This window comes from Hippoglossus hippoglossus, chromosome 11 (genome assembly GCF_009819705.1).
Source record: "Hippoglossus hippoglossus isolate fHipHip1 chromosome 11, fHipHip1.pri, whole genome shotgun sequence".
Lineage (NCBI taxonomy): Eukaryota > Metazoa > Chordata > Actinopteri > Pleuronectiformes > Pleuronectidae > Hippoglossus > Hippoglossus hippoglossus.
In genome coordinates this window covers 15,465,569-15,526,042 of record NC_047161.1, presented here as the reverse complement: position 1 = coordinate 15,526,042, position 60,474 = coordinate 15,465,569, and the positions used below count along the sequence as shown (strand labels likewise).

The 60,474-nt window shown below is 42.1% G+C and overlaps 1 protein-coding gene and 1 long non-coding RNA gene across 2 annotated transcripts; both read left to right on the top strand.

The window, feature by feature from the left end:
* Positions 1 to 1,069: 1,069 nt before the first annotated feature.
* On the top strand, positions 1,070 to 34,444 carry trim71 (tripartite motif containing 71, E3 ubiquitin protein ligase). Its single transcript, XM_034599967.1, has 7 exons — positions 1,070 to 2,966; positions 18,578 to 18,745; positions 23,034 to 23,168; positions 27,884 to 28,126; positions 28,411 to 28,908; positions 29,176 to 29,316; positions 29,546 to 34,444. Exons 1-7 carry the CDS (start codon positions 2,223 to 2,225, stop codon positions 30,116 to 30,118), a joined length of 2,502 nt encoding a protein of 833 aa, XP_034455858.1. The 5' UTR covers positions 1,070 to 2,222; the 3' UTR covers positions 30,119 to 34,444.
* A 7,265-nt stretch (positions 34,445 to 41,709) lies between these two features.
* Positions 41,710 to 42,358, top strand: LOC117770470. The gene is made up of 3 exons (XR_004615396.1): positions 41,710 to 41,997; positions 42,162 to 42,203; positions 42,290 to 42,358. It is a non-coding gene; the product is annotated as an uncharacterized LOC117770470 (long non-coding RNA).
* Positions 42,359 to 60,474: the final 18,116 nt, after the last annotated feature.

Here is a 60,474-nt window from a genome sequence, read left to right as displayed (position 1 = left end):
ACCCCCAGTTCAAATGTTTTTTTCACTCTAGTCAAGGATTAAAGGCAGAGCATGTCGCACTTAATTAAACCCTATGAGGCAAAGTGGGATTTCTGAATGTGAGTTATACAAATAATGTCAGATTGATTGATTGACATACATGAGGGTGGTCCCTAGAATATTTTCTATCTTGTAGGGGGTCCTTGGCTGAGATTTGAGAACCTTTGATATGACTATATAGATTCAGTAAAATATAAACTGAAAGCTGTAAAACTCCAATTCTCCATTATTTCCCCTAGTTACTCAGATACAGTTCGATATTTCAGAGGTTTGCGATGTCTAACATGAACCAGGGTAAAGAAACAGACTGGCAAACTCCTCTAATGGCAAGGAAACGGGGTCATTTGCCTTTTGTGGTGCATTTTACCCAGGTTTATAAAACATGCGTATAGACTACTTACTAATTTTGGTAAATATATCACGATTTATTAAAAAAAGATCAAATTTAAAGCTTTTAAAATGTGCTTGAACAAGGAACAATTTTCATAGCATATTCAATGATGTCTGGCTTCGAGCTAACGGTAAACAAGGAACGACTTAAATGTGCACCGTACTGAATGAGGAGAAGGTTTATTGACGGGATATAGTGGATGGCAGCGGCGTTGAAGTTGGAGTATGGGGCATCAAGCTAGTATTGCAGTACCTCCAGGAACGGTGAACCAACACAGTAGATGGTGTTAATGCACCTTGACGTTGGTTGCCACCGACCAGTAAGCCAAACAACCGAAGGATTGGACAAATGGACAAAAAGTAGATCCAGTAGATGGCGGTAATGCACCTTGACGTAGGTTGCCACCTGCCAATCAACCGAATAAAGAAGAAGAATATAAGTTTGGCGTGGAGGTTGGACATGTAATGGGGCCCCTCTGTGATAAATGGTGGCCCCTGATTTAGAAAAACCATAGATGCGCCCCTGCTGTCCTGTCACCTTGACACTCGGAGCTGACTGATGCTCGTGAGCGTCGCGCGCACATGACCACGCCCCCTACCCCCTCCCTCTATCTCTCGTGCACGAGCGCCCGGCGCACACACCTCTCGCGGCCGTGGAGCGGAAGTGGGTCCATTTTTCCTCTCAGTCGGATAAGAGCGGCTCGAGGAGCTGCAGCCCGCGCAGCGCACACCGCACGTTCATGTTGACGATTCACCCGAGAGTAAACAACGGCCACAACCACCAGTAAGGGACGTGGTTGGGCTCCGTACGGTCGCCGGACCGAGTTTTCCGCAGTAGTAGGGCACATCTTTGCTCTCCCTACGCCGCCGGAGGAGAAAAAAAAAATCCCTGCGCATTCCTCCACGCAGAGAGCCCGAGAGGGAGAGCAGCCGACGGTGCGGACGGGGGAGAAGGAGCGCTGGAAGCGGCCTCCTCACAAGGTGGACCCGCCGGGGCTGGTGGCGGATGTGTGGGCTCCATCCGTGTTTGTCTCTGGCGCCTTAACGAGCCGAGGCGCGCGGTCACACCGTCGCTTTGATGAATAATTCACGGTCCCTCGGTCCGAGGCTCGCGCTGCGAACACCTACCGACAGCCGGCTGCGCCCGACGCCGCCGAAGCTCCCGGCCCCGATGGTGGACTAGACCGCAAACAACACGAGAACACCGAGACAACACGAGCCTGAGGTGGAGGGTAGAGAGACCAATATTTGAAAATACTTCGGTGGTGGTGTGGGAGCTGTTCTGTGGCGCAGAGCCCCGTCAGTCATGTTGCCGAGTCGGTGGGGGAGGAGAGACGGAGCCCACAGTACTTCGACGCCGATCCAGTGTCACTCGACTTTCGGGTTTATTTTATGAGCCTCCGCGAAGCACAATTGGACACTTTTGTCTCCGCAGCATCGCCGACATCGTCCATTGTTGGTGTTCTTTGACGGGCTGATGCTTCAGCCTTACACACGCGAATCTATCTCAGCAGCCTGACTTACTGTTTCTCTATTTGTTACCTCAAAAACTCTCTGCGGAGAAGTGGCTGCCTCCCTGCTTTGCATCAGGTCAGAGTTGTATAATACAGACAGGGATCTGTATGTCGTTTAGCACCGTTTTCACTTTCGAGCTGACTTTAATACCTCATGAATCTACCTCAATCTGCACATTGTTTTCTACACGACGGGCCGCTGTGTCCTCACATGAATACCTCAGTCTCGTCGCTGCGCATGTTTTAAACTGAGCCCGTGTTTCGGTACCGCTGCTGCAGATGGCTTCGTTTCCAGACTCGGACCTGCAGACGTGCCCGCTCTGCAAGGAGCTATGCGGCTCCTCTGCTCCCATCTCCTCCAGCTCTTCTACCTCCTCCTCCTCCTCGCACACCTCGTCCTCCTCCAGCCAGACCACCAGGAGACTCCACGTCTTGCCCTGCCTCCACGCCTTCTGCAGGCAGTGCCTCGAGGGCCAGCGCAGTCCCGGGGACCCGCTGAAGCTGCGGTGCCCCACCTGCGACCAGAAGGTGTCCATCTCCGAGGCCGGCATGGACTCCCTGCCTTCCTCCAACTTCCTCTTCAGCAACCTACTGGACGTGGTGGTGAGCTCCGAGGAGCAGATCCAGAGCAAGAACGGCCACCACCACCATCACCACCGAGGAGGCCTAGGTGTGGGCTCCTCTGGCTTCCATCTTCCCCATGGAGGCCTGCTGCATCCACACCACCTGGGTGAGCCTCAGTGTAGCTCCTGTGATGAGGAGAACCCAGCCACCTCCCACTGCCTTGACTGCCAGGAATATCTGTGTGACAACTGTGTGCGGGCACACCAGCGGGTGAGGCTGACCAAGGACCACTTCATTGAGCGCCTGGGAGAGAGTCTCCATCTGGGCCGGGTCAACTCCAACAGCAACCAGGGCCAGCCAGGGGTGTCCGTGTCCCTCGCCCAGTCCCTGCAGAACAACTTTGCCCTGCTGTCCCTTTTCCAGGACCGCATGAGCTTCTGTCAACACCACGACAATGAGGTGAGTAGAGCAAAACAAATAAAATCACTCCCTGTAGAAAGTCAGAAGCAGCGCTGTGTGTTTTCACTCAGTTAAAAGCAAAGTGGGTGTAAATGCACATTTACATCCGATAAGTTTCACAAATGTTGGTGTTTGGCATCTAACCCTCCTCTCCTTGTTGAGTAGTTTTTTTTAGCTTAATCACATTTTATTTAATGTGCACCCTCACACATACATACACACTCCTATAGTGTAATAGCATTATGTGTGTAGTATAGAACCATACTGGGGGCCATATGGCCTTAGGTTCAAAGGGAGCTGAGTGGCTCTTCACCTAGTTCCCCAGAGACAAATAGGCACGTGTGCTGAGCTGGATTTACACATACACTGACCCTGCGCGCGCACACACACACACACACACACACTTATAGGCATGCAGTCTGGTTAATCTGTACCACACCATCCATTCGGGGCAGGGAGAGGCCCATGTAGTAACTGCACACATGTTTCTCTGACCGTTAGAAGTCCTATCCAAGGACACATTATGGAGATCTAGCTTTTCTCTGATAATGGGAGAGACGAGTTGGAAGTTGGGCCCAACGTTTGGTCCATGTGAAACTACAAAGCCCTATAAAATAGGAAACCAACCTATTCTTGGTTTAGTAATATGGCCATGAGTAGGGGGGGGGTCGTGAAATGTTACTTTTGTACCACTTCTGGTTTCTGTTGAGGAGCTGAAGGAAGATCTTCCCAAGGCAGGATAATCCACTTCTTGGCCCTGATCCTGAAAAATATTTTGTCTAAAAAGAGATCTGCAAGTGTCAGTGGTTTAAGCAAGAGCTGAATGCAGAAAACGTAATGTATATTTTCATGTACTATACATACATGTGAGTTGAATTCCTATTCGAAAAATAAGAGCTTTGTTACTTTTTTCACATGACAGATGAACAGATCTGGGTGACACATCAATATTTTAAGTTACAGCTGTGTGTGTGCACCTAATCACCTGTTGTCACATACACAGTCAAACACATGTGACACTGCAGGATGCCATTCATTGTTAACTGAACCTTAAAAAGCATGCTGGTGCCTGGCGTCATTGGGGAAGCAGGCCAGTTGCCATTGTTTTGATTCCCCTTGTAAAACAGAAGCAAGCATTTCTACTACGCTTGTGGATCATCTGCTCTCTGGCTTCCCAGTTCTGTAACTTTAAGCCAAATAAGTTGCACAGTAAGAGCAAGCAGTGTAAGGAAACGCAAACAAGCTACTTCGGGCTGCTGTAAACATGATCACGTGATCTACGCAGCGGAGTCAATACGTCACTTCCTGCCTCTGCCTGCTGCACCCGGCTGCTCCATTTCTCGCCTGAATAACGCGGCGGATTTGTTGCTATTGTAAACGTGTCTCTGCAGAAAACCTCTCGCTGCATTTTGCATGTGCGAAAGGCAAACTCTGGGAAAACTCCATAGCCAATTCTCCCCGAAAATGTATCCAGAGGTTATGTCTGAAAACGGCTTATGTTAACAATGACGTGTGGAGTTCACCTGTTAACTGACAAAAGTTCTGTTTATATTACATGTCACCAAAATGCATTGTGGGTATCCTTGAGAGCCATTAGGCATATTTAAAATATTTCTCTCAAAGCCATTTTTTCTTGCTTCCACACTCCTAATAATAACAGGAACTTAAGCCGTGTTCACACAAACTCTGGAAAATGTCAGAAAAATTCGGTCCGGCAATTTCTGGAGTTTGTCTTTCACATGTATAGAATGGAGCCGGAGATTGTCTGGGTCAGATGCGTTCAAAACAACAGGAAAATCTCCTGAAAATTCAGGCGAGGTGTGGTGCATGCAGGAGGCAGGAAATGACGTCTAAATTCCACTGCAGAAATCGTGTTTTTGTTTCCAGCCTATTGACACCGGTGTCGGCCTTTATCAACGAAGGCTCTCGAATCTTGTTGTCTTTCCAAGTTGACTTCTTCGGACCCTTTTATCTCCATGAGATATTTGTATTCAATTTTTTTTCCTGCTGTATTTCATTCCGCACACTCAGACATTTTTACATTTGTTTTACAAGGGGTTCTTACATGTAGCCCCTCTGGAAAATTCGGGGGAAATGTCTGGACTCGAGTGCATGTCGGAAAGCACAGCTTGCACCATTGCTTCATTGTAGAGCTGCTCACAGACACATTTACCCTCATGCTAAGACTGGTCATCAGGAGCACCGGGAGAAAGCCGGCGGCGTTGGTCTGGTGGACCATCCTCGGCAGGCCAGCAGAACTTGAAATAACATCAGACAGACCTTGGCATTACACCCCTTTTGTGCAATTGTCATTTAGGTGCGCATGAGAATGCACCGTGTTAGTGTTTGTGTCCACTGGGCAATCACAATGATCAGCCCACATTGACCCGACCCTAGTGTCCCCACCCCCAGCCGCTACTGCCACAGATAGAAAATAATCTTTTCTGTGGGGAACAGCTAAACGGCATTTAGCACTAAAGCAGACCAGGCAAGAGGAAGCGTGCTAACTGGAACTTGTATGTAAATGAGGTGTTAGTCAAGGTAACTGAAAAGCTGATTCTGTACACGAACCACAGAGTGAACCAGATACAAAGAGTTTGGTTCAAGAAGAAGCAGAATTGCTTGTAGTGGTGGGAGGAAACACCTTTTTTTTCAAATAGATCCTGTGATGAAATGTTCTTGAAAGTCGCATTTTCAATTAAGGTCTGTTTTCTCAGCATCATTAATTAGCTGACTCTTAATTATCAAGTTATTAACTGTGCTGAATATAAATAAGAATTAATTGATATCCATGAATAAACTGTCCTTAGTTTGAATACATTATCTAGTACCCCCGTCTCCTCCCACATGCACAGCCCCCATCCAGTGCCAGTAAATAGGTGGCCTCTGTTTTCCAGTAACTGCTTAATTTCCCTCGTATAGCCTCACTCACTGTGCTTCAGCCCCGGGGGAGGGAATGACACAAGAGAGGACTACTCATTCTTTCTTTTCTTATGAGCACTGAGCATCTCCACGTCCATCGTGTGTTTACATTCTCACTCCGCCCGTTGAGTCTGCTAGAAAGACCAGTTTTAGCCTGTTTACACGTTTTTAGAATGTTAATATTTGGTCATGGTGTGTCTTTATCTGGTTGCTTTTGTTCTGTTAATCCCCAGTTTTTGTCTAGTGCAAATGTACTCAACACTCAAGTTTCCTTTCTTAGTTTGTTTGTTAGACGGTGTTTTAGAAGCATGTTATTTTCATATTGTCTTTAACAGTTGTATGAGCTGTTAGAGGTGTTACTATGTTGACAGCTATTGCAATTGACTATTCCTATTGCAACTGCTATTGAATGTTGACTGCTATTTTTGTCTATGTATTTATTTAATTAAATTTTAGTCATTTGCTTCATAATTTTCCTTACTTTTCAAAGCGGCTATGGGTACCATGAAAGGCTTTATATAAATCTAAGTTGTTATTATCATCATACATGATCATTATATATGATAATAACAACAATGAAAACTTGATACTGGTTTGGAATACAAAGACTCTTTCTCCAAGAAATGGTTAATTTCATCCTGGGAGAGATCTTTATCAAAATTAGTTCCTTTCCAAGTGTTGTTGCAGTACAATATGTTATTTCTAATTTTAGCCATAGTTGTTTTCTATCACATCACTGTTGTTAATCAGATTTGCAGTTGCACATAATCAGTTTGTGATTTGTTCAATTAATCGTTCCATATTTCTTTGGTCCACTGCCTCCACAAATGCACGTCCAGAGCATACAAATAGTCTGGAAGTAATGTAGTCTTCATCTGATTGGTGTGAATGCATGGCCCCATCTGGCTCTTCAATCTGATAAGTCATATGTTTGCATGCTGAGTGTCGGAAATCACTTTCCCCTAATTTCAGGACAGCTTATGTTGATGTTGCAGCTGCGAGGCAGTGGGTTATCTCTCATGTAGCCATATAATGTTACATTTATCTAATTTTAAACAATATATAATAACCATATCTTGTTCTTTGATACTCTTATTGGTTCTTATTATTTTTTAAAGAATAACATTTTGAACAGGATCAGCAATAATCGCCTTTAAAGCAGCAACATCACTACACTGTATAAACTCTTAAAGATAAAATATTTCTCTTGAAACATATGTAGAATGCCAATGCCATTAACTAACATTCCTGACCTGAAAACATCAATCGGCATTGTTCCTCTCCTCTGTCTTCGCCTTTCCGCTGCGCATGTGGATTCATTGCTTGTAGTTGAAAGGTGAGCAGTTGCTTTTTCAGCCTGCAGCGATAGGTTTGCAAATATTTGACACATTTGAAGACGTCAGACAGTCGACTTCTTTATCTCACGAGCAGTGCTGGGGGATATGGATTTAATTTAAATTTGTATATCAGTCATTTCTGCTTCAGATGGTAAAAAGGATTAGTGCTATTACCTGTCTTTGTTGGAACATGCTTTCAAAACAATTTGCAATTGTCCGACAAGAAGCAGAGTAGCTTCTCTGCTTCTTGTCGGACTTTAAATTGCACAAATATCTGTGCCTCTTTTGTGCCTTAGGCTGTGTCCGTTGGGGTGTCTTCTTCGGTAACTCTGTCGCTTGAGTTTTCGTTAACATTTTCTCTTTAGTCTCACTCCCACTCCTGATGTACTGGTGTGCACAGCTGCAGTGGCCAAAACTTTAGCATGTGTGCTGCTGGTGGCTGCTACTCCTACGCTCTGTGCTGTGTGCATCAACCTAACCTGACTTGGCTGTTACTCTATTCCAGCCACACATTTGGTTCGGCGCGGTGCTATTCTCATTATCATTGGCTCTAAAACTGTCCGTTAAACATGGATGGAATGAGTTGTATCAATGTTGTATCAACCATGTCTTATATTTCTATTACGGATCACCCAGCCCTACTCACGAGTCAAACGTTTCTCCACATAAAACACAAACGGTGATGAAATTAAAGTGCTAATAGCAGATGCATTGTGGTTGATGTGTTCTCTCTCTCTTGCCCTCCACACAGACTCATTACCTACGGGAAACCAAAGCCTACTCAAACGTGACTGGTCCAACTAGAAACGGAAACCAGAAGGCGTCTGGCCCAAAATCTTGTCCCTCGCCTAGAAATTCTGCATATTCACATGCAGAATCTGTTTATAGAGATTAACATATAGAACGTTTTTTTCTATATGGCGCAGGTTCATAACACAAAGCAACAGTGGGCATGCATGAAGTAAGCTGTGATGTCATCGTTTCCCAAATGCTAAAATAAATATTTAATCAAGCCTAAATGTTGCTGGACTTGTTTGCAGAGAGCAGATCAATTTCAAGTTGTAATGTTAATCGGCATAAGACGATTTTAGATGACAGTTTCTGGCTAAAATAAGATGTTTGCACCATGACATAATTAAGTTGTCAGAAATTGACTTTGTGTGTTCCAGCTTTATTGGAAAAAGAGGGACAGGACGCTCGTAACAAGGAAGCTCATGTAAAATCCTTTGTGTCATGTTTACCTTTACCCGGTTTTGTCTTGTGCATTGAATATCATGTTTATTTGCTTTGGCTTGAATTTCTGTGCACACAGAGACAACATGTTATTCTGGACTGAACTCATTCTTAAATATATTGAACAAAGAAGCACTAAGTGTAGAACGTGGTTTATTCCCAAGTGATGGAAGCATATAGATTGCTGGTGGAAAAAAGACACCGTGGGCAGTAAAGGGAGTGGGCTACACACTGATAAGAATATATGTTTTTTGCGCACGAGTGAATTTGTTGGCCTACTTAAACGACATAAATGTCAGTTGTTGGTCGTGTGAGGCACAGGCAGTCGGAGAGGATTCAACAGTGTCTGAAGTTGAAATGGAAAATTGGATTACATCAATGGATGTGCCCTCTGCTTGCTGGGATGTCCCTCTCCAACAAACACATACCCTGCAGCTCCATCAGAGGGGCGGCTAATGATATGATAATCCCACCAAATGTCACTCTGTTGTGTAGATTAAATTGTTGTCACCATGGCGTCATGCCTGGCTGTGCACGTGCATGGCTTTCCAGCAACACACACACACACACACACAATCTGGTCTTTATATAGTAGGGCTGGGCGTGAGTGTGGGGGTTACTGGAGCAGACAGAGTAGACAGAAAGTGGTTGCTGGGCAATGAGCCCCTAAAATGCATCGTGCTATAAGAAAGAGGTGAAGTTGAACTAATCAGTTTGACGGCCCACCAGTGTGCTCGCATCTCCACAGGGAGCATTTCTGTCAAGCAGTGAGGAAGACAGTGACATGTTCAGTTGCAGTGGGGGTCCGACGAGCTGTATTGTACTTTATCACACATTTCCACAATTCTATCCCTCTTTTGTAAAAGTTTACTGCTCTATTTTGTTGTTCTGCTGAGGAGCACTATCACTTCAGACCCACGCTGGGTTGGCTTTGTGCCCCCCCCCCCCCCCCCCCCCCCCACCATATGGAGCTTGCGAGCAGAGAATGTTTGTAAGGAAACCTAACCCAACACTGACGCTGATACAAGGCCAGAGGAATTCCTGTAACTTGAGTTTATACCTCCTGGGTTCTCCGTTCCCCTTCTCCCTCTCTCACACACACACACCCTGGGTATTTCCTCTGCAAACTGCTGCCTTTCTCATCAACGCTCTCTGGCTGCTCTGTGTCAAGAGATGGTGGACATTATAGATGCAGAAAGTCTCCTCAACATGATTTAGCAGCTGCTGCTGTTGAGGGGCAAGTGATTACATTTCATCACTCCTGGAAGTATCCGTGTGAGTGTGCGGCAGCAACGTTTTCCTTTCCATGAGTATCTCCCATCTGTAGGTAGTTATCCTCTGAAGAGGATTTTAGTGTGTGTGCGTGTTTCCACACAGCCAGCAGAGTTGGATTATATGAAGTTGGACTTCCAGAGTTTCAATGCGCAGCATGTGCCAGTAATTAGAGAGCATTTTCTGTTTCCTGTGTGTTGTGAATGTGTTTCATGTAGCTGAAGGAAGAGCGTGCATGTGCGTGTGCGTCCCAGCTTTGATGTCCATTTGAGGACTTTGGGCCGTATAAATTTATTGGATAGAAAAGAGGGCATCTATCACATTCTCTTTGACAACGGGATTTAAAACACATTCAAAAGCTGGAACCTGCCACTTTCTACTTGGTGGTAGGGCACAAATAGGGTTTTAATTGGCCATTATTTGACCTCGCTCAGTGAGATTGTGTTGTTAACACTTTTATCGTTAAAGCTCTCAACCCTTTTTGGGCTTCCAGCCATGATTTGTCCACCCTTTATGGTTTTCTATTATTTGACCAGGGTTATGCTAATAATCAGTTGGTACGATTGCTGCAGTTTGGTAATTTTTTTCATCTAATTCATCAGATGACACAACTTATGTTTGCAAGTTTAAGTTATACCTTTTATATGAAAATCTTTCTAATACATGCTGCATTTTTCCTACTGCTGAAGACCTGTAGTCTGTATGTTCATTGGCCGATTTATATAATACCTTACACTAAAGCAGTGTTGTGTCAGACAACAGCACTGGGTGGAAAAGGTGACCCTTTATTAATATGAATGGATGAGCCATATTTGAAAATAGCCTTCAGCTGAAAAATACAGTGATCTAAAGCCAAACATTCTTCAATCAAATGGGTGCAAGGCAGCGATCACTACTAATAGATTTTCTTTGTGCCTTGAACGTATTCTACTGGTTACTTCATGATTGTTGGTTGATTCATGATGGAGGATAATGCCTTGATAGTTTTATAGAGTTATAAAATCATATCTCACAGTATTATAAACATCACACTTGTGGATCTTGTATCACAACTGGCATCTTGTGGAGGATAGAAGTAACAAAAATTAACTGATTTAAAAATAAAAATCCGTTTTTGAGCCAAGACCAAAGATCACTACTTCTCTTAGATCCGGGATGGCCTTAAATCACTCTATGCATGTCCATCTTTACACAACATCTTTGTTTGTCCCACAGTGCCACCGCCCTCTTTCACACAGTCTAAAAAAAAAACACACCCAGTAAACATCAATTCTGAATCAAATAATTGATTGATGCTCTGGAGGTTTAACAGCAGATTGATTGAAATTTGACCCTAGATAACCCAGTAATGATCATTCATTAATTAATTTGGGAAACATTGTGTAGTTGTTTCGGCTTATCCACACAGTTTCAGGCATTTTTATGATTTATTAGATGCTTTACTTCACATTATGGGTTGTGCTACATTTTGGCTTGCTTGTGTAACCAGACCATTTCCTGTAAAGGTAAATATTTGTACAAGACAATGAGTGTTTGTAATCTGTCTAACGTATAGCGTGTTAACGTCCTGTGTTTGGATCAAACTGTTTTCTATGAGCAAAGAAAACATTGAGAGCTTTTTGTGAGACCGTGTTAGAGAGGGAGGAAGAGGAGCAGCGTTATTATGGATTGAGGGTTATTAAGCATATGGGTTGTTGCTTGTTCTCTAATGTTACACTAACTAAGAAAAGCTCGTGACTGTACAGACAAATGCACATTTGTTACGTCTCAGCTGCTCCACATTTCACTCGCACAGCTTTTCAGCTTCAGTCTTGTTTACTCCAGGCTCTCACTCATTTTAACGTTTTGCTCCCTTTTTTTCTCCTCTTCTTATTGTTGTCGCACTTCTTCTACTTATTCCTTTCATCGTTATCTACGCCTTTCTCTTCCACACCTCCTCCCCTTTTTTTTTTTTTACGGCTCAAGTGTTTAGCACACGACAGTCATTCACACGCTCGCTGGGTAAGGAGGCCAGCTGACTGTGGTTTGTTTTTCTTCTCTGCCGTGGGGCCGTCCAATCAGATTGTCGGTTTGCAGCCACCGCCTCCCCTTGTTGTATCTGGCTGAGTTTCAAAACATCGGCAGGCATGTCCGTGTGCGTGATGTGTCCATGGCACACAGCCAACTGGGGTTGCCACGAGAGGGCGGGGCAGCAGCAGCGGCGGAGGAAGGAAATAGCAGTGAGAGAGTGATGGAGGGAAAAACTATGTGAACAAGATACGGAGGGTGTTTGGAAAAGATGAGAGTATATTTCTGTGAGTCCCATAAAAGGAGCTTTGTCTGGCAGATGGTACTCCTGGGATTGTTGGGAATGTTGGGATTGGGTATTTGACAGATTATCCAGCCTTGACATACCAGACTGGCTTAGGGCTGGTGCGATGGCTGGTGCTGTCTATTTGACGTTTCATAAGAGGAGTACCTCTTGTTAACCTCTCCCTCTGCTCCTAGTTCTCAAACATAACTATAACAGATGTAGAATGATGAGGTGAGTTTCCTCACTTGCATTTCATTCAGAGACCACTGATCCATTTTGCTGTGCAACGCTCTGCTTCAGTCCACAATATGGTCTCTGTAGAGTAAGTTTGTTGAACTCTCAATACTTAATTGAAGTGACAAAATTCATTTCACAGTTATCGCTGCAACACATGTATATCAAAACACCATTATTCTGTGTATGAATGATTGTTTGTGTGGATCTGCACTACTCTGGATAGATCAATGTTCTAACCAACAGAACACAAAGGTAAACAAATGTGTCAGTTTCTCAACAGGAACTTCTTTTCTTTATCTGTTGGGTTCAGGCTGAAAAACTCTCTGACTTCATCTTGTTGGAATGTCCCTGGGGTGTGAAGTTATCTGTGTCTATACCTTTCTAACTTTTCTTGTTTCTGACAGGTAGCAAATACGTCAGACCCTAAGTCAGAGAATGTGTGGTCATACAAGTCAAATTTTCTCACATTTCATCCTCCATGTCCTAATTGGGTTTGTCTATTTTGTAAATCACTTTTTGAACTTGCGAAGACATTATTTCAATACAAGATCTAGGTTTTTAAAATCAGGTTTCAAATTAATTTAGTGAATTATGGGCTATTGACATTTTTTTATAGTAATGCATACAGTATAGTAATGATTAAATATGTAATTACAATACAGATTTTTGTGGTTACTGTTGCAATTGTAGAAGCTTTAAAGCATTTGCGTCAACCCTTATAATAATTAAAGCAAAATTCATTGGAAGATGTTCTGCTGCTGTTGGTTGAGTATAAAGACAAACACAGGCATTATCGGCTGTAAGCATGTTAGCAGTGTAACTGCGTAAGTTTAATCAGGAGCTTGTTCCCAGACAACTGCCTGATCGAAGTAGGCATAAAGTGCTTGAGATAAAGAGCGGGACGTTAAATGTCAATTTGATAAAGGTTGTGCAACATAAAAATTGTAAAAAGGCCTTTTCATGTCAATTGAAAAATACATGAAAAGGCAGTTTTGGTATTAGGTTTTTATCTAAAACTACTTTCACTTCCTACACAAAAATTCCATTCATTTGAAGAATAGAGTCTATACCTTGTCCGTCACAGGCAAGAGAATAGTGCATATACTCTACTATTCTATACTATAGAGTCTACTGGAGACTGCTGAGAAATGGCATTTGAACATGACCACTGCAGATGTCCGAGCATCTCACTGTCAGGGGAAAGAGGTTTTGTTCTTTTGAAGAACGTGATTACTCAATTCCCAGAGCAGCCCTGTTTTTTCTGGCACCACAATGTGACATTACATGGCCCTTGTCCCTTCCCCCGCTCTACTGTGCATGCAGGCAGCGAATGCTGCGCAGAGTGATTTTACTGGCTAGTTGAGCTCGTGCCCTCTCCCCCAGTTCCCCAGTATCTAAGAGGGGAGGGTGGGACTAACTGCAGTGTGCTGCTGTGTGAGCACAAAGCCATCATGCATTCACTTCAGCAATATTTCCTACAGGATTTCAGTATTTTGCTCTTGTCAAGTTTAAGTTTGTCAAATTGAATTAGATTAAAGTGTGAATGTGTATAAACATGTTACTATTTGAAATCACTGCATTGGTTGTGTAGTGTTCCTGACCTTTTTGCTACTTGTGTGTCTCTGCTACATGAAATTCTGTTTAATTACTTGCATTACTGCACATAAAATCATGACTCGTACTTTTCCGTTCTTGGCTGTCTCCTGCATTGGTATTATTACACTATATTTAAATGAAGGGCTGCATCTAACCATTACTTTAACAAATGTATCATATTATTGCTTGGCAATATTGGTTATATGTTTAAGACAATACAATGTCACAAATTGTGAAAATGCTAATGTTTTCCAAGTACCCAAAGTTTTGACTATGTTATCTTAATTTTACTTTGGACAAGCTCTACAAAACTCTAAAAAATAATTGAAAGTGATCTGAAACAAAGCGTCCAATGGATCATTATAATAGTCGTTGATTTCTCTCATTTCTTTTTTAATTGATTAAACAACTAATTGATTATCAGCTCTATTTGAAGGTTTTTCAAATCAAGTGGGAGCAAAAACAAGCAAAAACAATAACAAAAATAGTCCATAAGTTAAATGAAGATATCCATTTGATTTAAAGTTTTTCAAGCCCCCAACATAGGGGGTAAGTCTATGTGTGAATGGATAATGAAGGAGCGTAATGGGCAGAGAAGGAGAATGAGAAACATCCGGTGCACTAATGAAATACAATAACTTGCCTCCCCCATCGCAGCTGAGCCCTGCTGCCAAGAGCTTTATAGCTGCTGGTGGGATATTGGTCCCAGCTAAAACTCACTGCTCAAACCGACCTTCTAATTTACTTTCGGTGTCTGTGTTTTGTTGTTGTTATTTCTTTTTTTTTTTCATCATGTGCCTCTGATTGTATATTTTTCCAGCGTGCCACATGTTGATATGTAATAAATCAATTCTGTAGGCAAGTAGACTCTGCCTGAAAGCCTCCCTCCCGGGTGTTCTCTGTGGAATTTACAACTTTGTCAGCGTGACACCACGCCTATTTCACATCTTCTTAAGTTGTTTTTCACATTTCTGCATTACATGCGCGCTGGAAGTGTTGGGTGTGTACTCATGTCTGAGGGCGTCCAGCGTATCCGTTGCATGGCATGGCTGTGAAATGCCTGGTCTCTTCTAGTAGCACATGTGTGACAGAGCTGCTGTACTCCTGGCTTTTTAAGAATTTGTTTCATGTGTGATGCATTCTTTTGCTTTTCTCTGGCCTCAGACTTAAAAGTTGTGATAAATGACTTGCTTTTTAATAAGGGGTTTGGAGGAGGGAAACGGATAAATACAGAGGGACCAGGATCCTTCCATAAAGACTCCTTGGAAAAGACAGTGAAATTTGTGAGTGGATAGGTAGAGATAGGTGTCACCTCAAGTATTGTTGAGTTGCTGCACATAGTACATAAGATATTTGAAGTCATGCAGCTATTTGTCATAGGATCTAGTTGCATGAAACATGACTCCAGTGTTTTCAGTAGCAGGCTTCTGGTCATCCTGTTTTTCATTTAATCTTGGTTCCACATGTGAATGGAAACATGAGATCACACAATCATGTTATATTATTGATTTCGGAGTAGCCTATAAAATCTTGTCGATATTATGGGTGTATAAATGAATTGGGATTAATTCGTTCATTAATCGTAATCGAACCAACTTAGCTGAGGCTCTTGACATTGTAATAAAGGATTTGTCTTTAATGGAGGGAGTTGCACAATAAAAAGTAAAGAACAGTAGCAAGATGGTGGATCACACACTATTATTAGAGATGCTGTATTTGTTAACAGACCAGAGGCTCTTTTCGCGACAAATCCTACAAATTCTCACATGCATTCTCCGTTGTTGCCTTCCTCATTGTCTCTTTCCAAGAGGTAGAATATGCACTTTAAAACCTGATCCTCTTTGGGCCCTGCTGGGAACCAATTTCTCAGGTTCAGAAAAATTCATTTTCGATAGAAATGCTGCAAACAGTTAAAAATTGTGTGAGGATCAGAATGGTACCAGTTCCTTCAGTGGTTGAGAAAGATATATCCTTTGCTTTGGTGGAAGATTCTGCATTAGAGGGAAAGGGATGAAGGGATTTATTTAACTGTTCATAAATACTAGCTGCCAATAGGGGCAATTAAACTGCCTTGAATGGCTGACTTTGTCTGAGTTGGTTGGTCAGGGCAACTGTTACAAGCTCTGAGTAAATTAGCACATTTTATTAGAGGTCACTAGCCACACTGTTCTGTGTGGCAGATTGTGTGTAATAAACCAAATCTGCATTTTCCATTAGCTTTAGCCGAGGCTCCTCACCTCTTAGTTAAACAAAGCTCAGGAGCAAGCAAGTCAGCATTTTCCTGTCCAGAGCCCTTTTTCCCCCCTGTCGTTGCTATATAGAATTAACAGTATAGCGAACCACCTGCCATACAAACGTCAATATTAGAGCAGCGTCATTTGATCTAAACACTGCTAATCTTAGTCCTGCAAATATAAAGCCCCCACTAGAATCCGTCCTACCCTCGCACCATTAATCTGCCTGTTCCTCATCCCTGTCTGCCTCAGCCCTGTGTCCTTCTCAGGCAATCTGCACTAGTGATGCACCATTTTATTCTGTCCTGATACTGAGACATATACTTGATGGTTAACTGTGAACATTATTTGATGTGTTCTGCAACACAAGGCTTCACTTCCTCTCCTAACTTTGTAGAACAAAATGTAACAAATAAGCTTTACTTCTTTATTGGTAAAACAATACATTTGTGATGATTAACATTCAAATGTAAACCGCAACAAATTGGACCGATATTTAAATTCCAGTGAAAACAATGCAACTGCATCAACTAAAACAAAATGTAAATCAAAACCCAATTAAGTCAGAAAATAATGAAAACAACCTTATGAAGCACAGTTTAGTAAAAAAAATAACGGTTTAGTGCATGGTTCATGCTATATTAGTCCTTAATGGGTCCCCTGGCACACTGCTGATGCATGACGTAGTATGTATGTGGAAACACAATAAGATAGAATTTAGTAAGATTGATTGGCTCTATTGTCACCAATACCTGATCCATCTACTGGAGTCGGTGTTGGACTGATAACCTCCACATTAACCCAGCTGCATTCCTCACTTTTGTGCGTCCCGTCTCCTTGGAATTCAGGGGATGGGGGTGGGATAGGACAGGAGGGGAGAAAAGAGGAGCGGGGTATTGAGGGACAGACCTGCTCAGAGACTGCAGCGGGCGACAGGGCTCAGCAGAAGGAGAGACGGCAAGAAATGGGCAAGAAGAAAAGCATCGAAGAGGAGCTTAAGGAGAGGGTAGAAAGGAGGAAATCAGATAAAGGGGGAGGTGTGTGTGTGTGTGTCCGTCCGTCATTAGATTATGCAGCTCCCCAGGGGAACAGCCCTTATTGATGGATTGATTGCAGGCCCCTCCCCATCCACTCAGGTCTCCTGTGATTGGAGGAAATTGATCTGGTGTCTCTTTGGGATATGATTGCCAGTGCATATTTAATTAGCCTTCCATTACAACCAATCAGCATTCATACAGGGACTTTAAAGCAAAGCTCAGTTTTTTTTTTTTTCGACAAAGGTTAAATGACTTTTACACTTCTTCTCCCAAGGGATGGGGGCACTTTTGTCAACCAGTGTTGCTTTGTACTTCATCATCTCTCACACACACCTTGTATCATAGCGTACATAACACTGCACTTTAATCCCAGAAAAGAAGCAAATTGTTACAATTCAAGTAAACCTAATATCTACTTAAAGATATTAAGTAGAAATCTCAACAGGCATGAAACTAATGCAGACATGGTGAGCAATAGTTTAAAAAATGTGAAATTGACGTTAAGTCCCTTTACAGCCCTTATTCTCAGATGTTCAGTGATGGTCCAGAATGGGTATTGATCTAGTTTTGGTGGCCTCTAGTCCCTCCTAGCGTCTTCTGGTCCTGTGGTTTGGAAGAGAGGAGCTCTCTGGGGTGTTGATGCCTTTTATGATCCTCCCTGGTAACGCATGCATATGGATGACTTGTGTACCATTCATTGTCTTTTCTCATTAATTAGCTGTGTGCGTGTGTGTGAGAGAGAGAGAGGGACATGTAACTTTGTGATTAATGTATTTACCATGCCAGTTTTATTTATCAACCTGCTGTGATTCGCAGCAGTAAAACACAAGCTTTCCTTCAGCACGTGCATCGTCTCACATGAAGACGTGGGATGATGAATACAGCAGGAGGTTATCTGGAGGATTCACTGCATGTTGATGTATATAACACGGGATGAACGCAAAACAGAAAGAACAAACGAAAATAATACAAATTTCTCAAAATACAAAAGAGGAGCCATAAATGAAGAGAACCTCAATTAAGATGTCAACTTAGAAATATTCGGTAGCTTTTGGTTATACGGGCCGACCATAGTGTCAATTTGCCACAAACAAGTACATGTGATCTCTGTAGTGAAACGTATACATTACGTCCATCCTCCTGCGTGCTGCGCCACCCCTCGCCCGAACACAACATTTTTGTTGTTGTGAATGTGCCCATTGCCGAATCTCCTATACACATATGCTCAGTAGTTGTTTTCATGTATAAAAACCTATGAGCAGTGAGTTGTATGTGCATCACACATCTCAATTGATTAAGTTTGTTAATTTCTAGAGCATATGAAGTCCAATGGGAGTTGTGTTCTGCACCATTTTTTCCCCCTGTTTGGTCATGACAGCAGGAGCAGTTTCAGCTTGTACAGTGTGAAAACAAAATTTAATTGCTATCTCCATCTCTCCGTTTTCTCCAGGTGTTCCTGTTCTTCTGCGAAACCTGCTCGGTGCCTATCTGCAGGGAGTGCAGTGTGGGCCGTCACATGGGCCACACCTTTGTTTACCTGCAAGACGCCGTGCAGGACTGCAGAGCCATCACCATCCAGCTGCTGGCAGATGCAGAACAAGGACGACAGGCTGTGCAGGTGAGGCAGGGACACAGAGACTCATTCACAGTGGTAACATTTGGAAAATTATCATTTATTCACTTAGATTTTTTGTTTGTTTTAACCTTAAAGTCCGGGACCAAGACCATAAAATAAATCAGGATGTAGGTTCATTAGCATTAGTAGCAAAATGTGGAAAATCGACCAATACAAGGAAACAAGACCAAATGTTCTTAATCATTGTCTTGAGTCATTCTGTTGGACTCAAATAGGTCAAACTGATTTAAGTTGTAGCTCAACACAGCCAAGTTCTCTCCTGCACAATTCTCTGAGGTCTAATATAAAGATCAAACCACACAGATCCCCACTCATCTGTCTCCTGCAAACGGCGACAAGATGCTGGAGAGAGCAGCTGTGTCTCTCCATCCTCCCTCGATCTGCTATTAGAGATGATCAGCTTGACTATGTTTGAGACTGACCAGTCCTGAGCTGCTGGGAAGCCTGGGGTCAGAGGTGTCCATCTGGCCCTTAAAGGGGGTGGGTCACATGGGGTGAGGTCTGGCGGGGGCAGGGCTGAAGGTCAAAGGGGAGGAGGAGTGTAGAGGAGGATGGGGGAGGTTAGATGAGGCATTTAAAGGATTTTAGAGAAAGGAAAATTCCCCTCCTCTTTTTTAAGATGTGGAACACTTTGCCCTCCCCCTCTTCACTCCCTCACCAATTCACTCACTCCCTCACGACACCCCTCTGCCTCTTACTCTCACCCCCACACAAACACACACACACACACACACCACCTCCTCTCTTCATTTACGTAATTATAGATGGGGTGGTAGCAGCTTTCTTCTCCCCCCCCCTAAGATCCAGGCTCATATAGTGACAAATGCAGCAGTGAAGAGCAGATGAGAGGGTTCACAAACACTTTAATTACAAGCTTGTTGTGCCTGTTAGCTCATTAAGCACCAAGTGAGATGCATTCACCGGCACTGACATCAGGGAAACGCATTCAAATAGTTCTGAAACAATTGATAATAAGAATTTGTCATTTGACAGTTAAAGTTAATTGCAATCATTTTGTGATGATCATTACAGTGGCTTCATGAATGTCAGGAGTTTCTGATTTTCCCTGCCTTGTCACTGTCTTTTTTACATTTTAAAAATTGAACTACAGTACAAACAGAAATAATAAGTTAATAATGAGGTGAGGATATTTAGAATTATAGGGGAAATAAGCTGTGACTTGTACTACATTGAGGGGTATTGTCCTATCAATCAAAGCTATAGCTTTTTTTTAAAGCAAAATTGTACTGCACTTTGCTGACTTTGTAAGAGCAACAACTCCTACAACTGTTAGCCTGTTACTCCGGTGAGGCAATGGACAAATAAAACATTGTGAATCCTACAATATAGTAAGGACTGAAACTTTCACTTTAAGAACCAAACAATAACAACATTTAAATACTCTTTGGCTGTAGCCTTATGTTTAAAACAAGGGGTTTAAAAGAGATGCATGTGCAGAGGGACAGGGGTAAATCATTCACACCAGGTTTGCCTGCTTTGCCTGGAAGGTAAGGCAGTGTCATGACCTTGGTTAAGACTTGACTGAAACATGAAACACTAGTTGTTGTCATGTGACATGATGACATGTACTATCTCCTCAGCAGATGTCCAGCCTCACCTTTCTCTGACTTCTCAATGAGTGACCCAAACTTTGTTCCTTAATGGATGGATAATTATGTCATGGCTTCAAATTCAAAAATACATCAGACATCAGGGATTAAACTAGAGCCTGACCAATATGATATATTGGCATATATATATATATAGTAATTAGCATTTGTAGTGTCTTGGTGAACAAAAATAATACAAAATGTAGAAAAACCTATTGCCTCCAATACAAACAGACTAACAACCTATTAAAAAACTTTACAGAATAAGGAGGATATTTCTTTCTAAACAAGTTTTCTTCTGGCTGTAGTTCAAATGCCAGACGTCAACATATGAATGAAAAGCACTAGGATACATGCAGCAGAGTCAAAGGAAACACTGCCTACCATCTGGCAAGACCTTGTGGTGTTAGGTGAATGTTTGTCCATTTTTGTCCCAGGTCACCACCGTAGTTAAGTGCTGACGCCAGATAATATGTAAACACTCTCACACAAACAGACACACACACACACACACAACCCTGTCCCCTGAGGTCGGACATTTTTGCCCACTCCACACCCATTATCTTCCCTGACCTCTGACCCTGGACTGACCTGCTGGTTGGCTGGAGGTCTTTTCTCTGCAGCCCGATTGGGCAGTTTGACCCTCTTTGTGTTCCAAGCTGTACTCTCCTGGAAATGTTGAGGGAAAGACGGAAGCAGAGAAGATTGCGACACTAAGGGGGAGAGGGAGATCACAGGCCCAAAAAGCAGACAGAAGAGGACAGAAAACAAAGTGTGAAAATCAAAGTTTGAGCTGGAGCAAGGGATGGGAAGTTATAAAAAAATTTAAGACAAAGATACAGGGAGGAAGAAAGAAAAATCAATAAAAAAACAAATTTTGAACCAAATTTTTTTACAATAAACAAAAACAACTGGAGAAAGGTTGTGGCTTTTACATTTCACACAATCTACTTCTCCCAATTTTGAAAAGTTTTCCCCCTGCTTCCTCAAGGATTCCCTCCCTGCTATTCCCTCTCTGGGGGCTTGATTTAGTTGACCCTTTAGCTGCCAGCCTGAAAAGGCCTGGTGTAAGAAAAAAGAACCCTGCTGCCAGGCTTTGTTCTTGCCAGGCTGCTGTGGGGGTGGGCAGTATGTGTCTTAAGACATCAGTTGCAGATCATGACCTGTAGAGGTTTAGCCGACCTTTGACCCCTGCGGCCGATATCACAAAGGAAGCCTTATCCTACCTCCCCTATGTCCCTGTGAGGTCCAGTTCACCCTGTGACCTCCCAGAAAACGCCAGAGGAAAAGCCAGATAAAACACTGGGGGAGGAGGGAAGGGGAGACAAAGAGAAAAATGTGCATTTAGCTTAAATTGTTGGTTGTCAAAAGTAAAGCTGTCTAAAGTATAATGTTTAGGTTCAAATCATACAGTTGCTTTTCAGTTCCTATAATTACAAAGGTGTCCTCTTTTCATTGTAAACCAAGTTTAATTATCCAATACCATCCTGTCATTGGATAAAAAAAGAGACCCCTGTTCAGCACATAGTCTCAACTTTAACTACAAGACCAAAAATGACTGGATATTGTTGATAATACGTCACCTCAGTATTGGTTTCAATTCATTGAAAGTTTAAGTAGTTTGATTTAAGTAGTAAATATTTAGTTATAATAAAGACTAGGAATCTACGTTATTAAAATTAACTCTTGACACTTTTCAATGCATAATTCTAGTGACATTTGAAACTAAAATTATAGTAGAATAGCACTTGCATACCTCCGCCACGGCCCAATGGTCTCCTTATGAAACCACATTTATATTTATTAGATCCAGATTTTATTTGCACAAAATCCTTAATATCAATTCCCTAAACAAACCAGATTTTTATTCATTCAAATGAATGAAAATGTCAAAAAACACCCTAAGTCACAATGTTAAAGAAAGTGGGGGAAAAAAACCTGGATCCACCCCCTGATCCAGATCTGAACCAAACTTTAATGGGTTCCTCTCTAACTCATTCCACATCCCTCCATCAAATTTCATGGTAATCAATCCAGGAGTTTTTGTGTAATCCTGCTAATAACAGACAAATAAACGCAGATAAAAACTTGACCTTCTTAGTGGAGGTTACTAAGGTTGGATATGTGCTATGTGCCCTGCTCTTTATGCTTAAAAATATTTAAATTGTAAATACGAGAGTGATGACTCAATTCAGTAGGAAGCTGTACCATTTTGTGCACTGTGAATTGACTTCCTATTCCTGGCCCACGTTTCCTTTTCCCTTGTCTTAGGAGCCGCCAAATGTGAGAATTGAATAGATGACAAAACCCAAGCAAATGTTGTTGCATTCACTTGCCAGGAAGATGACAAATATAGTGTCCTTTCTTTTAATGTTTCCTGATGCTCTGCATCCTGTTTCTCGAGGTCATGTGTTATCCCACCTGAGCCATAAAACAGACCAGGCAGTGCTTTGTTTGAGCATTTAGATATTCCTATGTTGCCCTCTGTCCCACTGCAGAGTGAGAGTTCATGTGTCTTGGTTCATCACCACATGTTACTGTTTTTTTGGGGGGGGTATTTTTTCCACTGGGAACCCCCCCCCCAGCCGTTTCTCTGTCTTGCCTCATCTGATTTTGTACCTCATCATTAAGCTCACATCATTGTGTTTTTGTTTTTCCAGCTAAGCATGGAGAAGGTCCAGGCCATGGCAGAGCAAGTGGAGATAAAGGCAAAGGTGGTGCAGACTGAGGTGAAGGCACTCGTCCTGAGACACAAGAAAGCGCTGGAGGAGAGGGAGTGTGAACTACTGTGGAAGGTGAGTTTTACAGTTTCTGTCTTGTTCTGGTCTGGTCCCTGTGGCCCAATTGGCCATAATGAACAGTTAAAGTGTTTTTTTTCTACTTGTCACTCAGGTGCTCATGAACTGTCCTGTTGAAAAGAGTACTGTTGTTGTAGCACTCTCATTCGGTCTTTGTTGAAAGTATTACTGCCCGTGAAAGACACATTAATGGAGTAAATTAATATTTTCTGAATAAGAAAAACTCTACCTTTTTTATTTTGTATTTATATTTTTGTGATACTAAAAATTGTATTCCTCTTTACCCACACCTAGCTATTTGCATCCATACCTAAGTTCACATTTGAGCAACCTGCACCAGAAACTATACCTCTGTAATGTGAATGTACTGTAGACATGTGATATGGTAAGCTTATACTACTTTCACACCAAATTTTAGCAGGTATACGCATGTTTTTTATAACTAGATCCATGAGCATCATAGCGACAGGCAGAAAAAGTACATCTTCAGTGTCTAGACTGCCAAAATAAAGGAAGCAGTAATTGGTGTGTTCACCTGGGTGTGATGTTACCATGCTGGAGCCGATAAAAACCTGTGTTTAAACGGCAGAGAGTGACCCGAGAGTGAATGTTGATTGTATCTATTCCCATTGCCGACAGAAGTCAGGGGGCTTTATTGGTGGTCTTTACCAATGGAAAAGTGCCTTGTAGTGTACTTGTTCAGATTGGTTAATTATACTTATTTAAACAAAACCCTGGATCTAGCTCATAAACTTAGTTTATTCTGCAGCTTGCACTTCAGAAACCCTCTGAAAGGGCCTCTCAGGTATAAAGTTACCCTGAGAGGGGTTTCTGTGTGAAAGAAAGAGCCTTCATCCCTGAGGCCCTTCACGTGCCTCCAAATCCCTCACCCTCAGGTAATAAATGTATAACGACATAAAATGTCATTAAAAAGGACACCGTACTACACGAATACCATTGTACCAGTCAGATCTGTAACAGAAACACAGGCATACAAGTACAAGATCCCCCTCATATGATAAGTAGCTGAAACCAGATATTAAGGCCCAATCCCATTTCACCCATTCTCCCTACCCCTTAGCCCTACCTCTCAGTTTTGCGCATTCCAGTGTAGGGGTAGGGTGTCCCGATTCTTGCTGGGATGGAGGGGCAAGTGTTCAGGATACTGATGATGTAAAGGCTTCTTGAAGTGCTGACCCAAGACCAATTTCAACCACTAAACTTCTGAATCTGTTTCAAGGGGCAAGATAACCCTCGAAAACAAGGGGTAGGGCGAAGGGGTGAAATGGGATTGGGCCTATGTCGTCCATTTGCACATTTATGTACATGTGCAAATTTGTTGCCTTGGTCCGGGCGGATCATAAACTTAAATTTAAACGAACACCCACCAGCACACCATGCTCTTATTTCCCCGCTTCCCCTCAGAGCAGGTTTGGTGACATTGTAAAAGGTGACCTGCGTCTCAGATCTTACTACTGCTCGGTGTGTGTGCATATGTGCAGGTCAAAGTGTCACATAGAAGGTTTTCACTTACCCATGTTCCCTCTTTAATCCTTTTTACACCACTACAGGACTCTTTTATCCCTCACACACACACACACACACACACACACACACACACACACACACACACACACACACACACACACACACACACACACACACACACACACACACACACACACACACACACACACACACACACACACACACACACACACACACACACACACACACACACACACACACACACACACACACACACACACACACACACACACACACACACACTTTTTTTTTATTTCTTTCCTGCAACATAACCCACTGACTCAAAGAAGCATTACACATTTAATGAATTAAGATGCTTTGCTCTGGTATGTAAGTCAATTGACGCAGTGGATGTGAGTTCTGTTCATTTTTGGTTTAGTTTTTTTTCCTGATTACTATCTGGGTATTCTTACGACACTTGATGAACGATTTTGAGAATTTCAGAAACACCAGTTGTTGCTGATGAAAGCTGCATGTGAAATGGAGAGGTGCTTTTCTATGGTGTGTGATTATCATACAGTATTTATAGAGCTGTTACAAGTCTGTCTAGCTGTTGGTCAATCTCAGAGCCCATTGGCTATCGCCTGATGATATTTTAGCTTTTGAGTGCAATGGCCAATATTCTGCGGCTTCCAGCGACTCTGAAAACCCTTCTGTTCGGTCTACACATTTTACAGACTCAATATTCTTTTATCACACAGGTCGAGCAATTTTTTTTGCGTTTTGCCTAATCTCTATTAACAGCTATCTGATTGCAGATAAAATAAAAAGCAGATGTATTTCAGTCAATGCCTCCACATGGACTGTTCACCTTTGAACCGTAACAGAAACCAGAAGGCTCCAAAATCGTATCCCTCGGCTACAGATTCTGTATATTCACATGCAGAATCTGTTTATAGAATTTAGCTGTTGGCTTACTACTGCTTGTGTTATTTTGTGCAGTGGAAGTATGTATTTCAGTTATCAAAACATTGACACAATAACAAACTTAATTGTCGTCAATTGATTAGTTATTTTTAAGGTATTTATCAAAGAGTTGGACTCAAAATTGTGATCTGCATTCAGCACTGTTTTAGGGGATAAAACAGCTTAATGGGTAATGAAAATAATTTATTAAACCTCATAACCTCAATTTAATAATAAAACTGACAATATGTGGAAAGTTAACTATCTGAGGTAATTTTTCCAGTATAAATGAGTTTGGTTGTTTTGGCACTGTGGCACACTTTATCAACACACTTTTCATCACCTTGCTTACACACTACCTCCTGTGAGCTGCTTTGCTCCCCTGTTTACCTTGCCTCGAGTGTGGGAAGCATGCAGGTTGAGCTGACAAGTCCTGAATCATACAAGTCATCAAATTCAAATTAGGCCACTAGTGTTTCCTGCACTGCTAGCCTCTGCGTTGGTCACCTGCACTGACGGGAAGACAGAAACTGAATCCAGGAAGGTTCTTCGCAGTGACTCAGCCCTGAGTCAACCAGCTAGAGGGAGATTCATGACTCTGAGACGGTGGTAAAGGCACCAAATGTGACTCACTGGTATAACATGAGACTTGAAAACAGTGAGCGGGAGTCTAGGTAGGGCTGCTTTCAGGAACACACAGAACTCTGTATAATCTGCGGAAATCTTGCGGAAGGGGGTGTATGTGTGCAAAACTTGGGATCTCCACAGCGGAATTTATACGGCATGTCCTGCCTCCTGCATGCTCTACCTAGAGGCTAACCCTCACTTGAACATCCAGAGGTTTTTGTGCTGGAGACTGAAGAATCTCCTGCTGCATTCTTCATATGTGAAAGGCAAACTCCCAAGAAAGTTCGGACCCCATTGTCCAGACATTTCCCCCAGTTGTTCCTCCCTCTCTCTCTCTCTGTCTGGGTGTTGCGCTGAAATACATACCAACTCTACCAATGGGTGTTTCAACAGAGGAGCTAAAACTAGTCGTGTCCATCAAAAGCCTAACTCGAGTCTTTGTCTTCAGTGACTATAAAGTGTAACTCTAGTCTCACAGATGCAAATTGCACTTCCACTCATCCCAGGGATTAACAATAGACCCCTCTCTTTGAGGCTCTTTGTCTCTTTCAAAGTTAGAACCATAAAGCCAGTCAGCCTATTGTGTCCAACTCTTTCTGTTAGGTGAGACTAAGTAAGAGCACAATTTCTGCTCCTCAGGTTCTGCCACCCTCTTTAATGCTTTATTCTCACTGACTCTACTGTAACTTTATCTGCCTTCTCACCATAACACAAATGTGTCATGGTTAAGTGACGGTTGGCCCTCTGTTCTTTTATTATAATGAAGCGAATAATTCCTGCTAGTATCATTTTTTTACTCAATCTCAGGTTCTTTTGGGCACTTATAGAAATTCAAGATTACATGTTATGTGTGATGCAGAGTTGACAAACAGCAATGCATACATCTTGTCAAAAACTGACAGTTGCAATTAATTTAACTAAGAGATATATAAGATACAATTTCCCATGTGTGCTGTGTCAGTTACCTATTCTTCTATCCCACTTATCCTCAACCAAACCTACCTGTTACTGGATTGGTTAAGTTACTGTGCATCAACTACATGCATGTCAGGCACTTTTCTTCTTCATCATCCTCCTGAATATCCAGCAGACTTGGTGTGGTCAGCACATTGCTGCCATCCTGTGGACAGACTTGCTGTGACGAATATGCAGTGACAGGGTCCAGGAGACTTCATGTCTGTGTAACTCCAAATTCAATTTTAAGTAAATAAAATGAATATAATCAAAGAAGTGGTTTCAAATGAGGTCAGCCAGGTTTTTGACAGTATAAATCTGAAAATTTCCAAATTTCCAGCTTTTCAAATGTGAATATTTCCTGTTTCTTTGGTTTTTGGACAAAACAAGACATTTTAGGAGGTCATCTTGGAGTTTGGTAAACACAGATCAGCATTTTTTACCATTGTGAACCAAACAACTAATCGATTAATCAAGAAAGTAATCGATAGATTAATAGATGATTCAAATTATCATTAATTGCAGCCCGAGAATAGATACATTAAAGTTGTGTCGGTGATTTGGGTGAAAAACATCATACTTAACCATCGCAGATCAATAAAGCACCATTGTCATGTGCGTTTTCCTGCTATTTGGTAAACTAAACCATCTTCGTGATGTGCCCTGTCTCCCTGCAGGTAGAGAAGATCCGTCAGGTGAAGGCCAAGTCTCTGTACCTGCAAGTGGAGAAGCTGCACCAGAGTCTGACCAAGTTGGACAGCACCATAGCCGCGGTCAGCCAGGTGCTGGATGAGGGCCACCACCTCGACGTGCTGCTGGCTAGGGAGCGAATGCTCACCCAGATCCATGAGCTCAAGGCCCTCAGGGGCCTGCTTCAGCCGCAAGAGGACGACCGCTTCATGTTTACTCCTCCAGACCAGGTAAGCACTCAAGCTGAATCAGTGTGGCCTTTAGATGGGTTTCACTACATATTATATTTACATTTCCTCTTTTAATATAATTTTTATGACAAATGATAATTTAACACCCTGTCCACACTAATGTGGATATTTTGTAAAACTCACTTTCCCTCTACATTTGAGCCTCATGTTGTTTCTGTGTATTCTTCTGTAATGTAGACAAGGCATTCATCTGCTTTGAGTTTATCAGTATACTATTTAAGAAAAAGAAAACAACTGAACTTATTCCATCATGGTTCCCACAGGCTCTGTACATAGCCACCCAGTCCATGGGACTGATCAGTAGTGGAGCCTTTGCCCCGGTCACCAAAGCCCACGGTGAGGGTCTGAAGAGTGCGCTTCGTGGCAAGCCTGCCTCCTTTACTGTGATTGGATATGACCATGATGGCGAGCCACGTCTCTCCGGCGGGGACACGGTGTCTTCAATAGTCATGTCAGTTGGCGATGGTAACCTGTCTGCAGCAGAGGTAACAGACCACCAGAATGGCTCATACACCGTCAGCTACGTGCCCAAGTGTGAAGGGGAGCTCCTCGTTTCAGTGCTGGTGTGTAACCAGCACATCCAGGGCAGCCCCTTTAAGGTGATCGTGAAGTCGGGGCGCAGCTATGGGTCTCTGGGTTCACAAGTCGCATCCTTCGGGTGTGAGGGGGAAGGAGACGGTCAGCTCTGTCGTCCCTGGGGCATCAGCGTGGACAAGGAGGGCTACGTGGTGGTGGCTGATCGCAGCAACAACCGTGTACAGGTACGGCTTGATCAGTTGTCTTATTAATCAAATATGGATAGTGAATTGGTTTCTCTAAAAGAAGTGATTACGTTTCAGTGGTCAAAGGTCACAGTGACCTTATATGAATCTGTAATAAAGAAGTATGTAGAGATATGTTCCCGGAATCTGCACTGGTTGGCGGACACATACAACCACAGTACGCTAATTCTAGTTTCCCCAAAACACAAGTTAGGGCTGCAATGTAACATCATAAGAAAATCAAAGATTTTGTTCTTCCCTCTCCAGATATTCAAGCCTTGTGGCGCCTTCCACCATAAGTTTGGCTCTCTGGGTTCTCGGCCTGGTCAGTTTGATCGTCCAGCTGGGGTTGCTTGTGACAGTCAGAGACGAATCATTGTGGCTGATAAGGACAATCACCGTGTACAGGTATGAAAACCCCTAAAAAAACTTGGATCAACACAAATCATGTATGTGTCTGAATGTCCCAGGTCCACAGGAAAGTTGCATGAAAACAAAAGACTAGAATTGTGTTAGCCTCTGAACATTTTTAAACCCATGTTCTATACATGTGTAAACACACAGCTCCTCCTGCTTACTCTCCCTCCCCTCGACATATAAACATGTTGGACTCTAAGACATTTGCTTTGTCTGACAGGTGTTTACTTTTGAGGGCCAGTTCCTGCTCAAGTTTGGGGAAAAGGGTACCAAGAATGGGCAGTTCAATTATCCCTGGGATGTGGCTGTCAACTCTGAGGGTAAGATCCTGGTCTCCGACACCAGGAACCACCGCGTGCAGCTCTTCGCCGCCGACGGGTCCTTCCTCAACAAGTACGGCTTTGAAGGGGCCCTGTGGAAACACTTTGACTCTCCCAGAGGAGTGGCCTTTAACCACGAAGACCACCTGGTGGTGACCGACTTCAACAACCACCGGCTCCTGGTCATCCGGCCTGACTGCCAGTCGGCTCGCTTTCTGGGCTCCGAGGGCACAGGGAACGGGCAGTTCCTGCGGCCCCAGGGTGTCGCCGTGGACCAGGAGAACCGCATCATCGTGGCCGACTCCCGCAACCACAGAGTCCAAGTGTTTGAGCCCAATGGAAACTTCTTATGCAAATTTGGCACACAGGGGAGCGGCTTTGGACAGATGGATCGCCCCTCCGGTGTGGCTGTAACGCCTGACGGAGTCATTGTGGTTGTTGACTTTGGAAATAATCGCATTCTCAAATTCTAAAAAAAAGAGTTTATTTTTGCATTCTCTCACCCCGTTTGTCCTTGCAGCTTTTTCAATGAAGGAAATGGAGGCGAGGGAATGAATCAACTGTCACAACAGGAGGAGAGCTCAGAGAGGATTGAGAGCATGTTGAAATGAAGGGGAAATAAAACTATAGATATTTTTTTTTTTTTCATTTGCATTGATATTATTATAAATCAGATATCTGTGGTTTGTATGACAAAGGGGACCTCTACAAATTGATAATCAGTAGACAGAGCCATATTTCCCTTCGTCGCTCTCAACTGCTCTCTATTCTTTCTGTAAGCTCTCCTTACGTATCCATCTCAGGGAATTTCTCACTTTTCTTGAAATCTTACACCCTCTGCTCCACACCTACCTCATTTAGCTCTTTATGAATGTACTCATAGTCACTGAGCAGAGGTTTTAGTCCGTGAAGTTTTACAAAGAAGAAAAGTCTAACTCTATAGTTTGTTATTTAAGAGAGACAAAAAAAGAATAGACTCTTCAGTTGATATTTGCACAGGATTAATGGAATTCTTGCTGTGCATTTTGAAATATGAGTTAAAGTGAACCTCCTGAATGTTGTTGCTGAGACAATACTCAGACCACTGTAGAGGCTGCATGATTTATTGTCATTAGACGGCTTCGCTTGGAGGGGAAATTAGGGTACAGTAGTGTCCTTTTCATGTTTTAGGCTTGTTCATTTTTCGCTTATGCATTAATCCTTGTCTCTCTGTGGAGTTTGTTGTGTCATGATAGCCGAAGAGTGTGAGAAGCGATGCCAAACTTGATAGAATCAAAATTAGCTCAGGTCGTTGTAGGACTGATTAGAATGATCAGTACTTTTCAGGCTCTCCCTCTAGCTTTACTTGCTACTTTATTGATTCACGAGAATATTGAGTTTCGGGAAGCATCTTCAAAATGATCCCTGAGATCCCCAAAATAAGCCCTGTAATAAAATTACCCAAATAGTTTTAGCATCCATACACCGCCCCACCCCAACCGTGTCTTGTAAGACTGGATGAATTCTGGTTTTGATAAAGTAAGACAACCTGTGCTCTCCAGACAGTTGCATGAACAACGAGGATGCAAAGACTCGTATGCAAGGAGAGCAGCGTCTCCTCCGAAAGCGAGGACCCACCAAAGGATTTTGGAGAAAAATCTTCCAAGATCTGGATCTATTAGTGATCTTAACATAGAGATTTAATCATATTATTGAATGACACCGTTTTGATGAGGCATGCTGTGTAACAAAAGCCTCAGATGAAGAAATCTAATTTGGCCGTCCAGAGGACATTAATGACATCAAATCACAGCTAACATTACAATCCTCTGGATTCAGATAGTGGTTGAAAGCCACCTCTCTTTGGCTCCTGGGGCCTGTAGTCCAGTCGAATGAGGAGGGCACCATCGTGAAGCCCTGCCCTATTTATTGATGTCTGGAACTGTGAAGACATCTCCAGATTCAGCGCTAGTTGACGGATTCCTCTAAAGATGAAGGTCTAAAGACCAAATATTGTAGTCAACCAAAGTTAGAATTTCTGCACATTGGCCAACTGTAGATTTAGCTATTTAATAAATGAATCCTCCCCTTTAAAAACATTTTCTTGAATAATCATTGTTGCTGGGAAGTCTAAAGTTCACAAAACTCAGAGGTGAGTTCATAGAACTGTCCATGTTAGGCTTAGATGGATAAAGTGTACTTGGGTCAAAGTTTATTGTGCATGAGTACTTGCACATCCTGCAGAGACCAAGACCCTCGCTGTTTGAGGCAGGGTTTGAAAAGAAGACCCTTGTCGTCCGTTTGCAGAGATGTTCGAGTACAGGACTGAGGAGAACTGCACCAAAGAGAACCCCTTTCTTCCCTCGCATTTATCGCATCAGCCATCAAATGATGCCCCTGTTTTATTAGTTTTAGACGGCCTGTGGGCTCAAAGTAGCATCTTTCATTAGCCTTTATATCCCCCTCTAATTTCCATAGAAACAAATAGATTCTAACTCTTTGTTGTGAAAGCATTGTGGGGTTTTGAATCCCCTTACCCTCTGTGTCTCGCTGGAAGCACTAAGACAATTAAGGTTCTGTTAGCCACTTCCTTAGCCTGGCACAGAATCCTGGGACCCATGAAAAGAGTCACTGACCGGCTCTCGCCTCTGAGGGGTGGGCCTGTGTGCACATGATCAGGATTTACATCCTCATATCTCAGATATCCTTTTCCCTTAACACTCGTTGAACCTCCTCTTGTATACCTCAACTCCTGAATACCTCAAATGTGTCACTCATAGCTACTGTGCATTTAAACATTCAAATACCTCAACTTGTTACACTCATTCTGAATACCTCATTTTTGCTCTTTATTTAAGCATACCTCGTCAGATATTTATGCATTACAAATATACCTCATTCTTTGAATCGTCTTGTGTTACAGTGCAGTACATGTCTCATAGCTCTAGGACCAAAGATCATGGTACTGTTCCGAGTCCCAATTAAAACTTGTGTTATGTTCATCACTCCACCTGGCAGCCCTGAACAGCTTTTGGTTTGTCGAATCTACTGTAAAATGCCTGGTAAAACTCTGCCTTTTTATCACCAAGAAACCAAATATTTCAGATGGAAGCGTTGTGCCAAAATGATCCGGGAGACTTCTGTGCCAAACAGGGCTGGCATTTGGACCACACGACAAATGTCACTGGACCATTATATCATAGATACAAATGTAAAATCAGAACACCCGAGGACCAATCCTCGCTCTCCTGACTGGATGCGCTTAAGAGGGCTGGGCCCCGTTTATCTTTAGCTCATCATGATGATGATGAAGAACATGCAGATTACATTTGTATTTTGTTACTGTGTACAAGACGTGAGGGGAAGAGGAAACTGCCTCTTTTAAAGCGTTAAGAACTTAAAATGCACAACCACGACCTCTAATTTCAGCACAATTAACCAATATTTCAGCTTGGACTGTAAAATGCTTGGTGATGCATGTTGAGGACTTGGAGACAAGTCTGAACTCAACCTCTGACTGTTGTAAACAAACACGTCAGAGGATTTACACAGGCTGGATTGTTATTTAAGTCGAGCTATTAGCACATTGATGGGGATCCAGTTCCAGTCGAGAGACCCTGCTGCTCTGAACCCAACACCTAGTTTCACCAGTAAGATTAGTTTTTTTGCTTTTCAGTGTTATTCAGTGAAGTGTTCATTCATGTTGCATCAGTTTTTAATTAAGATTGCAGAATTCTATCTTTAAGATCTTTAGGTCTTCACTCTTACAGAGAAAAAAAAAAGTATTTTAAACCTTTATTTTGTTTTTCATTTTGTTGCATGCTTTAAAAAGTCCTTGTATTATCCTGACGTCTCTCAGATAGGTGTTGAAAAACTCAGATGGGGTGGGAAGCTGACTATTGGGATGATTTTACCAAAATATATACCCAAAGATGTGTGTGTTGCTATTGCTTTGGATGGAATTAACCTTTGACCTTGGAGATTGTATTTCCTGTTCTCTAGAGGCTCTGCAGAGCACAACCTGTTCAGCCAGCCACGCCTCAATTCCTAAGCAGCAGCAGAGGCAGAGTTTTGAGATGAATGCAGAAGGCTGGTCTGCCCCTCAAACACTAGTGCTTCATTTCCTTTAACTCCCTTCTAAATGCGGAATATGGATGAATGAACATATAGTCCTTTCACACTCGAGCTCTGTATTGTACGGAGGCTCTGAAAGCTTCCTGCCGAGTGTAGATTTACCTTTCCAACAATGATGAATCCAGAAGGCAGCCATTTTGTGCGTTGATCTAGTAATGGGAACTCTCGCTGTCATGTGAGAAGCAACTAGGACTCTCCAGTACAAACTATCAGCTCCCCTCCTCATCTTTTATAAAAGTCCAGGAAGTGTGGCGATGGCTGCGGAGCATGTGATTGGTTGACTGCACTCCACTCCTGCTTTTTTTGATCGGGCGCCTGTGGTTTTTGTCCACCATTTTATATTTTGCCTCTCACGGCTTAAAGAGCGAGGGGGAAAAAGGCAAAGGTGCACCAAGTGACGTGTTCAAGGTCGTAGCCCTCCTTTTAATGATTGTGTATTGGAAAAAGAGAGAGAGAGAGAGAAAGAAAGAGAAAAAAAAAAAAAAAAAGGTTTGAAAATTTAGAAAGGAAAAAATAAAACTCAGGTAGTTCTCAGCAGCCCTGCTCTGCAGGTGTCTCATTGAAACGTGTCCCGTAGTGATGTAGTGACTTATTCCCCCCCCCTTATTATGACCTCTCAGTACTAGTCTGATTCTTTTGTGTCCATTTACATATTATGAAAACAAATTACTTGTCAATCTGAAAAATGAATTCTTTCAATTAGTTTCCCCTGATTAATCTTCTTTTTTTTTTTGTTGCCAATTTTTGTTTTTCATTTTACAAGAAAGTACAAATACTTCACACCACTTGATGCTCATTGGCCCTTTTAGAATGTATTTTGTGAAGAAAAGGGTTAAATGGGATCTTGTTGATGCTCACTCCCTACAACCAGCTGCTGGAAGCCTTATAAGACTGAACAGAGACCGCATTCAGAAAAAAATACTCCGCTCTAAGATTTGTTGCAAATTTTCCACACCAGCAATACTATTATGAGTAGATGTTGGAATCATGTGATTATAGAGGAACATGCAGCATCGTGTTCATTAATAAAAACCAGCCTGTCTGGGGGGACGTTTGGCTCGAGGGGACGACAGCAGCTTGTCCACACTCTCGTTGTTCCCGTTGTGTCCTGTTCTCCCAGCAGCCTGGTGTGTGCGGAGTGGTCGCTGTGTTTGTGCGCTGCATCTGTGTTGTCTGAGCAGAGATCCACTGAATGTATCCTCCTCACAGTCCAAGAGGCAGGGCGGGCCAGTGTGGCCAGCTGAGTTTAGAAGGGGGCTGCTGGTGCTTCCTCATCCATGCCGCCGTGTGTGTGTGTCCCTGTGTGATTGTGTGTGACTTTCCATATGTCTACCAGTCAAAACCATGTGTGTGTGTATTTTCCAGTCCACCTCCCCTCCCTGAACACACACACACACGTTGTGCTGAGTGGAAGTGCACATGTCAGGTCTTCAGTCTAAATAAGGCAAAGGAGACAATAATATATTGGCCACCTGCTGCTCTCTCTGTACTCTGTGGACTTTAAACATTTCCTATGCAGTTTTTTTTGTTTACACTTAAATAAAGTTGTATTTCTTTGACTTCAAATTGAGTGTTTCTTTCTTAGCCCTGAAACTTCACGAATATGAAATAAAATTGATTTATTTGTGTTTCTTGCTGCCCTCACTTGTAGAATGTTTAGTAATACTGTGTGTGCACCCCTGTGTATGTTCCCCCTCAGTTACTTAACACAGTCACTACTGGGAGAAGGAAGTGAGAATTCATTGTGCAACTTACTGTGATTCAAGAAACAGCCATGTGGGTGAGGTAAATGGAAGAATACAGAGAAAGCACCACTCTATGGGTTAAACGCTCAGATGTGAGGGGTTTGTTTCCCTGTGTGGGTGTGGGATAATCCAGAGATGCTAGATGTGTATATACAACCTCAAAACCTGAAAGTTCTTAAACTTTATTAACTGCTCTTGGCTTCCATCCGCCTATACGACTTAAATTTTATTTGAGAAACGTGTTTTTTTTAATTTTCTTAAATTTCAAGGAAAAAAATTAATTTAACTTTTATATTAAAAAAATCCTGAGATGGTGTCCTCCTGTTCAATGACAGGGTTTTAACATTAGATATTTGGGGGGGAAAAGGAAACATTTGAAAAAAAAATTCTCTGTCATTATCTCAAGTAGCTACTTTCAAAACAATTGAAATAGTGTATAAATAATCTTTGATTTATTAGAAAATCTAAGCTCAGAACTATTTAACTTTGAACCAATAGGTCTGCAGATAAACATTACAAGGTAATTTAAATCCCATGGCTCTACTGCGCCCTCACGTGGTGGGGGACTGCTACAACACTGATGGAGCAGAGCCTCTAAAACGGGCCATAATTGTGAAAAGGAAAGTGAATTTCCTTGTCTGGTGGAAAAAGTGAATAATTATTGATCTGATTAAGGCTGAATATCTAAATTGCTTAATTTCTATAAAACATATAATTTACACGCATTCTGTCTTCGTCATGAGATCCGTTTAAAGAATATCATGGTGTTGTGTGTGTGTGTGTGTATATAAACCTGCTGAGGTTTACTGATGGACCCTGATTGATGACCCCCACATCCCGCCCAAGGTTATTCATTCATGTATTATCTATGCATCAAAGAGCCTAACACAAGCAACAAGATATTAAAACTGGATGCTGGCACAGTGCTTCTCTTCATGCAGGACTCACTCTGCTGCTTTTCCCACTTGGTAATCAAGCCTGACAGGCACGAGAAAACTGTACATTGAACCTATCATTAGCACAATACAAGTAAAGTGCAGCGATTTCTAGTATAATATGTTTAATCCAAGAGTTGATGTGAATTCATAGATTTACCGTACAAGCGTGAAACAAACACGTTGTGGCCCCACTGTATCTTCCCAATATCACCTAGAGTGATGTTTGAATTGGTCCAAACCAGCAGCTTCCACATAAAGCACACATCATTTATCTATGTTCATTAAAACGCCGGAGAAAAGTTTCTTTCTCAAGTTTCCGTCGACGATTTCTTCAAAACTGAAGCATCTGCTGAGAATTCCTTTCATCATGAAAAGGACTAATGACACAAACTGACCTATGCAACATGTCAGACTTTCCAATTCACCTTTCTGTCATGGACATTTTAAGGGTCACGAGGTGCAAGAAATAGATTGAAGTAGAAATAAGAGAACAGAACATATTTTACATATATATGACCAAATAATTTATCCCAAATGTAATCTTCCAGCTTGGTTACACTGTGTTTCTGTAAGTTCAACTCTATACTTGAACTTCCCAACAGCTATTTGACATTATGATTTCACACAGAATATTGCTGCACACTATCTGTCTTCAAAAGGTTTTGATAAATACACTGTTTCAATTGTGTGGTCACATATCTTATATTCTGAGATTATAGTGTGTCCCCCCCCCCCCAGCACAGTGTGTGAGGGACAGAGGTTAATAGGGGCCCAGCAGGTCATCTTTGCCCTGGGGCCCCCGGAGGGCTAATCAAGCCTTCATAGACTCTACTGGTAGACAGGGCTTGTAATGTCTCGACTAAAAAGAAGAGAAGCAATGTCATCGTCAAACAAAACTAACTTTGTTCATGTGCTGGTCATGCACCATTCTAAATTCTGTATATCATCGCCGAGTGATGGGTCCGTCCACCTGACAAGTCTGGAGCCTACAGACAGTGTCTGTGCTGCAGAGACGAGCAGGTTAAACATTTTCTTCACGTTTTTGGATGAACCCTAAACCCAGAGAATCAGTGCATTAGAAAGTGTTTTACAAAAATGTCAGAAACAGAGCGTGCTGTCAGAGTTTAATGTCGTGGGTCGGTGTGTGCAGGTCGACTGAATCACAGCTTCACTCTGCGGCTTCAGCTTTCAATTTGCAGTTCACCTTTATTATCCTTTGATATCTAACTTCTGGTTGCATCCAGGTGTAAAAAAAATACAGGTCTCTCTAAAATCTGGATGGACAAAGGGTTCTGGTGTGGATATTTCTCATGTAAGATTATAGAAGAGGAAGCTGACCCTGTGTGGTCCGTCTCTCGGAACCCTCGTCTGAACATCCAGAGCTGCTGAGTTCTCACTCACCCACCATCCACTCCGACACCTCAGTCTGCCAGACCCCAAGCTTTCACCCCCCCACCGCTCCACTGCAACATGACGGCTCTCTGACAGTTCACAACCAATCACTGAGTACGTATACCGGTTAGATTGAATAAATGGCCTCCTGAGCACAGGTATGACACATTCAATGGAATGATGGCCTGTTCCAGTGAAGTGCACCAGTAAGGCAGGTCTGCAACACTGTAACAGCTACACTGAACACAAGTATCAAAGTAAATATTAATCAGCCTGTGTTTTCCCTGCGGTGCTCAGAATGTGTGTTACAGCAGCTACCTGTCTGTATTTAGCATCTTTTACTATCCAGTGAGCTGCAGTTGAATCATCACGATGAAGCCCTGACTCAGGTGTAGTTCCCTGCCTCTACAACTTGATGTCAGCAGTGCTACATTTCCCATCCACCCTGGGAGAAACACTGTGGGCTGATCTGTGGTACAATACATTAATGCGTCTTAATCCGATCAAGAGGAGGACGGGATGAGAGTGTAAAGCTGAGTGGCGAAAACGTACACATGAGTCGTGACCTGCGGGTTTTGCGAGATTACAGCGACAAGACACGACGCAGCGTCTCTGATCAAACCCAACAGCAGACTGGTGGGGCGTCACACGTCTCCTGAGTGGGGAGAGCAGGAGCAAAGGTGCACCTGGAACTGTGAGCCCCCAGCAGATGGCTGGGAGGTCCTCTGTTGGTGTGTGTGTGTGTGTGTGTCCGTGTGTAGTGCATGTGTTCCCTGCGTGGCTCTCAGAGGATCCAATTAGTTGCAGCAGGCTGAGAAGGCAGCACAGAGAACATCAGATCCAAATTGTTTCACAAACTCGCTGCCAGAATCACCTGAGAGCATCATTTACCCTCGGCCATCAAAGAGTAGCCAAGAATGGCTCATACCTTCGTCGAGGCCCAACGGTCCCCACATGAAACCGCACGTTTTTTAATTAGATCTGCTCATAATTATCATAATTATCATTCCCCTAAACATTATGTGTGATTATGTTCATCAAGATCCATGAATTACTCTCAGAGAAATTAAGGAAAATGTTGGAAAATGCCCTGTTTCACAATGTTAAAGAAAGTGAAAGAAAGCCCCTGGATCTGAATTAAAAACTGAACACATAACCTCCCGTGAAGAGGAAATTACATATTTCAGGTTTTACTTTGGTTGTTTCCACTGAGAACAGAGAACAGACTCACACCTATTTCGTGAAATTTACATTCTCAAAACATTATTATTGATTCATTTTTAATGAATTGACTATTAATGTTTATAACAAAGATGGACGACATGACAGGTCCCAAAAGTAAAGCCAAAGTGTCTTGGTCGCCCCCCGGTGGCTGACTGTAGTATTGTTGGTATATGGAGAATTGACCAAACTAAAAGGTTTAAGAACACGTCAAATATATTTTTTCTCAAAGATGATTGTGTATGGTTAAATACACAAATTTACATACATGTAAACCCAAGTCAAACTGAATATAAGAACCCTAAAAAAGTTTTATAATTTCTCAATTTATTTAAACAGTTGTTTTTTCCACTATAATTTATTTTCTCTGCATCTTGGAGAAAATACCACTACAGGTATACTTTCAAGATACAAGCTGAGTTTACTACTTTTTCTAAACTGAGAGTTTCCTCTGAGCGCGGCAGAGAGGACCGAGGACATTCATCGGTTGTTCCAACATTAACCTGTGATACAGAGGCGTAGGCGGGTTTGACCGACCCCCTCTCCGAGTGGGCAGCTGATGTAGTCTTGACGTCGAGGTGACGGAGGGTAGTGACGTAGACGAGACTCCGACGAGAACGCTGCCCCCTCGAGGCGTCTTCACATCCATTGCCTCCCTGGTCCTGAGGAGAACCAGTGGCCATTCAGAGTTGGGGGGGGGGGGGGGGGGGGGGGGTAGTCAGAGAGAAGAGGCAAAGAGGAGGAGGCAGATGTGGAGCAGCTGCAGCAGCAGAGCGAGGGAAACAGAAAGAGAGAGAGACATTGATTTTATCTTGTATTTCACACTCTTCAAAGAATTTTCAAGCGTATTGACTCCAACTCGCAGCCAAAAGATGTTTACGCTCTGTCTCATCATGGAGACAAGCAGAAAACAAGCTTGCACATGAGATAATGAGGCGTTTTCGCCCAGAAAAATAACAAGATGCACAAAGTGAAGACATGGAAAGCAACTTTTTGGTTACTGGAGCCAAAATAATTCAAGCCTCGGCAGTTTGTTTGTGGTCATTTTACTTATTCTATCATCTGGCGCTCACTCAGTGTCATGTTATTGTTGCATTCCCCTCCCAGCTTAATGTGGGTTGTGTCATTTTTTTCTGATGCCTCTTTCATGCCTGTTGTCACACCATGAACATGAGCTGTGACATGTAGGGACAGATTCAGCTCTGCAGGGAGCTGAAGACAAGGTGTTGAATCGTCCTTATGTCTTGCAACATAGCAGTTGTTTATTCTCCGGAGCTGCAACAAGCCCAAAAGACAACATACTGTTCATGTACCCCGTCTTTACCACATCACCATTTTCTATGTATTCTGTTGTTTCGTTCTTTTTTTTGTTTTTACCTATAATCGCAATCTTGTCAGCATAGAAATACCGAAACACCTAAAACTGCAGTAAAACTTCCTTCATATCAGATACAGACGAGATCACTTACTCTTAAAGCAGTTTACAAGTCTCAGAGACGGTCACATCACACCCCCCCACGTCATCCAGCGTACACCTACAGCCAATGAGGTCGATTGACTAAACTCTAAAGATGATACCCACTTTTCTGCCGAGACAGATCAAGGTGACACGCTGAGTCATACTTCATTTTGCGACACAAGCATTGATTTTTTTTTTTTTTTTTTTTTGGTGAACCCCCCCCCAGAAGAGGAGAGGACAGGTGAATTTGGATGACGAAGCAGCTGTGGTTACTTATAGCCATCGCATTGCCTAACGTCCTCTGATTAATTTCTTCCACAGACGAATTGGATCATGACATCTTTATCTTCTTCCCTTCCTGTCAGGGAGTCATGGCAACCTCAGTGTAGCAGCATCGTCAGGCAGAATGTGATTCAATGTGAATAATGTGGGGGGAATGCAATCCAGTGATAGGATTATAGACCCGCTGTGGCCTTGTAACCTCATGCTTGTTGAGGCTGACCACCGATCTACTTCGTCATCATGCATCGCAGGAGTTTCGTTAGAGACACACACACCTGACCAAGCCATTATAGCAGGCAGGGGACTGATGACATACAAAGTGACAGATGCAAGATGGAGCCATGTGAGAGCTCACTGACCTCTGCTCTGTTCTGGGCGCTGTGTGCGCTGGCGAAAATGACCCGTCTGTCTCATGCATCCTCCCAGCAAAACAAGACCGACTGGATCACCACATGTCCTGCACATGAGATACATCCTGCTCCTGTCCAGAAATGTGTTCTGTCATGTGTACGTTCGAGAGAAATACCCAGAGAGGACGTGAGGAAGACTCTAATCCTAGCTCTTCTAGGAAATGTAATTTCTAAAGCTAAGCTAAACCTTAACCCTAACCCCAAACCTAACCCCAACCCTAACCCAAAACCTAACCCAAAACCTAAACCAAAACCTAAACCTAAACCTGACCCTTGAAACATTCTTTTGAGTTGGGGGATTGCTTTTTTACCCGATAAGAAAGACAAGTCTCCAATAATGTGAAAGATTTAGGTCCCCATGACATGAGTAATACCTGCAAAACACACACACACTCGTTCTAAAGCAGTATGTCATCCAATAGCTTGTTACCCAAATATCGATATGGCCTTTATGTAGATGTGTATTGATCTGTTGTTTTTTTGGTGTTTTCCTTCCTTTCTCTCCAGAGACTGGTTTTATTTCTCTACGTGTCGGCGTCTCACAGCTGAAGCAGCCAATTTGACGTCTGCTAACTCCTCTTGTTTGTTACATAAACCTCAGCGAAGTTAGTCAAGCATAACCAGGTGTGCCGCTGTCAATACAATAATCCTATTATTTATTCATTCCCCCTCGTCTGTCTGGGTATCGCGCTCTTTCTTTCTCACAACTGTGCCACAAATGGAAGCAGCCAGAGGGAGCTGAGCTTCTCTTTACGTGCCAACTACAGACTTCCCATGATGACACAGTATGAGGTCAGTGCACACACACACATAAACAGGGATCAAACATCTGAAACGTACTCCACATCACCCACCATCCCTCCCCGCGGCACCCCCTATTTCTTATCTGCATGTCCGTCCTCCTTGTGTTCTCTTCTCTTTATCTCCCACTCATTCATAGATTTTTCTGTTTGAAGGAAAGCGTTTCCTCCTCTCTGACGACAGCAGAAGACCCAGTGGTGAAGCGCATCAAAGTTTGTTTCATGTCGGGGCGCAAATGCTTTGCTGAGGCTCTGATTGACTAAGACTGGCCCATTTCATTCAGCGCCAGTCAGAACACAGGCCTTAGTCATCTTGTGCGATGACAGATCCGCTCGTCAAGGCTGAAACTTCAGCAGCATCATTTTGAGCGATCGCAGGCAAGTTGAATTATCCAAAGTTCAAGTAACAGACATTGGTAAAGTTGAATGTATTTATGAATGTGGTCGATTAATCCACACAGGTCACACTTTATAAAGGTTAAAAAATCAACAGGTAATTCATAATTTAGTTATACTTTATTTAGCAGAAACAATAAGTTGCGTGAGGTTTACATTTGGTGGGTGTTTATTCCTGTGGAATGACTCTTACTGTGTATTAACTACATATTAACATTTACAGGTACACATGTTGAGTAATAAACCCTTTACTCATGCCTCATTTACATTTATAACTGCAGACACGATGGCCCATTAAGTGAGGACCCAACAACAATCTGTCACACGCTGTAAATTCTAATAAGTGAATGAACAGATTTTCAGTTTCCATAAGGTCAGCGATAAAATAGTTCAGTTGAGCTGAAAAGAAGAAAAACTGCCACTCGAGGAGCATGAACAGCTGCCAGAGATTTGATCAGAAACTGGCACGTTTGGAAGGTTTTTCTCTTCAATGCTCATAAAGACTTGAGTAAATGACTTAATTCAGGCTTTTAAAAGTTGCATCAATAGAATGAGGGAGCTGATTTATTTTTCAGTGTCCGTGGATCCTGTTGGCGTGGAGCAGTGACCTATGGGACACGTGGATAAGTTTGAAGTCCCGGTGCAGACAAACACCACACTGAGCTGAATGATGTGTGCACAACATTTAAAAGTCATCTGATAGGGAGATAAGGAGCAGGGGTGGCTCTGCTGGGATATTGATTCAGTCAATATCAAGTACAGCAAACACGGGGCCATTGGCTCAGAGATCGCTGATCGATCGGGAGTCACACCAGCAGTTACTCCTCTCAAGTCAAATGACTGTGACATTAATGGGTATTGGACATTGTGTATTATTTCATAGCTGCTTTTATTTGACCAATTTAAATGAATATATATATTTCTACAATTCCTCTCAGCCTCTATTGCTTCCTCTTGCTGAGAAACAGACAACCACAGGCACTTTTCTGAAATCGACACGTAAACTTTTAAGCTCTGAGATTTTGCCCCAGACTTGTAAAACCAATATCTGTCAGCTGATGCCACAATATCTGTGAAGCTTCTCGGCCCATCAAATATTGAAGCAATGTGCATTAAAAATGCACGAGGTTAACAATACTGTGTTGTTTCTCTGATCCCTCTCGCACCGATCATCTTTAAAGGACCCAGACAAGCAGCCACACACACACACACACACACACACACACACACACACACACACACACACACACACACCCACACACACACACACACACACACACGCACACACACGCACACACACGCACACACACGCACACACACCCCTCTACTTCCAAATGGTTTCCAGTATAATTTCACCCATTGCATTACATTTTATGTCTCCGGGAAAACTTACAAGCTATAAAAAATTATAGCTTGTAATTTGTTTTTTTTATTAAATTGAAGTTAATACTGGTCCATAGCAACAGCTCCTAATGTGTTTGGAACTTGTTCCTCTTCACTATATGTCTTTGAAATAGCCACTCTGTGATTATCAGTCAGAGCTGCGGCTATAATTACACACCGCTGGCTTTATGCATATTTAGACATTGCACTTCATTACATGTGCCCATACACAGCTCCAGTTTCTTCGTATTAAAGGTGCCCACAGTTTGGTACAGTCAAACACTGTGTGGCTCTCCTGCTGAATGTGATAGTTGAGCGTAATGATAGAAGTGCATTTGAAGTGCAAATCGACTCTCATTTCTAACGTGTCTCCCATCTCAACCATCTTCCCGTGTCCCCGACTCTCTTTCTCTCTCTCCTGACTTCATTTCCTTTTCCTTTATTCCCTTTTTCTCTTCCTCTCTCCCTCTGTGGCAAACGTTGCAGCGAACAAAAACTCTAATGAAGACCAGAGAGACTTCATAATGGCGTCACCATAAAGGTCTGCAGGCATACATAAATTAAGCCAGAGTGACAGGGAAAGACTTTCAGCTAAGAATAAACTTCATTATCATGGTGATTATTTGACTTAAAAAGCCTTTTTCAGAGCCGGGGATACTTTTGATGTTGGGTGGAAATAACTGGGGAAATGGTCCACATTTTCCCACAAGGCTAATGTGGCAGGGTGATAACCTCTTACTGAATGTGGAACCCTATATCGCAGCGAACCCCGTGCAGCAGCGGAGTCACGACCACTTGCTGCTGTGATTCTGCTGTATTTTGACGGGTGGTGATGGGAGATGCATCCATCAAGCCGAACAGGACGGGGATTGAGAGATTTGAAGCTCCAGCGCTGTCCTCGTTGCTGACAGCGAGGACAAGTGATGTGACGCTGGGAGAACAGTAGTACATTTTTAAACAGCCTGTTATGTATGGGTGTGTTATTTACATACACAAACACACACACACACACACACACACACACTGTGCCTTAAATCTTTCTGTGGCGCTCCCTGATGGGTTCGCTTTAACAGCAAAAACACTGATGATCAATCAATAGCTGTATGATAATATCACCATGCATGGAAGTGCCCAAGGGTAAACGTTAAAATCTAAAATGTTGAGTTCCAAGTTATTCTATTCTAGGATGCAAATACTGGGCGTCTGTTAAAAGTCAAAGCATCTGGTCATTTGTAAAGGACCATTCCATATTTTCGGGAGATTGGCTTTCTCCAATATTGTGCATATTCATGCAAACAGTATTTTTTATTAAAATGACAAGTAATTTCAAACTGGTTCTGGATTTTATTGTAGGGGTTGAACCTCAAAGAGTAAGATCCTCTGAAAATACATTTTTAATGTCCACTTTGATCCATCAGAACAAAAAAGTTTTAAGCCACTGTAGCTGTAAACTTAACCCCTAAACCACTACATCATCAACCAGTCAGAGACGTCCCCCATCCGCTCCTGTCCCTCCTTGTCCTCAGACAGACATGACTGCTGAGTGACTTGGCCGCCGCCTGTGCCAGCGGTTCAAACAGACTGTGGTCTTGGCTGTCGGGAAACTCTGGAGATGAGAAGCTTCTACTTCATACGACATTTCTGTTGCAAAAGTGTGAGCTGCTACTACTGGAGTCATCGCTCATAGCCAGACAACCCAGACAATTTTGCTTTAACAAGTTAGTTGTTTGTCTTAAAGACGTCTGTGTCTGTGTGTCTTAGCCCCTCCTCCCAGCACTCCGTCCTAAAGGGTTTTTTTTTCATTTCCAGAGAGAAACACTTAAACTTAGGGGTGGAGTAACACTTTATTGTCATTAAATTTAAAGATACTTCATGAAGTGTAAACCAAGAGTTTTCTTTCATTTTACATTTTTCATCATAAAGTCTGTCCTGAATGCTGCTTAAAATATGTTTTTGTCCACTTTGAGGCAGCAGAGCAAAACGGAAACACTGAGATTCTGTATGAGCAATTTATTAATCTGCGTTGAACTGACATCATTGATACAACATAGCCGCATACCCTACATTGTAGTGTATGTAGGGCCTACATACCCTACATAGCCCGACGTGCAGGGATCGAACACATCATCCTTTCTGCACAATGCAGCGGTGATGTCAGTAAAAGTATCTGTTGTTTAACATCTTTTAGCTCCAGCTCAGCACAGTGGATAGAAACTACACTGTAGCTGTGCGTCACCACAATCTGCCACTGGCCAAAGTGTGTATCACGACAATTCCGTCTGCATGCCCGTGCTCGCTGGACGTGAGGTACAAAGAAAACCACTAAACTCTGAATTTTCTTTTCTACCACACACAAATACGGAGCTGTGTTTTTCATTCTTTTGTCATACTTTCATCTCTGATGGGTTCAAGTCACAGCAGCCGCCCTTCCGTCCTCAGTTTGTTTTATTGGCCTGTCCTGGTAAAAGAGAAGAAAGACAACAGGGGGGGATGGAGGGTATTGGCTTGGTGCCAGACAGAGAGATGTTATCATCACCTCTTGATAATTAACAGCACCTCATTGCTTCAGACTGAGTTTGGTCTTAACAGCTCAATTTCTGTCACTTGGTCTTATAAGTCAAGTACCAATAATCAATACTGTTGAACATGACATCACAAGGTTCCAATGAAATAACAACTAATCTGTCTGGAGCGACACTTTACCACATAAGTAACACAAAACCAGGTAGACACTTGTTCTTAAAGGGTTTTTAAGAAATGTATCACAGCACTGGGTCAGATTTATACCTCGATGAGGTTTTAGACACAATTGCTTCAACAAAGAAAGACTTGATTGTGAATTTATGCCACTTACAGATTGTCCTCCATGAATATATCTACTAATTCCACAACTGTCTGTCTGTATGTGGAACGTATATCTTGTGAATTACTCAATTTTCCAGCTTCACACTTGGCATATACATTGTAAATTACCAAAGGAGGTGCAGTGCCAGTTTTGGTGCGACTTTAACATGCAATACGTTCAATTGTTCAAAATGAACAAGCCAGCGCTCTGTAGCAGTCAGTGGGAGAGCGGCAGTGTGCCTTTAGTCTGTGGACGTATTTGAACATGTTTTATGAACAATGTCTTCTTCTATGTCCTAAGACAAACGTCAGCAGTGGTCGGCATTTAGTCAAACCACGGGTGAAAATCAATGCAGGATCATTTTGATACTTTTACTTTGATACACCATCTGATCTTCATTCATAGAATCACTTCCTCTTTATCAATTTTACTTTGTCTTCAAAGAAAAAGTTTAATTGTTATAATGCTTTACACCGAGTAGAATTACAAACCTTTTATTTTGAAAAGTTGTGACCTTGGCTCTGAAGATTGTGTCGATTGTTCAACAGACCTCTGAAATAGCCGACATGCAGTGTTTGAAAAAAGTAACCGCAGTTAAGTAAATCATTCACACAAGCCACACATGTGAACAGTAATAAAGCTAATTCTGTTTCATTTTAAGCAAAAAACATTGAGTGTAAAATCTTCATCGCAGATAAACCAGTTGGGATGAACACAAAGTTTTCTTTCTGCACCATAGACTTAATAATAATAATAATTGGGAAGTAGCTCCGCAGCATTAAGACAGGACAAGAGAGCAGCCCATTCCAAACAGGCAGGTTTAGGCACTGCAGTAGTTAACATAAATAGACAACATGGAGATGGTCACTGTTGATACACATTTCATTTCAGACAGGCTATAATACAGTACAATACAGATTCATTATGGTTTGCTTTAACTACCTTACAAAGAAACAGTGCCCATTCCTGACCTACAGCAGCACATCTGGGGCCCACTCACTGCTTTTTATGTTCCCACAAAAATGAATGATACCATTTACACTGACATACCCTTGATCACAGAAACATTCGGCTGCTCACTGAAACCATTAGGATTTGTAGAAAATGAACTTTATAAATTATTGAGGACAAAATCACATGTAATAACCACAGAGTTGAGTGTGCGCTACAACTCACTGTGAGTCATTTCACCCATGATGTTCTGGGTCCCCGGCTGCAGTGTAAGTCAACTGAAGGGGTCAGAGCCGAGAGCACACTGTGAAAACTATTGTCTCTGAGTTCACTGAGATGACATAATGATCTGCGGCTTTGCGAAAGCATTCGCAATAATAATAAATCCAAGTAGGATGCTACAAAATAACTGGTACAGCGGCTGCATTTCAAAGTGTAGCCTGCTCTTGCTAGCTTCTCCATTATTACCAACACTAGTTTTAACAGAAGACTGAAGTAGGTGTGAATGTGAATGGTCGTTTGTCTCTGTAGGCCGGCTCTGATGTACTGGTGTACCCCGCCTCTCGCCCAATGTCAGCTTGGCTCCCGCCCCCCCGCGACTCTCAAAAGGATAAACTGTATAGATGATACATGGGTGGAATACTGTGTTGGTTATTTGATTGGTCCATACTGAAATATCCCAACACATGTTGGATGGATTGTCATGAAATCGTGTGCAGACATTAAAGTTCCAAAGAGGAGGAATCCTAATGATTTTGATGAAGCCCTGGTTTTGCATCAAGCATCACTTTCAGGTCAAAACCTTCTCATCAGTCTCAGCTGTACTCTGTTTTTAGCGTTTATATCTTCACATGCTAAACTAAGGTGGAGATCTTAGTGATCTTCTACTACAGCTACTTCACATCACTGTGTAACATTGTTTTTGTGAGCATGTTAATATTAACACTGCAGAACCACAGGGAAGACAAGCTGACAGCATGACTCAAAAGACTGATCAGCTTTTCACAAGTCACATTCTTTACGAGGAAAGAATGTTAACCCGATTAAGACAATAGTCTGAATAAGACACAAAAATGCTTTTTTCTGATCATCTTAATTTGAATAAAGTCATACAAATTAGTCACAACATCTAAACATGTATAGGTCTTAAACACATTCTAACGCCCACGTTTTCACAGCATTTCGCAATATCAACATACGGCAGTTATCAACTGCTTGACAACACATGTACTGTGCACAGGATTGCTGGCACTGTGAAGAAGTCACATTTCTGGGATGATTGAGAAACCAGAGGTATGCCACCCATTTTATGGGAACTAAATATTGCGTTTGAATGGGCGCAAAGATCACATGAGCAATATTTTCAAAAAGGTCACAGGTGCGTTGGACCTAGTGGCTGACGTGAGTCTGAATAGGACTATGGTTTGTATGAGGAATATGAATATAATATTTTATCAGCAACTATTGTAAACCACATAATCAAGATAATGTCTTATTCAGAATAAGTTCAACAGTCTGAATATTGGTGTCCATGTAAACATAGTTACTGAGGCATTTTACATTCTACATAGGTAGCTTAGGCTGATTGAATTGATTTATTGACTAAACAATACTCAAACTTGTTTTTTTCAGTTCAGCTCATGAACACAAACAATCTCATAACTGCAAATCCAGTCACGCAGTGTCACACAGAATCCAAACAACAAAACAGTCCATCAAAATGTAATCACACGCAGGGAGGTGGAAAACAACCGTAGAACATGAAGAAAAGTGAGTCCTGAGATGATCGGACAGCTATGAATTAAATTTAAAATTTAAATGTAACTGCCTTACACTCACAGCATTACTTTAAAAGTGGTTTTCTTGCAGCGACAGAAGCTTTATTAGTTCTTCAAGAGCCTTGGAAGCGAACAGCCCCCCTCTCTCTGCTTGGAGATGGAGCCATCTGGGAGATGGGCGGCTTGGCTCCTCTGAGATCGTCTGTCAGGCTTTTGCGCTGCCTCTCATATTAAGTTCCATCTCTGTGGGATTCTCTGTAGACTCAGGTTGATTTTTCTTCTTCTTCTTTTCTTTTTTTTTTTACTTTGGCATCCTGTGGACCACATGACTGACTAATGGGATGCCCGTGGAATGGATGATGGTGACTCTGCACAAGAATACGGTTAATCTCCATTAACAGCCACTGTGTGTCCACTGTGTATGGCCACACAAATGGAGGCTTTTCATTGACGTTCTTACTTTGGACCCTTGGTTCAGGTTGAACGGTGCATTTCACGAGCATGAAAAGAAGCTTTTACTTCAATTCTTTTTACAACAGGGATGCTCAGTACTCTAGAGAATGCTGCAGTTAAAATGAACATGGTTTCTCCTGTAGTGAAAAGAATACAGGTCATTGCCAGCGTAATACAATACATCCTGAATAACCTGAGGTGAATAACAGCTCTGTCTATTTGCCTTATTAAGCTCGTTTTTCTAACTTTTTTTGTAATATTTCTAACAATTTCATACCACAAACATGGCGGATGCACCGAGAAACCAATCCAAAGAGAAAAAAGTAATCATTTCTTCAAGTATGATAATGGCTTGGACCGAGGTTTACAAAGAGACAAAGTGTCAGATTGAGAGTTCAAATTTCAGCAAAATGTGCTGGAAATCAGGAAGCAGCTGAGAAGCTGATATTATTTTGGCAAAGTGAACTAATCAGACATTTCCTGGAAAGTGAGTGAACGCCGCGGTTTGGTACGGAGACGGAGTAAGGAGGAGGGGAGTGAGAGAGATAGACAGTCATTGAGAAAGATAAAATGGAGCGAGGGACCAGACATTCCTCAATGCTAATACGTGAACGGGGTCCAGGTGCACAGAAGACAGGCATAAGAGGCACCATCTGTTTATCCAGACAAGGCATGCCAAATATGAAATATTCATTATGATTCATAGAAGCACACAAGCATACCATGCATACTGTATTTCAGCAGGGCCCCCAGGCTGTGTAGCATCCATATGCAATAAGCTGGGAGTGGGGAGTACCTGTCAGTGTGTGCGAGAGGGAGAGTGGCAGCATGTGTGCCCACATAAATGACTACCTGGATTCCAGAGTGGCTGTTGTCATGGCTGTGTGACTAATTCCTACATGTCAGCTCTGATTATGATCATCAAGAGTCTCACTGGCAGACCCGCAGCATCTCAACAATATGACACTGTTGTTGCAGAGGAGGCAAAATGTCCCTGTCATTCTGTCTAACATAAAAATTATATATATATAAATATATTATGATCAATCAGAGTATTCCATGTTGAGCATGTATGTCTGTGTAATTTTGTAATATCTGAATGGTTTTCTATGATGTTTCATGAAAAGTAATATGTAATAATGTGGCTCAGGATGTTTAGCGGGACGTCCACTAACCAGAAGGTCGGCAGTTCGATTCCAGTCTCCCCCTTTTGCATGTTGAAGATACTGAACCCCAGTTTTACCCCCAACACGGCAGTGTGTGAGAGATGTGTGATAGAAGAAGGGCTGCACATAGATGAACTGCATGAGTGTGTGTGTGAATGGCTAAACTGTACTGTCAAGCTCTTTGAGTGGGCATCAAGACTAGAAAAGTACTATATAAATACAGATCATTTACATGCTAATGTTTATACAGTAGGTAAAATTATATATACACCATGTTCAGTTTTTTTTTATTATAATTATTGAATTCCAAGTAATCCATAGAGAGGATTGTATTCAATGTCAACTCATAAATTGCCACATTTATCTGCCAACAAAAGTTTGCAATTATAAACTTATAACACATTATATTTAAGTGGGAGTAAATATAGTTTTTTCTTTTGTGGACATTCATGGACACAGAAAAAGACGAAGCCTGTGCATATCTGAGAACTGTGTCTCAGTTTCCCCTGTAGCTATGGTGCAAAATTACACTGTAATTTCCAGGAAAAATTAATAGGATATAATAGAGGAAATGTCTGACCCGGAAAACAAAGTGCGACCATTCGCTGTGCTGAGCTCATGATGTGCTCGCTGAGCGGCGCTGGGGGAGAAATGTTATTGAAGGGCATTTACACTCAGCTAATTTCACGCTCCCCATAATAGGATTGCAAAAATGTCACAAAGTTCATTTTGGAGAGGAATATTTCCCGATTTTCTCGCTGATATGAGAGTCTTGAAAACAGCAGCAGAGGCACAACCGAGTTCCACGTCTGGTCCTGTATCAATCACCCTTTGTTTCCATCTTTCGCATGAATATCTCTACACAGTAGTGTTTCTGAGCACTCTGACAATATGCACTGATTTGCCATTATTCAAATCAATGCTCAAACCAACCATCCAATTCTTCTTTTATTCTCTTCGAAGCAGAAATAAAAAAGTTCTGTCCGACAACAGGTGTTTAAAACAGCGGCTCTCCACTGAGTTACATTTTTACATTTATATAGTTAGTTTAAATTTTTATTAAAGCTGTCGATGGCCCTCTGTGGCTGTTTACAGTTCTTGTGAAAACACTTGTCTTGTATATAACATAATTCCTGATCTCACAAACGGAAGTTGACAAAATGATCCTGACACGAGGTCCATTAATCAGCTGTTTGGAGCTTTCACTTGCATCACTCAGTCGTCCTTAGAACAAGGAGTTTGATCAGTTGTCACGTAAATACAGATGTGTTGAGTTTTTTTTTTAGAGGATCACATTGTGGTAAGGTCAAGATGTAATTGTCATTAAATTAAAATGAATACATTTTCAAAATTGATTAGAGGCTTAGAAAAACGGGAAAATTAAAACATGTTGAATTCTATGCTCAAAATATCATCATCATCATCATCATCTGCTTATCCACGCTCAGGTTGTGGCAGCAGGCTAAGCAGAGTGCTCCACACATCCCCAGCTCCACTCTCCAGCTCCTCCTGGGGGATCCTGAGGCGCTCCCAGGCTTTACCCCGGGGTCTCCTCCCAGCTGAGTGTGCCTGGAAAGCCTCCAATAGAGACACACAAGAGGCATCTCATCAGGATGCCTCTTGTGTGCCTTCTGTGTTACCTTCTTACCAATGACCTTGACAGTCTTCTTCCCATAAAAGTAGCAGCAGCTTGAGTCACTACAAACGATGAAGAAACTGGCCCTCTGGCAAACAATCTTTTCTCCACCCCACCAACCGATGGAGCCGCAGGCTGGCCTCCATGCTTTTGTGGATGATGTGGTTCTTTTGGCTTCATTAGGGCGTGACCTCCAGTGCATAATGGGGTGGTTTGCTGCTGAGTGTGAAGCGGTCAGGATGAGTGTCAGCGCCTCCAAGTCCGAGGTCATTGTTCTCTGCCAGAAAATGGTGGATTACTGAAGGTAAAGGTGGAGCATCAGATGAACAGGGCATAAGCAGCAATGTGGGCGTTGTACCAGTCTGCTGTGGTACAGAAGGAGCTAAGCTGCGAGGCAAAGCTTTTGATTTACCGGTCAATCTATGTTCCAACCGTCAGCTATGTTCACACGCTCTGGGTAGTGACTGGAAGAACGATATTGCGAAAACAAGTGCCCAAAATGAGTCTTCCCGCATTAGAGAAAGAGTGAGAAGTTCAGACATTCGGAGGAAGCCTTGAGGAGAATCGGAGAGTTGAGGTGGTCCAATCCATCTGTCTGAGGTTTATTGGGCACACACAACTGAGAGGAGACCCTGGGGAAGTCCCAGAACTCGGTGGAGGGGTTAAATATCCCATCTGGCCCTGGGAACGCCTCGGGATCCGCCAAGAAGAGCTGAAAAGCGGGGTTAGGGAGAGGGACATCTGGGATACCCTCCTTGGCCTGCTACCTCCACGAGTCGAGCCAAGACAAGTGGAAGACAATGAATGGATGGATCCGATAAAGCTAGAATGGCATCATACACAACCTCTGCCCGTCATCTGGGTGCAAAAATCAGTTTTCTCTCGTAACCACCCACCAAATCATTTGGATTTGGTGCATTTGGTGCTAGTAACATACTTTAATGGATGGTTTCCAATCACTCTGAGCAGCCCAAAGGTGTCACATGGAATCTACCTCAGCACCACATACTAAAGCTCTCTTTGTCCCTCTGTCTGTGGACAGTGCCTGTCTTCCCGTCTCGTCCGCTCGGACACATTTCTTCTGGTAATTGCCAAATTTACTGTCACATCTCTGAGCCCTCATTGAGCCAACGGCCGCCAAACTCTACTAATGTCAAATAAATAATGATTCCTCTGGGAGAGAGAGGGGCAGAAACAGAGGAGTGTGTGTGTGTGTGTGTGTGTGTGTGTGTGTGTGTGTGTGTGTGTGTGCGTGTGTTTGAAAATCATTAAATCCCCTGATGTCTTCAGCATTCAACAAGTGTTTAGAAATGGATGACAAGCCAGGAGAGCAATAGAGAGAGAGAGAAGTAAGAATGCATGCAGAGTGAGGATGACTGACACTAATCTCTTCATTAATATGGGTGTGAGACACATACAAAACATGTCAGGATCCTTGACACTGTGTGTTGCTGCGATCTGCTGGAGTCAAACCTGCATTTAGTTTTCTTTGGTTCAGACCTGAGACAGTTTCAACCTTTGTTCTTTTTAACATCTGCACTGCTCAGTTATACAAAGAAGCTTTTTAACACAACAATGACGTGACCCAGAAAGCTTTCGTACGTCAGAACAATGAGCTGATGGTTTTTGATTCTCTAGATTTTATCATAGGTCAAAACAAAGAGCTTTTGAAGTTGCACTCCACTAGTGAATCCCCCCCCCCAAAAAAAAACGTCTGCTTTGTTCCTCAAAATAACACATTCAAAGGTTTAGGCATGAACTAAACTCTCTTCATGGCCTTGAAATGACTTAAAGGTAACTCTACAACTTCCCTCCATATTGTGACTCAGTTTCAGAGCTCCGCCCACAAGTTGACAGGATTGGTTTCTTAGGTTTGTGATGTCACAAACTCTGGCTGTTTAAATCTGTTTCCTCAGACTGACATTTGTTAACTGTAGTGTTAAGGTGAAGACAATCTCAGAGCACATTGTCGCAGATATCCAGACCAAGACTCCACCTTCCATTCACTGTTCACTGTTTACAGTCCGACTAGGTTCTTTTTCCACATGAGGCAAATGTTTCTCCACACAAAACACAAACAGCGATTTGGTATAATCCGTATATGACATTAAGATTGAAATATGATAATAATGGCAATGCCTGCTTTTTTTGTTGCTAAAAGTATGTTTTGTTATGGTATAAAAGGCACAAAGGGGGCATCCTCACATGTTAAAAAACTTGATTTTCATCGGAGGTGGACTAGAATTTATAATGTCAATGCCAAAAAAGGGTTAGGGTTAGGGTTAGTCTTAGTAGGGTTAGTAGGGTTAGGTACAAGTATTTCAAGAAAGAAAGCAGCGTTATCAACCAAACTGTCTTTTGTGAACGCAGGTTCACAGACTAACCTCCGTTGTCATGGTAATGTGTGCCATGGTCAGTTTTACAGATTTCTCGTGTGGTCTCAGGCAGTGTTGTGCAAGTCCACACTTCATCTTATTTAGTCCCTATGAACCAAGTTATGCAGCATTGCAACCAAACATGCATCCAAATGATGTTACTAGATTTAATGATGCTCCTCCATGTTCATTAGCAGCAGACAGATACGTTCACCAAAATCATGCCCACGATCAATGAACACGCTTTTTCAGCACATTAATGCACAACGCTGCTCTCAGGTTTGGCTCTCCCTCTAAAGCAAGTTGTTGATATCTTCTTAACTGTTCTCAAGCTTTTTCATTATTAATAGACAAAATGAGCAAACTTGTGAGAGTAGCACTTGTAAACCAGAATGATTCTTTGCTGTGCATGTCACGCTATTCCTTCCCTCCTGTTGTTTCTTTTCTATTTCTCTACTGTCAACTGTCCCAAGAAGCTAAAAAGCAAAACAAATATCTTTGAAAAGGTTTGCCGGGGTCTTTTTCCGTGGGGAGTGTGCGTGCTCTCCGCATGTCTGTGTGGGATGAAAGTGAGTGCAAATGGTTATTTGCCTCTCTATGTTGGCCACTTGTCCACATTGTCCCCGCCATTTATCCAATATCAGCTGGGATTGGCTCCAGCCCCCCTCAGAGATGAGTAAGCGGTTTAGATAATAGATGGATGGGTAAAACCATTTGCTAAAGGTTTGGTAAAAGCTGTAGTTGTCACTTCACAAGACAAAACAATCAAAAAGTGCTTCTGGTGCAGACATAAGCGAATTAAGCCAAATCAAATGCAATTTTATTCAATATAAAAATTGGTTCCACAAGTCTTGCATGGCCTGTTGAGAGATGGATGCCCAGCTACTGATCTAAAGAGAGGAGAGACACAAGTTATAATACATGAGGAGTTTAGACGACTTAAACTGAAATACAATATGTATGGGGTTTCAATAAATGATTAATAACACACCTGACTTGAGCACACTGTGTACATATTATTGTGAATTACCTTCAAGAAGACGTCACAGGCAAAGAATGAAAAGATAATTTCTCCCATTGTGATCAATATTGTGTCTGATATTTACAACTGCAGAGATCAATAGAGATTGTGTGAGGCAGGTTTATATCTGCGCAATGGTTTCCCTTGATGAGAGATAATGATTGTTGTTCATCTTCTTTTATTAGCCAATTCCTTCCTGTAACAGATACGCACAGCACGCCAACACCTGACGTGTATAAGTACTCATGTACTGTATACAGTATGTGTTCATCAGTCTGAATGAGGATTATGGCTGGTATTTAATATTTAATGATCTGGTTTATCTAATGGATTTGTACTTAACTGCCCTGACGTGAGTTATGAAGCTGCATTAATGTCTCTTCTAAGAGCATCAGAGGAGCGCCACGTGGAGGAAACACATGACAAAGCTCCCATAATGCAAAGCACCCAAAAACATATGGAAGAAAAATATATAGAGAGGAATCAATATGAGCTCTTAGTGCTTGATAAGATTGGTAAGTCTTTCAACAAGCAACAAACCATTCAAATAATAATTTTAGAAAAAATGAAAAAGCAATTTCCCAATCTTTGCAACTGTTACTATAAACATAACCTCTTGATCTTTGGATTCATTCATATGTTGAATTGTGCAAGCAACTGTAAAGGAGGAGCCATATTCAAAGAGTCATTTATAAAAACAGGTTGGAGGATGGTAATTATTTCTCAAAGTTTTTAAAAATGAATAACACAAGAGCAAAAATGGAATAACTTGTTTAAACCATAGACTGTACATAAAGATGGATGACGCATCTCCACTTCCTCTCTTTATCCAGAAATGAAGCTAAAATATAGCATCAAATAACTAATTAAAGCCAAATATACTGGAAAAATGAACACACGGATATATTACAGTATTACATATACAAAACATTCAGATATAAACAAATACAAATAATTGAACAGATGAATAAATAAGGGGAAAGGAGAAAATGCATACACCAATAAGGGAAAAAGTTAAATCATCACATAGAACATATGGTTCATAAACAGCCAAGTCAGTCTTTGCACAGCATCTATATTTACAAAATCTCTATATATTTTTATGGTCTTTAAAAAACTAAAAAACAACTTAATTTCATCAACTGTGTCAAATGAAAAGAGTGTTTAATTTAATTAACATAAGAAAATAAAAAAAGAGAGATACTACTACTACCATTGCAACGTGGCGGGTTTCTAAGTAAAAGCCAAGTCGCCGGGTATGTTTTCTATGTGTGATGCCTGTGTTTGCGCAGTAGGAATAACCTATATCCACTCCTCTCTGTCAGGAGTGAAACGCCACAGGCTAATTTATAATTCAGCTCAGAAACCGAGCCGAGCCAGAGGAGGCACGCAGGAGAATGTCTTTCCTCCAGACATCACTGGAGGGGAGCGACAATTACCAGCCCTTCGTGCCTCTCTGGCCATGTTTGCCTGTGCAGAGACGTGCGGGCTCACATAGGTGATGGCATTTCCCAGTGTTCATATAAGTGAGGGTTAACAACATTGGCCCTGTTTGTCTTGCATCTGCTGAGTTGTGGGATGGGATATTATTTGCAAACATCTCTGACAGGTTGTGTGTCTTCCCTGAGGATGAGGTTTACATCATCATTGCAGTCACACACCCCCTTGAAATTCTTTTTGTCCTGCTCAGAGCCTTTCACTTCTTTGTGTCCCGAGCCACCTCTTCATCAAAAAGCTTTTTAATTGCTCCGGGTTTAGACATGTGCAATGAACCCTCATCAACTTAATTGGTTGCAAAATATTCACGCACATGAAAGTAGTCAGCTGACTGCAGCATACGCAGCCCGACACACAGCAATGCACAGTCCGGGCTACACAAAAGCACAAAGCGACACACTGATTCAGACTTTAACGGAGCAGCGAGGATGATCATTTATTATAGCAACAGAATAGAAGTGCAGGGAATATCTTCCTCCAGAGAGATGCTCCCCTTCTTGAGTAATTGGGGCAAAGTTGGAAACAGTGACCGTAACTTCAGCTCTCCTTGACTGGCCAGCTTGTCCAACAGCCTGTCAACAAAGTATTGATCTTCTACTTCCACTGACCCATTCTTCATCTGGTGTCATGGATACTGAAATTTAAGTAGAAGAACGCACAGTTGGATCGGTGAATTACAGGCCAAAAGGTCCACAGTGGAAAAAAGAGCGAGGCACACACACTTATTCTGGTGCCTAGCTTTATTTGGAAGAAGACGAAGCAAGCAACAGATAATGCTGCTTTCCCAGATACACACACTTTTTAAAAATAAATAAGAAAGTCGTGCTGTTATATAACGAGAATATGGCAAAGATCATGAAATGCAGGAGCAGTTTGCAGAAAAGTAGCCGACGGCAAAAACATGACTGCTCAGTGCAAGTATAAATATAAAATCTGTGCTGCTGCAACCAGATTCTGTATCAAACAATATTACACTTAACAAATATAGATCTTTAGACAAATTGTTCTGGCTCAGTTTCAATTTCTAGCATAGGTTATGAAACATTTCCCCCGTCAAAGTCCAAAAAGTTTTGTTGCCTGCTAACAACAAAGGGGAAATTAATGTCCACACAGACCTTTCGAGTTCGGGAATCGAGTTCAGACTTTTCGACAGTGCTAATCACAGGAACACAGCGCCGCCCTCTTAGCAAAGACCTAGAATAAAGAAACTTGTATTGGACATTTGTTGGACTGTCACAGTTAACCCAAAACCACAAGTTCGATTTGAAGGCATCACTTCCTTTCACCGGAGAAGATTCCATTCTCTGACTGTTACGTTATTTGCTGCTATGCTTCAGCAGAGATTTACAAATGGAAAGTTTTATCGCTAAAACAAGTTGTACTATGATGTTTGTATAGTGAGGGTGAAGTGTAGGTGGGTCGTTTCCAAAAGGTTTTTAAGTACCATTCAAATACACAACCACATATATAAACAAAGGGCTCATGTTGAAAAACAGGGGAAACCCCCTTGACAGCCGCTCATTGACAATGTGAGAATATAAAAAAAACTGACCAGACCTTCATCACAAATAACAATGTCTGATAGTGCTAACTAAGAATAACAGATTAATAAACTTAAAATAACAGATAAATACACTTAAAATAACTGACTCTCATATTGTTGAAGGAGCGACTCAGAGCAAGTGAAGGTCTGAGTCTTGTTGGCGAAGCTACTTATCTTTGTAATAGATCCTCGCTGCTCTTTCACCTTGGCTGGTTATATGTGGCTTTATATAATGGAGTCTAGACATATGATTAATGAATGCCCAGTGGTCAAACTGTGGTTCTGTGTATTCAAAGTGTGTCAATGCTGCTGCTCTTTGACATCAAGGGGAACACACTTAACTTCACCGTCACCACTCTGGTGATGGAAAAGATTCAGAAAGAGATTCAACGCTCTACCTGCTGCTGACAATATATTTTCTAAAAATAGAAACATACAAATATAATTAGGTAAAACAAATGAATACAAAGAGGTATAGATTAATATATAAAATAAAAAAGATGACAGAGGTAGAAAGGTACAACAGTGGTTAAAGGGAATGTGCGAAAAAAAGTGTGCATATAGTCTGTGTGCATATAGAATGGTTATATAAGAAACAACTATATATTTATTTTGTGCACAAGGGAACGTATACAAGAGAACAACATATCTCCAGAAAAGAGGATAAAGTGAGAAATCACTTTAATAGCTGTTCTCTGGTCGTATGATCACGCATGATAAAACCTATCTCTCATGTGATTGATGTTAATCGGTGTCATAAGCTGTAATTTTCCTCCTTTCCCCTGAACCACTTCCCTCACCAGACGTTTGACAGTGTGGAGCTGGATCATTAATGCTGACACAGATCTGAGCAAACAGGTAACAGGCTACAAGGTCCAGCTGATGTGTTTTGACTCACCGACAGGAGACGAATTCAATTTAAAACATGTCAAAAAATGAATAAAATGTTATTAATAATAATAAAAGGATAATGAACGGAGATACATCCACAGAAGAGCGAAGCATGTGCCAATTGAGCAATTTGTATTGCATCATGCTCACTTCACATCACTGCTGTATGGTTGCACAGTATTTGAACATTTTACCTTTTAGTAAATGAAATAGTTTCATCATTTGATCCAATTAGACATTTATGTGAACTTTTGTCTTAGTTAGCGTGTGATTTCTTTTGTTATGACCCAATACAGTCGCAGACAGAAAGGAAATGCCAGAAGTGGAAGAGAACTTGAGTGGATCACTTTCTCACATCCACACAACTGACCCATTGCATGAAGCAGGCATGAAGGTCGGTTCGCTGCTCATAAATGTAAAGAAATTGTCGGATGCAGTCCACCCTCAGTTGCACATGTTAGAAAGGTGATGGCGTTCTGATGCTGTTCAACCATCCTACGCCCGCTTTGATAAGTGAATTTAGCGCTGTGGGGA

Bases quoted from the DNA above. Each gene is read 5' to 3' on its own strand.
- trim71 (XM_034599967.1), top strand. From the start codon at position 2,223: ATGGCTTCGTTTCCAGACTCGGACCTGCAGACGTGCCCGCTCTGCAAG. The intron at 23,169-27,883 runs GTGAGTTTTACA...GTCTCCCTGCAG, and splicing joins AGTGTGAACTACTGTGGAAG to GTAGAGAAGATCCGTCAGGT. The intron at 29,317-29,545 runs GTATGAAAACCC...TTTGTCTGACAG, and splicing joins AGGACAATCACCGTGTACAG to GTGTTTACTTTTGAGGGCCA.